Source organism: Gambusia affinis, linkage group LG17 (assembly GCF_019740435.1).
Source record: "Gambusia affinis linkage group LG17, SWU_Gaff_1.0, whole genome shotgun sequence".
In the NCBI taxonomy this organism is placed as follows: Eukaryota; Metazoa; Chordata; class Actinopteri; order Cyprinodontiformes; family Poeciliidae; genus Gambusia; species Gambusia affinis.
The window spans coordinates 246,048-298,123 of NC_057884.1; the positions used below are offsets into that span (position 1 = coordinate 246,048).

The 52,076-nt window shown below is 36.8% G+C and overlaps 1 protein-coding gene across 4 annotated transcripts; it reads right to left on the reverse strand.

The window, feature by feature from the left end:
• Positions 1 to 3,098: 3,098 nt before the first annotated feature.
• Positions 3,099 to 49,809, reverse strand: syk (spleen tyrosine kinase). Of its 4 annotated transcripts, none has more exons than XM_044144102.1 (14): positions 49,254 to 49,809; positions 36,126 to 36,559; positions 35,094 to 35,254; positions 32,614 to 32,752; positions 32,071 to 32,152; positions 31,897 to 31,940; positions 31,583 to 31,639; positions 29,957 to 30,014; positions 26,569 to 26,728; positions 13,366 to 13,575; positions 9,959 to 10,148; positions 4,890 to 5,030; positions 4,198 to 4,310; positions 3,099 to 4,038 (listed from the first exon to the last, which is right to left on the reverse strand). In XM_044144102.1, exons 2-14 carry the CDS (start codon positions 36,525 to 36,527, stop codon positions 3,966 to 3,968), a joined length of 1,830 nt encoding a protein of 609 aa, XP_044000037.1. In that variant the 5' UTR covers positions 36,528 to 36,559; positions 49,254 to 49,809; the 3' UTR covers positions 3,099 to 3,965. The 4 variants fall into 4 exon arrangements, with proteins under 4 accessions (XP_044000037.1, XP_044000038.1, XP_044000036.1 ...); XM_044144103.1 differs by having other exon boundaries at positions 31,583 to 31,636; positions 49,254 to 49,808; XM_044144101.1 differs by lacking the exon at positions 49,254 to 49,809 and adding an exon at positions 41,374 to 41,540.
• Between the last annotated feature and the right edge of the window lie 2,267 nt (positions 49,810 to 52,076).

Sequence of the window (52,076 nt, forward strand, 5' to 3'; positions counted from 1 at the left end):
TGGTGTGCTGCTAACCTCAACTCGGGATGTTGTGGGCCGGTGGGCAGAGTACTTCGAAGACCTCCTCAATCCCACCGACATGCCTTCTATTTTGGAAGCTGAGCCTGGGGACTCTGGGTTGGGCTCTCCAATCTCTGGGGTCGAGGTCGCCGAGGTGGTCAAAACACTCCTCGGTGGCAGGGCCCCGGGGGTGGATGAGATCTGCCCGGAGTTCTTCAAGGCTCTGGATGTTGTAGGGTTGTGTTGGCTAACACGACTCTGCAATATCACATGGACATCGGGGGCAGTTCCCCTGGATTGGCAGACCGGGGTGGTGGTCCCCCTGTTCAAAAAGGGGGACTGGAAGGTGTGCTCCCATTACAGGGGGGTCACACTCTTAAGCCTCCCTGGCAAGGTCTATTCGGGGGTTCTGGAGAGGAGGGTCCATTGGATTGTCGAACCTCAGATTCAGGAAGAGCAGTGTGGTTTTCGTCCTGGTCGTGGAACACTGGACCAGCTCTTCACCCTCAGCAGGGTCCTGGAGGGTGCATGGGAGTTCGCCCAACCAGTCTACATGTGTTTTGTGGACTTGGAGAAGGCGTTGGACCGTGTCCCTCCGGGAGCCCTGTGGGGGGTTCTCCGGGAGTATGGGGTACCGGGCTCCTTGATACGGGCTGTCAGGTCCCTGTATGACCGGCGTCAGAGTCTGGTCTGCATTGCCGGCAGTAAGTCGGGCTCGTTTCCGGTGAGAGTTGGACTCCGCCAGGGCTGCCCTTTGTCACCGATTCTGTTCATTACTTTTATGGACAGAATTTCTAGGCGCAGCCAAGGTGTTAAGGGGATCCCTTTTGGTGGCCTTAGGATTGCATCTCTGCTTCTTGCGGATGATGTGGTCCTTTTGGCTTTATCGGGACGTGATCTGCAGCTCTCGCTGGAGCGGTTCGCAGCCGAGTGTGTAGCGGCTGGGATGGCGATCAGTGCCTCCAAATCCAAGGCCATGGTCTTGAGCCGGAAAAGGGTAGAGTGCCTTCTCCGGGTCAGGGGGGGGGGGGGTGTCCTGCCCCAAGTGGAGGAGTTCAAGTATCTCGGGATCTTGTTCACGAATGAGGGAAGAAGAGAGCGGGAGATCGACAGGCGGATTGGCGCAGCGTCTGCCGACAAGTGGGCGTTGTACCAGTCCGTCAGGGTGAAGAGAGAGCTGAGCCAAAAAGCGGAGCTCTTGATTTACCGGTCGATCTACGTTCCCACCCTCATCTATGGTCATGAGCTTTGGGTCATGACCGAAAGAATGAGATCACGGATACAAACGGCCGAAATGGGTTTTCTCCGTAGGGTGGCTGGGCTCTCCCTTAGAGATAGGGTGAGAAGGTCAGTCATCCGGGAGGGACTCAGAGTAGAGCCGAGTCCTTCACGTCGAGAGGAGCCAGTTGAGGTGGCTCTGGCATCTGGTGAGGATGCCTCCTGGACGCCTCCCTGGTGAGGTGTTCGGGACAGGTCCCACCGGGAGGAGGCCCCGGGGAAGACCCAGGACACGCTGGAGGGACTATGTCTCTCGGCTGGCCTGGGAACGCTTTGGGATTCCTCCGGAGGAGCTGGCTGGGGAGAGGGAAGTCTGGGCCTCCCTTCTGAAGCTGCTACCCCCGCGACCCGACCCTGGATAAGCGGAACAAGATGGATGGATGGATGAATGGATGGATGGATGAGCTCTATCCAGTATATATATTTCATCATTTTTGGCGTTATAGTAAAAACGACAAAAATTTACTAAATAAAAAATTTAGTACATTTTTTATTTACTAAACTGAACTATTTTAAATGCTCTTTTGTAACAACCTCCATCAAAATTTAGAACCATAATTTTAAATAGATTGTACGTTGAGGCCTGGAAGATGTGTATCAGTTTTAGCGTTCTACATTTCAAGCCCTTTATTTGTATTATATGCATTTATTATTTTTGGGAAGATGCTTGTATGCAATATATACCTTTGAGTCCATGAAAATTTTCTGAAGGGGAGAATAAAGTATATTCTGTCCTTTTCTATTTTCTAATAACAAAGCATTTCCTCTACACATAGAAATATATGTGTAGAATATTAATGTCTCAAATATATTCTATCTGAATATATTTGAGAATATTTTGGTACTTCACTGATGAATTGAATATTTTTCATTAATTTGCTAATTTGTGTCTTGCAATAAAATCAAGGTTAAATTTTGCTATTGAATTTATGGACATGATAAATCATTACAGCTATTCAACATCTAGACCTGACCATCTGGAAATCTTTTGATAACATTTTAATGAATCATACATTTTTTAAAATATTTTGAAAATGAATTTCAGTGTTAGAAAATATGGTGATTAACATATTTTACAGAAAAACAATATGTCCAACAAGTTGTCATGAGGTCATACATTTCTGTTGGGTAGTTCACTGGTGGGACCAACTGAAGAAATAAAGAATTATGGGTGTTTCTGTCTCATTTTATGTATATATATATATATAGGAAAATTGGACACACTTCAAGTTGATCTTCTAGTTCCGGACATCTTAAAATATTGTCATAATTTTTTATTGAATATTTATTTTTCCTTTCTGCAGTTTAACTATCAGTAATTGTTGTGATTTGTGGTTTCTGTGTGCTTATTTTGAGTTCCTGTGTCTTCCGAGTCTCCATGTTGTTCTGTCTTCCCTTTAATTGTTCCCAGGTGTGTCTCGTTCCCTGATTACCTCCTGTGTATTTAATGTCTCGTGTCTCTGCGTCTCTGTTGGGTCCTTGTCAAATATTTGGTACCAGTTTGTGTTGTTGTTTCTTCCTGTAGCCAGTTGCTACCAGTGATGAGCCTTAGCCTTCCGCTCAGCTGTGCTGCCTGGTATTTGGGATTGCTGGATTTTGGACTTGTGTTACTTCACCATTAAATCATCTACATACATTTCAACCTGGGTTTGCTGCATCTGCCTCACCACTCACGCCACCACTTCATGACAGAAATTGAATTAGTATAAATATAGAAACCCTGACAAGCCCAACGTAAAATAAATTTTATTTTACGTTCGTCTTGTCTTAAAGAGAATCCCACACTGTCTTTAAGACATGTAATAAATATAAAACTAAAACTGTATTAGATTTTTATTTACATTTCAAGACTTTTCATAAGGAAGTACAGATCATTTAAAGTCTTAAGAAGTTGCTCGCAACAGTGATTTACAGAAGATTGCCAACGTCAGACAGAAAAATAAGTTATAAATTATATATCGAGAATGCATAATATCTTATGCTGTAAGAATTTCCAAATTTCTGACCTTTTGTCACAGAAAGAACTTTACCCTAAAAGCGACATTCACCTGTTCAGTATACATTTATGCAACACCTTGAAGCCTGCCCCTGTCTTAACCTATGTAGTTCTTTTCTCTGTCATCATCAAAAATGAATCAATCAGGGACAATTTTAGAATTTAGGATATTATCCTGGGTTATAATACTGACAGCTGATTGGGATGTACAACCACTCACATTTTTAGAACCACACATTTGCTAAAATATTAAATCAATTTCTGGCTTTAAATATACTAAGATGACAGTATCTCTACTTCATATTTACTCTACTTCACATGGCTTACAAATGACAAATCATCTTTTTCAAAACTTTTCATAGCCTAGTTAAGAAGTGGGCAAACCTGGTCCTCCAGGGTCAGTGTCCTGCAACTCTTAGATGTCTCCCTGGTCCAACACACTTCCATGAAATAGCTGAATCACCTCCTAAGTGGGGCCTCTTAGGTGACTGCGCTAGGGTCCTGCCAATGACCTCATTATTTGGCTCAGTTGTGTTGAAGTAGAGACACATCTACAGGTTGCAGGACACCAAACCTCGACGCCTGGAGTTGCCCAACCCTGGCCCAGTAACGTCATACAAATAACATAGAAGATATATCATTGACATGTTGGCACTGACTATGACAGATTCTGTCACAAAGATATGTCACATCACTGTGCAATGTCGTAGTAATATTCTCGTAGTCTTGGCTCAACGACAGCAAATCCAGGTCTTTCTTCCACCCTGTAAGAAAAGACAATAGCAGAAATTGAAGAAAACTGGTTGGTAATTAATATATACTTTCTCCAAGAATCACAGTTGTATGATTAATTCTAATTCAGTTATAAGACACATACTTATAGAGATCTTGCTGCCAGGAATGTATTGCGATATGAGACTTACTTATATGTCCAACAAGTTGTCATGAGGTCATACATTTCTGTTGGGCAGTTCACTGGTGGCTCCATGCGTTTTCCACTCTCAAGCATCTGCATAACATCATTTCCCTTCATTCCCTGTGGAAGATGATTCAAAATAAAGATGACCATATACAAGTTAAAATGTTTTTAAACTGGTAAAAATTAAAACATAAAACATATACCGGTACTCCTTCTGCAGTTTTGCTTATTAACTTTGCATTTTCTAAATAGCAACCTCAACAACAGATAAAAGAGAACAGACAAATTATTATATTGACTTTGACCAGTGGATTGCTCTAACAATGCCCTGCATGTGGTGGGATTGTGCAGCAGTTAACCCTGCCAAGTAATTGACTGTATCTATGAAAGACCAGCAGAGCATATATATGTTTAAACAGCATTTATTCATAAATATACGTTTATGTTTTGTTTGTACCAAGAACATGTTTTCTGCCTTCACTTAATTGTTTGGAAATTATGGATGTTGTGTTCTGAAGCTGATCTGACACTGATCAGTTGTTGCCCCCCTTCCTCCTAGAGTGTCCAAACATCTCAACCTGGTAACCCAAAGGAAAATGTTCTGAGGATTATAGCATTGCATCTCTAAATTACTGTGAACAAGCAGGATATGAGTAAGTGAATTGATGTTATAATGTCCCAACTCTAGTTAGTTACCTTGTATGGTTTTTGGCCAAAGGAAAATGCTTCCCACATGAGTACACCAAAGCTCCAGACATCACTTTTGGATGAAAATTTGAAGTAGTTTATGCATTCAGGAGCATACCACTTCACTGGCCACTTCCCATGACCCTTGGCCTGAAAGACAAAACACAGTGTGTTGAGTTGTGTTCCACCCATGGACAAAGTTGTTGGCATCCATCCATCCATCCATCCATTTTCTATACACCCTTCGTCCCTAATGGGGTCTGGAGGGTTGCTGGTTCCTCCCCAGCTAACGTTCCGGGCGAGAGGCAGGTTCACCCTGGACAGGTCGCCAGTCTGTCGCAGGGCAACACAGAAAACAGACAGGACAAACAACCATTCACACACACACTCACACCTAGGGAGAATTTAGAGAGACCAATTAACCTGACAGTCATGTTTTTGGACTGTGGGAGGAAAAAACCGGAGAGAACCCACCATGCACAAGGAGAACATGCAAACTCCATGCAGAAAGATCCCCGGCCGGGAATCGAACCCAGGACCTTCTTGCTGCAAGGCAACAGCTCTACCAACTGCGCCACTGTGCAGCCCAAGTTGTTGGCATGCCTCTGTTATATAATATAAGTACAAATTACTACTCTTTCTTGAGAATATTTTCTGAATTCTCTATCCAGTACAAGAAACTTCAATTCAGAAAGAACAAGAATATTTTAACCCAAAATGTATGGGCTACAGATATCTGGTTATACACCAGCTGTGCTCTAAGGTTGTTTTCTGTATGCTGAGCCTGCTGGGCCATTTGAAGATTAATGAGTATTTTTGTATAGAAATCGATATTTCTAGTTTAGCTTGTATGATTTCTCTACACTACTCTTTTTTTTATTTTGTTGTTTTTCCATTTCTGTTTCTCTTGTTCTTGTCCACTTTATGGTGCAGAAAAAATAAAGGATGATTTTATTATCTTATCTTATTTTTCAGACATCATTGTCTGATTTTGCACTTAAAGAGTTCAGAGATTGATAGTTTCTGCAATATGTACGCTAAAATTTATGCAAATCTCAGCACAACTACTCAGCATTTTATGGTGACTTATGCACAAGTGAATGTCCCTATTTACATCATTTTTGTTATTATTGTATTAGTAAACAACATGATTAACTCATTTTACATAAACATTCATCTATGTACTATTAAATAAAATGCCTGATTACTGCTCTCCCCTCCCCAAATCCTTTCCAAGATAAGCCAAAGCCCCTCCCAGCCAAATTCCTCTAGAGTTGGATCTGCTAGTCATGGTAAGGGAAAAGATGAACACAGGAATGTGCAGAGACATCCTGGATAAAAACCAAAGCACATGTAAATGTCCTGCAGTGGTCAAGGCTATTTCCAAACATAAATGTGATTGAAGATCTCTGGAGATATCTGAAAATGGCAGATGGATGTCTCCATCCGACGTAATGAACTGAAGAACACAAAATAAGAATGCAGTTCTTATTAAACCTAAAGATAAGAGTTAAAGCTACCTTTAGGTTTAACACACCTAAAGATGGGTGTGTTAAACCCATCTTTAACTGTTTAACACACCCATCTCCAAATCTCATATTCAAAGATTTGTAGCTGTAATAGCTGGATCAACAAAGTATTGAGCAAAGGCTATTAACACTCATGTACCTATATGTTATTTTTATACATTTGCAAAAGACTCAAAAGTTTAATGAGATATTTGTACATAGATTTTCGGGGTTTCCCCCAGTGATTTATAAGCCTGGCGGCCTGCCATGCTTTACTAGCCCCCTGCTAGGCTAGGTGTTGCTCGTTTTTATTTTTAGGAAAATAATAATTACATTTTTTTTTTTTTTTTTTTTTTTTTCGGATTTTAAGCATCTCTGTTGCTCTTAGCGTTTCACTGGCGGAGCAGCTGATGTCTTAAGTTTACCTCAGCGCGGATCGCGCACGCCTCCTTTCACTCGAACTGGACCCAAGCTGACCTGTATGGATATTTACATCAACCCCCTGTGTGGGGTTTAAGCTCTTACCACATCAAGGTAAGAGCTTAAAACCCATCGCATTAACTCTGGTAGCGCAGCTCTTTGTGAACCACAGAAATAACTTGTAGTTGCGCTTTCTGAGGTGCAGGTAAAGTGAGAGGTGAGAATGAATTATCTTTGTGGACAGAATGATGCACTTTTCCATCTCAACACGCTGCCCAGCTGTGGCCCTGTTTTCCCAGTAAAGTTTATGTCTATGGTCCCGGTTGGCCGGAGTGTTAGTGGTTAACGAACTAGTGCTAATCTCATTGTGCAGGTTCAGCCCGGTGAGGAGCTTTCCTCAAAGTCACACATCACACTGGTTTTTTATTATTTTATTATTATTTCTATTATTATTTTTCCAGTTACACGAAGCATCAAACCATAACAAATGCTTTGTTCGCTTAGACAGAGTTAATGCACAGTATCTCAGGACTCTGGGTTTTTGGGTTTGGTTTTGCTATTTCATCATTGACAGTATTTCTTTAGTTCACTTTTAGTTAGCCCTTCATGGTCATTTCAGTTATTATTTGAGATTATTCAGTGTTATTAGAATTGTCTTGTTATTGCCTTCCTTATTTTCAATTCTTTATAGTGTTTCTAGTTAAGTTTATTCTTTAATTACTCTTGGTTCTGTTATTATTGTATGTCTCATTCTTTGTCAGGCTTTGTTTAGTGATTATAGTTAGATCATTTTTATTTTATCCTTCTAGTTTTTCCTCATTTCAGCCTCCCTGCAGAGTTTCTAGTAATGCTTATTTCTTAGTTATTTCATCACACTAGGTTCAGTTATTCTTACATGTCTGAGTTTAGGTTTACTTTTCTTTAGTGGTTCCAGTTAAATATTTATTCCTTCTAGCTTTCCCTGGTAGTGTTTCTAGTTTTCTTATTTTGTCACTTTTGCTTTAGTTGATCTTTTTGTCTGAATCTATGTCCATCTTTCTTTTGCCATTCTAGTTAGGTTATTTCTTTGTTTAGATCGTCTATTAAAAGAAAAAAATAAATAAATCGTTGACTGGCTCTAATATTCCAAATCCAAATAAATAGGAGCTGTAAAACACAAAATGGTGATCTGATCAATCAGCTCCAGTCTGAGCCGCTCTAGCTCTATGTTCCTTAGTTCTTATTGTTGTTAGATCAGTCTTGTTTCTGTTCTGGTTTCCCTCATGTCTTTCTCTCCTAGTTCATCAGATTTTCTGTACTCTTTGTGTTTGTGTCAGAAGTATATTCTGCTCCCGCTTTTGTCCTTCTTCTTCTTTGTTTCTATTATGGCGGATCGCAAGCAACGTTAAGGTGCATACCGCCACCTACTGTACACGAGTGTGTAGCAACATTACTTAACATGTTTAAATTCTATTTTTAAAATTTTGTATTCTGAAGATAAATAAATAATGCTTTCCTTAACCAGTAAATATCCACTATGCTTCCTTCATTTTCCAATATTCCTTTAATTCCCTTTTGTTTTCCCCAGCAGATCTTCTTAGCTTCCCTGTACCACCTTCTCCCCAACCCTCAACTTGCTCCTGTGCCAACCACTCTCACCTGCAGTCAATGAAGCTCATCAGCCCTGGTTTTGTCTAGCTCTCTACCTACCAGTATTTTAGCCTCATTCACTTCTATCCATTCCTCGTCAGATCCTCATGTTCATTTAGCTAAATCCTCTGTGCTTCCTTGTTTTCTCCTAGTGCCTCCTGGATTGATGTTCTTTTGAAATTATTTTTGGTGCTACCTTGGATTTTTTATTTATTTTTTTGTAAGTGCCCATTGTCATTTCTACCATACTACATTAAATCAGCAAAAAACTCAACAGCTGCCTCCACCTGTCTGAATTTGGGTCCACCTCTCCACTACCAACAACATGACACGGTGGCGCTGAGATCTGAAGAACTCGTCCCTTAAAACTCAAACAAACCAAAACAGTTTATGTGGCTCTTATTTTAAAACTCAGCAAACATGAAATGGAAGAGCTACTAAAGCCACTTTAGAAGCATTGAATTCAGTCTCCCATTTGTTGCACCTCTCTGTGCAGTGCAGCGGATTGCAGGGCATGCAGGGCCTTGGACCGGCCCTGCATGATGAGGCCTTGAGCAGAATTTGACTTAGGGGCCCCTCTTACTGTTAAACTATGGAGTGAAGCATCAAAGCACTCCATGTGTGAGTATTTACACAGACACAGATACTTTTACACATGCACAGATATTTCGAGACTATATGAAACCGTCAGCATCTCTAACAGCTTCTGTGTTTTAGTGAAATCTAGGACAGGGGGAATAGTTTAATTGGCCAACCTAAAAAGCAATAAGTTATAATAGAAGTTTATTAATTTGTATTTGTGAACTAACAGATATCAAACTCAAAGATTAAACTCACAGCTTCAGATTGTTGCCATGGTAACCATCTAACTATGATGATTGTTCTTAGAACTTTTACAAAGTAAACTTGCCAGCTCCTAAAAATCTTACATATAAATGTTAAACAATTGTAAATATTTTAATTTATTTATGCTGAAACCATTGATTCAAATTTAATACCATTGATAATCTGAATAAACAAATGTTATAATTATGTATCTATGCTCTGTGTTAAAATATTAGCATTTATGGCCCCTGAAGCCCTGGGGGGCCTGATGGAGCATCTGATTCAATTTGGATTAAACAGAAGTGCAAATACTTAACTAATCAAATAATACAATTAAAATGAATGTTGTTTTTAAGACTAGTTGTGGGTTAAGATATTGTTTAGTTTAACAAAATTTAGAATAAAAAAAAATGCAGAAAAAGGGAAGCACTGTGAATACTGAATATTCCTGCAGAATATAACTGATATTCTGCAGTAGAGTTGGGAGTGAATAAAGTGGGTGATTATAAACTAGGCTCAGCTATGAGGGAAAGGAAGAAACTGAAGTAGAACTGAGGAAATGGGAGAAATGGCCTTCAAAATATATAGGGAATGATGGAAACCAGGCAGTTCTAAATAAACACACACAAATAACAACCACACACACACACACACAGAAAGAGAGATGCATCCAAAAACCCAATCTTGACATATTACCTTGTAGTAGTTTTGCTCTTCTGCAACAGCTTTTGAGAGTCCAAAATCACTGATTTTTGCATAGTGCTGTGTGACCAGCAGTACATTCCTGGCAGCAAGATCTCTATGAACAAAGTTATGCTCTTCTAGGTATTTCATCCCCATAGACACCTGATGAACCAGCTCTGTGATGTTCTTTACTGATGTATTTCTGTGGAAAATCATTATTTATCCAGATTTTAATAGGAAATAAATCACAAATCATGGGAGTGACATAAAAAAAAAGAAAAAATCTAAGCTATTCAAAATTTAAAAAGGCAGCATGAGGGTAAAAAAGAAAAAAAAAATACAGCACAGCTAGATTTAAAGATAAAAGGGAAATTTAAGGAGAAAAATGTTACTGAAAGTTAATTTAGGATTAAAAGAAAGCTTCAGGTAAAATCAAACTGGTTTGAATCAGCCAGACAATTTGACAATATAGACATATGACTCTTAGTGGATGAGATTCATCCAGTATCTGTACCAGACTTCAATATTTACACCTAGAAGATGTATAGTCATGTATTAATCAATGCTGAGTATTCAGAAGCTGAAAGTTTCATCAGTTGTTGCTACATTAAAAACAGATTTCTAATATTATTTAGGAATCTACCGTATTTTCCGCACTATAAGGCGCACCTCAAAACCTTCAATTTTCTCAAAAGCCAACAGTGCGCCTTATAATCCGGTGCGCCTTATATATGGGCCAATATTGAGCCACAACAGGTCTCACAACTACGGTAAGCAGCTGCCGACTTCAATTTACCCCATAGAAGAAGAAGAACTCCAGCCGCTAGATATTGGTGTCACAGGGCATTCAAAGCTAGACTGTGAACTGCGCGGGAACAGTGGATGACAGAAGGCAAACACACGTTCACCAAGACGGGGAGACAGAGCCGACGACATACGCCACAATCTGCCAGTGGATCGTAAATGCCTGAGCTGATAGATCATTCTCAACTGTGGTCCGAGCTTTCAGGAAGGCAGGAATTGTCACTGAACTGCTGGACAACAGCAGCAACACTGACTCCATTAATGACGACTTTGACGAGACGGAGCCGGGCATGTTGGATCCCGTATTCGCCCAACTGCTTAATTCAGACACTGAAGAAGACGAATTCGAGGGATTCGTGGATGAGGAATAAATTAATAAAATGAGCTTTACATGTTTATTTTGTGTGTTTACAGCTGAACAAGGTTGGTCATATTGTGAATATGGACATTAACATTTGAACAACGTTGACTTATTGATATATTGTTATTGCTTTGCAGGGGTCTCAAACTCCAGTCCTCGAGGGCCGCAGTCCTGCAGTTTTTAGATATACCACAGGTACAAAACACTGGAATGAAATGGCTTAATTACCTCCTCCTTGTGTAGATCAGTTCTCCAGAGCCTTAATTATTCTATTCAGGTGTGGTGCAGCAGAGGCACATCTAAAAGTTGCAGGACTGCAGCCCTCGAGGACTGGAGTTTGAGACCCCTGATTTAGAGTGTTACTACATTGTGATTGCACTAACGTTTGATTTACCCTAACAGTATCAGACTGTTCTTTACGTGTTTATAGAATCGAGGAAAAGTTCCCCTCTACTATGTGATATAAATGTTGCACTACATGTTACCACGTCACTGACTTTACCTCGGGGAAAATAATAAAACAGTTGTTTATTCATTTTGGGAGCGGAGTTGTCAGAACGCTGGTTTGTAATCTATTAATAAAGTTTGACTGACCTATCTGACTGTTTTGTTGACATTCCCTTTAGTGCAGCTCCATTTAATGGATTCATAATGTAACCCCAGCCTCTAATGTAGCGTCTATTCTATCATATATAAGGCGCACCGCCGTATATATGAAAAAGTTTTAAAATAGGCCATTCATTGAAGGTGCGCCTTATAATGCGGAAAATACGGTAATATGAAACACAATAAAACTGAACTCTTGCAGTTTTTAAAATGTCAAACTATTATTATGTTTATTTTCTGATATTTGTTTTAACAATAGAATGAACACGAGGAATTGAATGTTCACCTTCTGAACATTTGCTAGAAAAAGTAAAACAAGCAAAAAGATTTGTTTAGATTTAGGTGTATTTACCCAAATACAGTGAAAGTATTCAACCTCCTGGAACTTTTCAAACTTTTGCCGCTTTTCAAGTTTCAAACATAAAGATCTAAAATTTTTGTTATTTTGTGAAGAATGCAATCGTGAGGTGCAACAAAATTTATTGGATATTTTCACCTTTTTTGACAAATAAAAAACTGCAAAGTGGGCCGTACAATATTATTTGGTCTCCTTGCATTAATACTTTGTAAGTGCCACCTTTTGCTGCGATTACAGCTACAAGTCACTTGGTTTTGTCTCTATCAGTTTTGCACATCAAGAGACTGAAATTTTTGCCCAAACAGCTGGAGCTCAGTGAGGTTGGATGAAGAGTGCTGGTGAACAGCAGATTCTCAAATGGATTCAGGTCTGGACTTTGACTTGGCCATTCTAACAAGTTTATTCATTTATTTGTGAACCATTCCATTCCAATAATAAACTGCAAAGTGGGATGTGAAATATTATTTATCTGTCAAAAAAGTTGAAAATATCCAATAAATTTTGTTCCACCTCATGATTGTATCCCACTTGTTATTGATTCTTCACAAAATAATAAACATTTTAGATCTTTATGTTTGAAGCCTGAAAAGCAGCAAAAGGTTTAAAAGTTCAAGGAGGCTGAATACTTTTGCTAGGCACTGTATATATAGTATTGAGCTGTTTTTTCCAACCCTGGTCCTCGAGGTACACTGACCTGCGTGTTTTAGATGTTCCCCTGCTTTAACACACCCCATTCAGATGATGGTAATTCAGTAAAACCCTGTTAATCAATCATCAATTTTAATCATGTGTGCAGAAGCAGGGGAATGTCTACAACCTGCAGGGCAGTGTTCCTTGAGGACCAGAGTCGAAAAACACTCTACATTATTTATTTATTAGACTTCTTGATTTGGGAACTGAGTTTGAATTTTGTACAACAACCAAGTAATTGTGAAATGCTATGACAGTAAAAATCCTTGAATCTTTTGGCAATATTCAAGTGTTAGAAACAGCATAAAGCACAATGCACCATGAGCTATACATGTTAATGTAAAAATTCAAATTCAAAAATACTTTATTAAACTCAAAGGGAAACTAAATATTGTAACTCATTGATTCAGATTCTTTAAATAGTTATTGAAGATGCTCAGAACTGTTTTACATTTTAAAGGTAATTGGTCTGGATTATTATATTTTGGGAATAGATATAAATATCACAAAACCTCTAAAACAATTTTACTTACATAGAATAGAATAGAATAGAATAGAATAGAATATCCCTTATTGTCCCACTATCGGGAAATGACATACTTGTTTTTCTGGAGGAACTTGTTCAGTGGTCCCAGTTCAGCCAGTTCCATGACAAGCATGAGGTTTTCTGCCTCACAGATACCGATCATCCGAACAATGTAAGGATTGTCCAGCTGCTGCATGACATTTGCCTCTCTCAACATTTCCTCACGCACCGACGGGTTGTTATCATCATTCTTCAGTATTTTTACAGCAACTGGTTTCTCTGTTCTAAAACACAGAAAGATTAGCTTTAGAATGTTTTGTTTCACATCACCTAAAAGATAAGAGCAAAATAACGATTTCAGACAACAGGCAACAAAAAAATCCAATGTACAATATTTCAATGCAGTACATATTGCAGTTCTGACACACGAACAATGTGTAGCTCTCTTCAATGAATGACAAGGTTGCATTCATATATATACTGATCAATTTCATCAGCAGTACAGGAAATATTTCATTCAACAGAGACTTCCATGTTGAGTATCTTCCCAGACAGAGAGCTAGAGAAAAAAATTCATGAAAGCCTTTTTCCAGTGATTGTAATTAATATAGTTCAAATATTTTTAAGGTTTTTGTTCTGACATGCAGATCATTAATACAACTCAGGATTGTTGATTATTTATGGATTTTAAATATAACGAAGTGTTCAGCTTCAATATTCTAAGTTGCAGGGAACAATAAAAGCCTAGATCACATTGGTCAATATTTATGGACCTAATCAGGACAACCACTTATTTTTTAGGAATTTCTTTTTTCCCATGTTGGCCATGCCTGGAAAATATATAATTAGTGGTGACTATTTCCTTGATAACCTCCTCCTTGTGTAGATCAGTTCTCCAGAGCCTTGCTAATGACCTAATTATTCTATTCAGGTGTGGTGCAGCAGAGACACATCTAAAAGTTGCAGGACAGTGGCCCTCCAGGACTGAAGTTTGACACCTCTGCCCTCGAGCTTTCCACTAACTAAATTGCAGCAAGTTTTCTTTGGTTGAAGCAATCTTAATAAAAGGTGACAGAGCAGGCAAACTTCTTGCATGGAGAATTACTAAATGCAATCAGACAGAGCAATAAACCTAATTAGATTAGAAGATGGAAATATGGAAATTATCCCAATTACAATTAATTCCTCATTTAAATCATTCTATGAATCACCTTATCAATCAGAATAACCAAACAATAAGCAGTTACAGTGTGCCCATCTTCTCTATTTAAATTGAATAATTACTGAAGTGCAATATGGTATACAGACTTAACAATCTGCACTCTTTTGGTTGAATGCAATATTTATTTCCACTTTGGATTTATGTTTGGTTTTTATTCAAGTACATTTTTTTGTTAATGGAGATTGAGAATATATTTTGTTTTTGGTCATTTTGTTTATTGTGTTTATTGTCAAGATCTGTGTTTTTCTATGTGTTTATTTTGCGCTTCTGTGTTTCTGATTCTCCATGTTGTCCTCTCTCCCCTTGATTGTTTCCCAGGTGTGTCTCGTTCCCTGATTACCTCCTGTGTATTTAATGTCACCTGTGTCTCAGTGTCTGTCAGGGACGGCGAGAGGAGGTGGAGGAACACGGCAAGGATTGACAGCTGTCAGTTTGGTTTTGTTATTTTGGCGGTTGGCATAAACTGGAGTGGGACTAGATTGGGATTGGATTGGGATGACCACAAAGGTAGATAGGGGTGGTGGTGGTGGTGGTGGTGGTGGTGGTGGTGATGATGATGATGATGATATGGATTTTGACGAATAGACTACGGTAGGCAGAGGAAGGGGTAGAGGGAAGGAAAAAGTTTTGAAAGATGATAGAGAGATTGGTAACCTAAATAGTAAGAGAAGTTTAGAAGAATATAGTTCAGATGAAGAAAACAGAGTGGTTAGGAGGAAAATGATAAATGAGGAGTTTAAGGTAATACTTAAATTCAAGAAGGAAGATATGAACATAAACCTTAGTCCGATAGCAGTGTCTAGAGAAATAAAAAAGAAACTAGGGGAGGTTGAGTTTGTAAAAATCTTGCGAGATGGAAATATGTTGATAAAATGTAAGTCTGAAGAACAAAAGAATAAAAGCATGCAGATTGATAACATTTGTAAAAAGGTTGTGAGTGAAAAGAAAATTATTGGAGAAAACAGAGTATCACGTGGTGTAATCACTGGTATTCCACTTGAGGAGGATTTGGAAAAACCTAAAAGAAATATACATGGTGGTGAAGTGCGGAGATTGAAAAGATTGTTAAAATCTGTGGATGGGGAGAAAATAGAAAGTTTTTCGATACTTCTGAAGTTTCAAGGTGATGTGCTTCCTGATAAAGTGAAAATTGGTTTCTTGAGTTTTTCTGTTAGACCTTATATTCCTCCTCCCTTGTGCTGTTACAAATGTCAAAGGTATGGTCACATTGCATCAGTGTGTAAAGGGAAGCAAAGATGTGCTAGATGTGGTGGAGATCATCGATATGATGAATGTGGAGCAGATGTACAGTTGAAATGTTGTAACTGTGGTGGTCAGCATAATGTAGCATATAAAGGGTGTGAAGCAAGAAAAAAGGCAGCAGAAATTCAACAGCTGAACTGTTCAAGAAAAAAGAACAGTTCAGAAAAATCAGCAAGTGTCTTCTAATCCAAATCTTGGGCCAAGTCAAAGAACAATGTCAGGAATGGAAATTACAATGGATAAATTAATTTTATTCATGGCTTATGTTATTAATTGTACTGATCAGGTGAAACAGAAAACTGAAAAAATCAAGATTATAGTGAAAGGCGCAGAAAAATTTCTAGCTGTGGAGGATTTATCTTGGGAGTTGATAAATAAAAGGCTTGAAATAGATGGGAAGCAAGATGGAGGAAGAATTTAATGCTTATTTTACAATGGAATGCAAGAAGTTTGTTAGCAAATGGTCAAGAATTTAAAGGATATTTAAACTATTTGGAAAATAAACCAGATATTATTTGTATTCAAGAAACATGGCTTAAACCAGAGTTAGATTTTGTCATAAGAGGATATAATAGTATTAGAAGAGATAGGGAACAAGAAAGTGGAGGAGGATGTGTAATATTTATTAAACAAGGAATACAGTATAGATTTTTAGGAAAAGGAGCTTCACTAGAATGGTTATCTGTGGAAATTTGATTAATATAGAAAGTATTAAAATATTAAATTTTTATAATCCATGTAAAAACTTGGATTTAGATGAAATGGAGGAAATGTTTAAAAATATAGGAAGAAAGTTCATTTGTTGTGGAGATTTTAATGCTTATAGTACTTTGTGGGGTAATAGGAATGATGCAAATGGAGAAGTGGTGGAAGAAATAATGGATAGAAAACATCTGGTTTGTCTTAATAATGGAGAAGGGACAAGAATTAATATTAGAAATGGATCAGAATCAGCGTTAGATTTAACTTTAGCTTCAAAGAATTTGGCCGGGATTAGTAAGTGGAAAATATTAAGAGAATCAACTATAGGGAGTGATCACTATCCTATAGTTATTGAAATTGGTAAAGAAATAGGAAAAATTGTTAGAGACCTTAGAAAGATGGATATTTGGAAATGTTGATTGGGAAAAATATAAAATAATAAATGATGAAGAGATGCAAAAAGTTAATATAGATTTGGATGTTGATGGTAAATTCTTCTATTTGTGATGCTATTTTAGGAGCCGCTCGGGAAACAATCCAAAGGAAAATATAAGAAGAAAATTGTATTATGGTGGACGAAGGACTGTGATGGCGCAATTAAATCTCGAAATAAAGCTTTTAGATTGTTAAAGAGAAATCAGAATTTTCAGAATTTTATTGAATATAAAAGGTCACAAGCTCTGGTTAAAAGAACGGTGAAAAATGCTAAAAAGGTTTATTGGAGTAATTTTTGTGGTTCTGTAGGTAGGGAAACAGAGATTTCAAAAGTCTGGGGAATGATAAAGAGAATGAATGGAATATGGATATCCAGTTCTGAAAGATGGAAATGTTATTGCTGTGACTGAGGAGGAGAAAGCAAATATGTTAAAAATTTTTGTTAAAGTTCATAGATGTAATAATTTAAGCGCAGAAGAAAACCGCAGAAGAACTTGTACAATTAATGAAAATGTAAATTTATTAGAAGAAAATGTAAGAAATAATGATTTATTGAATAGTCCTTTTTCTTTATTTGAATTTAACAATGCCTTAGGAAATCAAAAAATTCATCTCCAGGAAAAGATAATATTTCTTATATTATGGTTAATAAGATTAGCAATTCATCTAAGAAGGTTTTATTGGAATTCTATAATAAGATATGGGAAGTGGGTATTTTACCTCTGGCATGGAAAGAAGCAATCCTAGTTCCAATCTTAAAGCCAGGTAAAGATCAATCAAATCCAGAAAGTTACAGACCCATTGCTTTAACTTCTCATATTTGTAAAATAATGGAGAGAATGGTAAATGAAAGATTGAACTACTTTGTTGAAAAGAGGGGATATTTATCAAAATGTCAAAGTGGATTTAGAAAAGGGAGAAGCACTATGGATCCTTTACTTTGTTTAGAACATGAAATCAGAAAAGGGCAAGTTAACAAGGAGAGTGTAGTGGCTGTTTTCTTTGATATAGAGAAAGCTTATGATATGATGTGGAAAGATGGACTTTTAATTAAATTGAAAAAAATGGGAATTAATGGATCAATGTTTTATTGGATAAAAGATTTTTTACAAGATAGATCAATACAAGTAAGAATAGGACAACAATTGAACAGAAAAGTTTTTTGTTGAGAATGGTACACCTCAGGGAAGTATAGTGAGTCCTTTGTTTTTTTCTATTATGATTAATGATATGTTTGACAATTTGGAGAGTGGAATGGGGTTTTCTTTATTTGCTGATGATGGAGCAATATGGAAGAGGGGGAAAAATTCAAAGTTCATTGTTAAAAACATACAAGAAGCAATTAATACTATAGAAGACTGGTCATTTAAATGGGGATTTAAAATTTCTATAGACAAAACAAAGACTTTATTTTTTACAAGGAAGAAAGTAACTGAAAATTTAAAACTGCAAATATATAATCATGAATTAGAAAGGGTAAGGGAATTTAAGTTTTTGGGTTTATGGTTGGATGAAAAACTTACTTGGAAAAATCATATTCAAAAAGTAATTAATAAGTGTAAGAGAGTTTTAAATGTAATGAGGTGTTTGGTGGGAAGTGAATGGGGGGCTGAGAGGAAGGCATTGAAATCAATATATACTGGGTTAATAAGGTCTGTATCTGATTATGGAAGTATTGTATTTGGATCAGCATCAGAAACACTATTAAAAAAAATTAGAATGTATTCAGTATCAAGCCTTGAGGTTATGTACAGGAACAGTTAGAACAACTCAACTTCAGCTTTGCTAATAGAAATGGGAGAAATGCCACTTAATCTCAGAAGATTACAGTTAAAGACCAATTATTGGTGTAATTTAAAGGGCCATGATGGAAATCATCCATATCAAGAAATTTTAAAATCTAGTTGGGAAAAAGAAAAGAAGAAATTAAATTCTTTTGGATGGGAGATAGAAACTATTATAAAAGATTTTGGTTTATCTGATATAAATATTAGTCAAACAGTTCCTCTTTCGCCAGTTTATCCGTCTCTATTTCATAATAATGTTGTTGATATGACTTTGTTGGAGAAAAGGAAAGGAGAAAACATTTCAGATCCATATTCGGTTCAATCATATTTAGATAATAAGTACTATGGATATGTCCAAGTTTTTACAGATGCATTTAAAAACTCAAGTAGCAGCAATGGGGTATCTTTCATTATTCCAGAATTCAGAGTTAAAAATGTAAAAGAATTACTGATGGAGTATCAGTTTATACCGGAGAGATGATGGGAATTATTTTAGCTTTAGGATGGATTGAGGAAGTCCGTCCATTAAGAAGCATAGTATGCTCTGATTCAAGTTCTTCATTATATTCATTGAAAAATAATCACACTATTAGTAGACCGGATCTTTTGTTAGAAATTCAGTTAATAACTTATAGAATTCAAGCAATGGGTTTATTGGTTATATTTACATGGATACTGTCACATATAGGAATAAGAGGGAATGAGTTGGCTGATAAATATGCAAAACAAGCTTCAAAATATAGTGATATTGATATATTAGTTCCATTAAGTAAAGAAGAAATCAAATCTATTATTAAACAAAAGGTTAAGGAAAGATGGCAGAGACAGTGGGAGGAAGATAGAACTGGTAGATGGCTGTACAGTATTCAAAGAAAAGTTGGTGAAATGAGGAGAACAGGACGAAATAGAAAAGAGGAAACAGTTATATCTAGGTTGCGTTTTGGACATACAAGGTTAAACAGTAATTTATTTAAAATAGGAAAACATCGAACTGGAAGTTGTGATTTTTGTTGTCAAGAAGAGACGGTAAAACATGTTTTGTTGTTCTGTACAAAATATTCTGTTGGGAGAAGGAAATTAGTTTGTCGGTTACAAGAAAATAAATTACAGTTAAATTTACAAGATATTTTGGGAAAAATTTCTACTTCTGAAGATATAAGTTATTTAATTAATTACCTTAAGAAAACAAAATTGATAAAGATATGTTTTTTGTTTGTTTGTTTGTTTGTTTGTTTGTTTTGTTTTGAGGGGGGTATATGTAGTTAGCGTCCCGATCCACACTCCATTCCAGTAGATGGCGGTAATGCACATCTAAAAGTTGCTTGCCAACCGCAATATAAAAGAAGAAGAAGAAGAAGAAGAAGAAGAAGAAGAAGAAGAATCGTCTGTCGGGTCCTAGTCGTTTGTAGTCGAAGCTGTCTTTCCAGTCTCTGTCCACTAGACTCCGCTTCGCTAGTGCTGAGCCCTAATCTTCCGCTCAACTGTGCTGCCAGGTTTTTGAACTTCTTGGATTCTGTTTGGCCAGTGTATTTTGGATTTTCATCATTAAACTTCATCATCTCATTTCAACCTGGATCTACAAGTGTCTGCTTCACACCACTTCATGACATTTATCAGTTCCAGTGTTAAGTGTACTTTTAAAAATAAAGTGTATCAATCTTTGGCAGGAAATCACATGGGTTACATTATTATGTCATTTCCATTAAATCAGTGGAAAAAGGTCTTCAAACAATATTATTGTTTATCGCAATAATTTTTGAGACAATTAATCGCTCAGCAAAATTAGTTATTGTGACAGACCTAGGTAACAAACATTTTTACAGTCAATATCACTGAATTTACAAATTGCCTGTTGAAATAAAAAAAAAAGTGTGGGGCGAGACAGTGCTGTGCCTCACCTTTGGTGTTGCTGTGTTATATAAAGTGAATGAAGCAGGCAGTTGGTGCATGCTTATTGCTGTTTTCTTAATATCATCAATAAACTTATTAAATTGCACATTCTGCATGTCTGTCTAATATATTTAATGAATGTGTGTGATACATCTGTGACAGACTGGCGACCTGTCCAGGGTGACCCCGCCTCTCGCCCGGAACTTAGCTGGAGAGGAACCAGCAACCCTCCCAACCCCATTAGGGACAAGGGTGAAAAGAAAATGGATGGATGGATGCGTGATACATTTAGTCTGATTAGCTATAAATGTGTATTGAAAATATGAGTGAGGCAGAAAGTTCACTGATAGGGACAGTGCTGAGCCCCATAAACAAAAAATACAACAGAAGTTCTGCATTAAAAAGATTGAAAACAATAAAAATAAAAAAAACGCATAAAAAACAGAGAAAATGCGGTTGGAATAGAAACATTCAAGGCTACTCTAATCTTTAGCTGCCAGATTTTTAAAAAATGAAAGGAAAATAAAATAGAAACACTTGAAGGGGTGTTTATCCATCTGGGGTGTGTTGAATTGTTAGGTGAGATTGTTTTTGGTTGAACTATGAGCTGCAACTCGAAAAAGTCTGCATATCAACCATAGTGTCAAAAATATTCCAACCAATAAAATCTGCATCGATGCATAAAATTGCACATATAAAACCCTCGTTTGCAAAGGGTTCATACTTTTTTTCTTGTTTTGTAAAAAAAAAAAATAAATAAATAAATTATATATATATATATATTTTACAACTAGAAAAAGTTGAATTTTATTGAAAAAATACAATCATACTCAAATTATAAAATGTACTTTTTAGAGGCTAATTTTTCAAATTAAAAGTACCTTATAATAACCTCTTAGCAAATACTTTATTTCACCCTACATTTCAGTTCTTTTGTCTCGTTCTGTACATTCTGATTTTAAATATTATGATTTAGTTTGAGGTAGACAGAAAATCATCACAATTAACAAAAAATATATGGTTAAAACCAAATAGTATGTGTGTATTTAATCTGTACAACATGTTCATTGGTGAATTGGGATAAAATAAAATATCTTTTCTGTAATATTTTACTATATATACACTATTTTGCCAAAAGTGTTTTCTCACCCATCCAAATTATCGCAATTTCAATCACTTCCATGTTCCACAGGTGTATAAAATGAAGCATCTAGTCATGCAGACTGTTTTTACAAACGTTTGTTAAAGACTGGGTCGTTTTCAGGAGCTCAGTGAATTCCGGCGTGGAACTGTGATAGGATCCCAATCATGCAATAAATCTAGTCTTGAAATTTCTTCACTCCTAAATATTCCACAGTCAACTGTTGGCTGTATTATAAGAAACTGTTTGGGAACAACAGCAATTCAGCCATGAATTGGTAGGCCACATAAACTGACAGAGCGTGGTCAGTGGATGTTGTGTGAAGAGGTCAACAACTTTCTGCAGAATCAATCACTATAGACCTCCAAACTTTCAAGTGGCCTTCAGATAAGCTCAAGAACAGTGCACAGAGAGCTTCATGGAATGGGTTTCCATGGTAACCAGCTGCATCCAAGCCATACATCACCAAGTGCAATGCACAGCGTCAGATGCTGTGGTGTTAAACTGCCCCCACTGGACTCTAGAGAAATGGAGGCACGTTTTCTCGAGTGACAAATTGCGCTTCTCCGTCTGGCAATCTGATGGACGAGTTTAGCAGTTGCCAGGACAACAGTACTTATCTGACTGAATTGTGCCAATTGTAAAGATTTTTGGAGGTTGGATTATAATGTGGGGTTGTTTTTTAGGAGCTGGGCTTATCCTCTTAGTTCCAGTGAAAGGAACTCTGAATGCTTCAGTATACCAAGACATCTTGGACAATTCCATGGTTCACACTTTGTGGGGACAGTTTGCAGCTGGCCCTCTTCTCTTCCAACATGACTGTGCACCAGTGCACAAAGCAAGGTCCTTAAAGACATGGGTTGCAGAGTCTGGTGTGGATGAACTTGACTGGCCTGCACAGAGTCCTGACTTCAACCCAATAGAACACTTTTAGGATGAATTAGAGCAGAGACTGAGAGCCAGGCCTTCTTGTCCAACATCAGTATGTGACCTGACAAATGCACTCCTGGAAGAACGGTCAAAAATCCCCATAGACACTCCTAAACCCTAAACCTTGTGAACAGCCATCTCACAAGATTTAAAGTTTGTTCACAAATGTCTGTTAAAAAACCTCTGAGGCCTTTACATCCTATAATGACCTCAGCCTGTGTTAATTACTCACAGGCCATTTTATTAATCAAGGGGGTTGAATACAAATGCATCCCATACTTTAAATTTTCATTCATAAAAATATTAGAAAGCCTTAAATTCAACTTCATATTTATTCTGTATATTTTGTCTTGGTCTTTCACATAAAATCCCATTAAGAAAGATTGAGAAAAGTTCTGGTTATGTAACAAAAAGTGAAATGTTGTTAAATTGTCCTGTATATAAACATTAACAGTCCATTGTTTGTGTGATGAGGTGACAATATGAGCTTCAAGTTGTTTAATGATTTTGCAGAATTACATCAGAATTGGGGGCTGCACAGTGGCGCAGTTGGTAGAGCTGTTGCCTTGCAGCAAGAAGGTCCTGCCTGGGTTCGATTCCCAGCCGGGGATCTTTCTGCATGGAGTTTGCATGTTCTCTCTCATGGTCTCTCTAAATTCTCCCTAGCTGTGAGTGTGTGTGTGAATGGTTGTTTGTCCTGTCTGTTTTCTGTGTTGCCCTGCGACAGACTGGCGACCTGCCCAGGGTGACCCTGCCTCTCGCCCGGAACGTTAGGTGGGGAGGAACCAGCAACCCTCCAGACCTCATTAGGGACGAAGGGTGATTAGAAAATGGATGGATGGATGGATGGACATCAGAATTGATACGCTACTCTACTGTGTTCACACAAAGCTCTGCTTCATATCATTAAAACTGATATATACATCATATATGTATATAGGCATACATATATGATGTATATATTCAAATGGCAACTTCATATTTATTATGAAATCTATAAAGAAATACTGTGTAGCTATCACTCAACACTAATGCAAGGGAAACCTTCTTTGCAGATATATACAAAAACATTTACAATGCTTGAGTTGTATTTTCATCAATTGACAGGCTCACAGACCCACTAGTGACTTCATTAATCTGCACATCTCTACTAAATCTCAGGGTTTCCCCAGTATATCATTAGCCTGGCGGCCGCCATGCTTTGCTAGTGCTATGCCCCTCTCCAGGATAAGCATCGCTAGATTTTATCTTTTTGAAAAATTAATAATTAGGGCCTGGGGGGGGAACGCTTTTTTCTTTTTCTTAATCTTAAAGCTGGATTGCAAGCGTCTAAATTGTTCTGAGAGTTTCACTTGCAGAGCAGATTTATTTCTAAAAGATTTATGGGTTTATACTTTATGCTGTTAAAGCTTGTAACGCTCTGACCAACCACGCAGCTCGCGCCTCTGCGTCCTGCTGCTGCTTTATGTCTGAAGTTATCTCAGTGTGGAACGGGCTCGCCTCCTTTCACTCAGACTGGACACAAGTTGACCTTTCTGGATATTTACATCAACCCCCTGTAAGGAATTATGATTCTTTGGAGATCTCTATATCAAGGTAAGAGCTTAAAATGAACCGCCTTAGCTCTGGTTGCTCAGCGACATGAACAACAGGTGTTCTGTTTATCTGTGCTACCCTTAAATCTGTCCTACCTTGTGGTAGATCTATGCTATGTCACATTCTGCTTACTCAGCATATTTCTGATCCATACATCCTACCTGTGGAAGTTTCATTTCATGTATTTTATTTAATCGCAGATTACAGTAAGCTTTATTTATTTCATTTTATACCTGACTTTCATTAAGCTGCTGCAATACTTCATGGTTTACCCTAACACACTTGTAAAAATATTTATTAATGGATTTAGTTTTGCCACCTGCAATGTCGTTACTGTACACAACTTATTATTTGGTGGTTAATCAGGAGCTTCAGAAGGGAGCCCCAGACTTCCCTCTCCCCAGCCACTTTTTCCAGCTCCTCCGCAGATATAAACGCCTTGGGAAGAATCCCAAGGCGTTCCCAGGCCAGCCGAGAGACATAGTCCCTCCAGCGTGTCCTGTGTCTTCCCCGGGGCCTCCTCCTGATGGGACGTGCCCGGAACACCTCACCAGGGAGGCATCCTGACCAGATCCCTGAACCACCTCAACTGACTCCTCTCGACGTGAAGGAGCAGCGGCTCTATTCTGAGTCCCTCCCGGATGACTGAGGAGCTTCTCATCCTATCTCTAAGGGAGAGCCCAGCCACCCTACGGAGAAAACCCATTTCGGCCGCTTGTATCCGTGATCTTGTTCTTTCGGTTATGACCCAAAGCTCATGACCATAGATGAGGGTGGGATTGTAGATTGACCAGTAAATCGAGAGCTTCACTTTTAGGCTCAGCTCTCTCTTCACCATGACGGAACAGTACAACCCCCGCTTGTCGGCAGACGCTGCGCCAATCCGCCTGTCGATCTCCCGCTCTCTTCTTCCCTCATTCGTGAACAAGATCCCAAGATACTTGAACTCCTCCACTTGGGGCAGGACACCTCCCTGACCCGGAGAAGGCACTCTACCCTTTTCTGGCTCAAGACCATGGCCTTGGATTTGGAGGCACTGATCGCCATCTCAGCCGCTTCACACTCGGCTGCGAACCGCTCCAGCGAGAGCTGCAGATCACGAACGGATGAAGCCAAAAGGACCACATCATCTGCAAAAAGCAGAGATGCAATCCTAAGGCCACCAAAAGGGATCCCCTCAACACCCTGGCTGCGCCTAGAAATTCTGTCCATAAAAGTAATGAACAGAATTGGTGACAAAGGACAGCCCTGGCGGAGTCCAACTCTCACCGGAAATGAGCCCGACTTACTGCCGGCAATGCGGACCAGAATCTGACACCGGTCATACAGGGACCTGACAGCCCGTATCAAGGAGCCCGGTACCCCTTACTCTTGGAGAACCCCCCACAGGGCTCCCCAAGGGACACGGTCGAACGCCTTCTCCAAGTCCACAAAACACATGTAGACTGGTTGGGCGAACTCCCATGCACCCTCCAGGACCCTGCTGAGGGTGAAGAGCTGGTCCAGTTTTCCACGACCAGGACGAAAACCACACTGCTCTTCCTGAATCTGAGGTTCGACAATCCAATGGACCCTCCTCTCCAGAACCCCCGAATAGACCTTGCCAGGGAGGCTTAAGAGTGTGACCCCTCTGTAATTGGAGCACACCCTCCGGTGATGATACATATATATATATATCTATATATATATATATATATATATATATATATATATATATATATATATATATATATATAGATATGGATATATAGATATAGATATGTATATATCTATATCTATATAGATCCATATCTATATATACATATAGATCTAGATAGATCTATATAGATATAGATCTGAAAAATCCTTGCCCCCCTCTTGCCACCTCGTAAATATTTTTCTAGATCCACCACTGAGTGTAATATTTCAAGTATTGATTCTGTGTTGCATGACTTTGTATTTTTGTCTTGTAAAGCACTTTGAAATGCATTGTTCCTGAAATGTGCTATAAATAAAATTTAATTGATTGAGTGATTGATTGATTGATTGATTGATTGATTGATTGATTGATTGATTGATTGATTGATTGATTGATTGATTGATTGATTGATTCAACTTTCATAAATTTGCCTACTTTTTTTTACAAAACTGAGAAGGTTACATTGATTTGGATCAAGGATGGGTTTTGTAAGATTTCCATGACTTTTCATTTCAGTAAATGATTCATGCTGATAAAGTGCTACTGAACATTTTGTGGATATATGAAGGACATAATTAATCATGGTTTTCTGAATAAATAGAGTGCTGCTTGTACCAAATTGCTGTGTCATACTTTCTCATCTTGTAGATTCCTTTCATGACAGTGCCAAAGTTTCCTGAGCCCAATTCTCCATCCTCCAAGAAAAGCTGGTTGCGATCCACGGTGGAGCTCCTCAGTTCATCAGGATCTGCATAAGGACTTTCATATACCTCTGTGTCCATTGGCATTGCCTCTGAAAATTCAAATGAAAACAGAGCTCTGAAAAGACAGCTCTCTAACATGTATTAAAACAAGCCACATTTTTATATCTTTGATAAGTGTCATCTCATCCATTAGTGTAACTTCACATATTTTAAAGAAAGTCAAACAATTTAAAGTTCATTAAGAAAAGTTTGAATTATTAATATCACAAATGTAAAATTAAGTGTAGATTAAAGGGGAATTATTCTCATGTAGAGAAGAACTGAACTATTATTATTATTAACTATTATTATTAACTAACCCATATTCACTCCATTTTTTTTAACATTTATTCTAAGATAACCATAACCCTACAATAAATATCAAATTATTTGTCAAAGTCGGAAGCATAATATACAGTACAGATCAAAAGTTTGGACACAACTGTGCTGTTTCTAATTGAATTCAATTAGAAGGTGTCCAAACCTTTAGTCTGTACTGTATAAATATATATATTAATATATATTAAGGATTTATGGAGATGTGTAATTCTTTGCTGTACTACTAATGCTCACTATGAAGACTTCTAATAAAATAGTAATAACTTAACGAGACTTTAAAAAGCACAAGATGTGAAAATCAAACTAATATGTGATGTGTTATTTTGTTTTGTAGTTCTGAAAACATTGAACATTTTAAAAAATGTATGGTTTGTAAACAGGGCGACAATTTACACATAAACCACAACTGGACCTAAGAACCCATGATGCCAAAGTAGAAGTAAAACATCTAACATGCTGCTTCAGCCTCAGGTGGCTCTCTACCAACCCCTCTTCTTACATGGAAGAAACCTCCAGTGTTTAGTGTTCTGGGGTCTCATTTATGAAGGATTGTAGATCCATGCTAAAATGAACATATGCCCAAAAATGGTTTATGCCAAAACCAAATCCAGATTTATAAAACCACGCACATGCACACCAGCAAGAGATATGCCTTTATAAATCACAGCTGTGCCTCAAAGTTGGCATACAAGGCCCCATCTCCGGCTCTTCCCTCTACGTGCCCACATTTAACCGTAAATACAAAACACCTAAATTAATGTCAGTGTGTTTATTTAAATGACCAGATCATCTTATTTAATGATTAACGATGGTAACCATGGGAAACAAGGGAAAAAAATACAATTTCACCAAGGCAAAAAGCGATATGAATGAGGGGAAGATTGAAAAACTATAACTTTTGGTTGTCACAGTAACATGAACTAAAGCCACCAGGATTTTAGGAGGCCACCTGTCAGGACTCTGGATTTTTGGGTTGGTTTTGCTTCTCATTTTATTTAGCTCCATATTTTTGTTCACTTTAGTTTAGCCCTTCCTGGTCTTTTGATATTATTATTTAGTGAAGTAAGAATTCTCTTATTGCTTTCCTTATGTTAAGTCCTTTATAGTGTTTCTAGATTTATTCTTAGTTTCCTCAAGTTCTGTCCTGTCTGAGTTCATGTCAAGCCTTCTTTAATGAATATAGTTAAATTCCATTTTATCCTTCTAGTTATTTCTTATTTCTGGCTCTTTGCAGTGTTTCTAGTAATGTTTATTTCTTGATTTCATCACCCTAGGTTCAGTTATTCTTCCATGTCTATGTAAATATCTTCCTTTAGTAATTCTAGTTAGGTTATTTCTTTATTTAGATCTTCTAGTTTCTATAGCTCTTTGTTCCTTAGTTCTTACTGTTGTTAGATCAGCGTTGTTTCCATTTAGGTTCAGTTATGGTTTTCCTCATATCTTTCTCTCCTGGTTCATCAGGTTTTCCTTACTCTTAGTGTTGTTTGTATTAGAAGTATTTTTCAGTTCCTTGTTTCCTCCATTTTTTTTTCCCAGTAGATTTTCTTAGTTTTTCTGTGCCACCTTTTCCCCACCCCTCAGCCAGCTCCTGTGCCAGTCACTCACACCTGCAATCACTCCTCTCATCTCACTAGGCCATTGTTCCATTTACTACCTCCCAGTATTTAAGCTCCTCTGTCCCAGTCACAACTTGCCAATCTGTCTAGTCACCATGATTTATGCTACTCATGCTTTCCTCCCTGGATTACCTGTGTTCCCTTGTGTTTCCAGTTTGTTTTGTTTTTGATACTCTGATTTTCCTGTACCTTTGGATTTAGGATTTTTGGTTAGTTTATTTCCTTCATTAAATCATCAAGTTATTTCTATGTCTTCTGGCTGCTGCGTTTGGGTCCTCCACAACACCACATTATGACACCAACAGTATGATCCACAGTTGAATGTGCATGATCTGTTTTATTATTGAAGTGTCTTGACCAAGGATCCAACAATGGAGGCAGACAGAACAGATATTGAACTGACAACCCACCAATTGCAGGCCAAACTCCTATCACCATTGCCACAATTGTCCCATATTGTATAGATCATGTGTTTTGAAGCTTGAGTAGTATTTATACTTTGGCTTTAAACCTCAAACCAAACAGAGGGCTTTCCACTTTAGACTAAGACATCTACAAACCCAACTTGACCTCCAGTAATAATGCAACAAACTTTGACAATGTTTTGTTGCCAGAATTGGAAATGTTCTATTCCCAAAACTACCTCATTAATTTCTTAATTTGATGAAAAGGAATTGTAACTGTAAAAATTCTCATAAATGTTCTGCTTGAGATCTTACCTTTGGACCTAAACATTCTGTTTGAAGTTTCTTCGTGTTCAGGGGAAGATTTCCTTTCCACTGTCGCCATGTGCATGTTCAGTAGGAGAGATTGCTTCAAAGCCAAATACACAATGCCACTTTCTTTAAAAGGTCATCCTGGTTTAGCGATTGCTGCAAGTCAATGGCTTAATGCAATCTTCTGGGTTTCTTAAGTCTGCCGCAGTCTTAGCACAATGCTCAGGAGGAGCGCAGCACGCATCATGGCCGGACAGTGGGGAAGGGAGGGATGATGGTGGTGAAACGCCAGTTCCAAGAACCACACAAAAAATACTGCTTGTACTTGTGCAGCACTTTATGAAATACAGAGAAGTCCAAGTGCTTCACACTACATTCAGTGATCCGCCCCTTCACACACATTCACATGCTGACAAAGGTGTGCATGTTTATTATTCTAATTTTTAACAAATTTGAACAATAAACTGAACATGACTGCAGTGTTGAATGTCTCTTTATGATTAAATAAAATTATTTTCTTTTCAGAAAATTTTTTTAAACATGTTTTGTGAATTGGCATTGCATAGATACACTGAATTTAATTCTACTGAGCATTTCCAGAGCTTACCTTTCCTAGTTTCATAGGGATTAAGGTCCGTGGTGACGGTTCGTGTACCACTCGGTTTCTGAAGATAGGAAGAGAATAGAATGTGGAAATTAGCGACTTCTCAAAGTGCCTAGTTGAAAAAAAAATTTGTAAAAAAAGGTAGGCCTGTTTTGGAAGAAGTTTTGAATAAAAATATTGTGAGCTTTATCACAGGCGGAACAAATCAGAGTTAGGCTACAGGCAGTGCTAATAACCGGGCTCCTAATACCCAAATAATAAAGCTCATGATAACATCATTTTACAACATATGCATACATGGCAGCAACAGCAGGGCTTATGAGCCTCCATTTCATTTTGAAATGTATCAAATGAATATGAAGAATAACAAATCAGAAGAACAACAAAAACATCAGACTACATGGTCACTAATGATGAAACAACACCAATTCAAAGTAGCTCAGCACCACGAATAATGATCAGATAATTTTAACATCCACTTTGGAGCCTGGAGCAGCAAGCAACTGCTGAAGCTAGGTTTATGGATGATGCATTGGATAGGATGAATGGCAATGCGCGGCGTCCCCATGCCCACGTTGGCCTCGTTGGTTGTCGCAGCGCCTGGCGCAGCTCTGGATTTTTGTATCTCTATGCACAAACCGCATGCCACCATTCACACACAATCTGGACAATTTGAAAGGTGCTCTTGCAGGAAGCTCCAACGTACGCCTTAGCTAGATGCCATACCGCTCTCTTGGCTTGCGTGTGTTCAACGCGGATTTTCAAAAGCGTGTCAGTCCCTGACATTACTGCTGTATCACCAAGAGAAAAAAAGAGGGACACAAGCTGGCGGCAGGGCCACTACAATTTTCAATCATCAAAACTCTATATCTAACTCACACATTTTGAATAATTAGAATTGCTATCTGTAACTAGCTGGCCTCTCTGGCTGTGCTGGCAGCCTGAATTGCTGCCAACAAAGAAGTCCAGCTCATCTGCAGAGATGAACAAAATGTGCATTCAGCTTTTGTAACTTGGTTTTTCTTTTTTCGTTCCTTGTGCTTTGCCGTTCCACTTTTATGCTTATATTGAAGTACCACTCACGTTAACTTAATCCATATTTAAAAAATGCTCCATCTAGTCTCCAGTTGGTTGCCAAGTGGCTGACGGTTGGTGACAAGAAATACACCTGTAACCACTTGTGAATTTCTGTGGCTTAATTTTCACTCTTAATTTTATGACAGTCATGCAGCACCACATTTTATTCAGTATTTTATACTCCCTACATCAACAAAATCAGTCAGTCTTGCAAATATTTAGGAACCATGACTTAAAGCTGACTGGGAAACCTAAATAACCTCTGCAGTGATTCCCTCAGGGGGGTGTGCTACCCTTCCAGACCCCCCTTAAGCTCCACCCATGAGTGTTATAGGTACCTGTTTTACTATCCATATCTTTACTATATCCTAATGCTAAAACCCAACCTCATGGGTGAACATGCAAAGACCAGTTGACATGCAGGAACATTTTTTTTTGTCAAACATTTTCAGTTACATCTATCAATCAGACCAAGGCAGACATCTTGAAATTGTAGCAGTAAGAGCACTGATGCTTGCTGAAGTAACAATTAAGCTTGTGTAATGTATTTACCAGTATTCCAGGTATGCGTTTTTCAAGCTTGGAGAGAAGACCACCTGCTGCATTCTGCTAGGAAAGAAAGATGTCAAAAAATATTTGTAAAAGATACTGTGGTCTTTTCATGGTCATTCAAGTCAAAGAACTTGTGATCACTCCAGAGTGTTGATGATTACTGATGACCCAAACTCTTAAAATAGTTTATTTACTAAACCTGCTTTAAGGTGATAAAAACTTAAAACAAGTAATGAGACCTGGAAGAGAATGGATTTTCTTTTATCCTTCCTGGAAATTTAGGCCATTAAGACATTTGTATCAAATGTGCTTACCCATCCAGGATGGTTCCGTGGAGGTACTGGTCCTCCTATTAGCACTGTGAACAAGAAATTTGAAATATGAGGATCAATCTGTGTTAGACTGGGATCTGGTAATAAAATCAGCTTTTCAACTTAAGTGTAAGAGACTAATCTTGACAGATTTTGACCAGTTGTGTCTGTCTTTACCAGTTTCACCGTCAGGTCTTGGACATGGCTCTGTGAGTACTCGTAACAAGCCATCTGGTTTGTAGGAGTAATGCTCCACCAACTGTCATATGAAGAGAAATAGTTTAAAATGTTTTAGAACTGAAAGTAATCACTAAGACAGTGTAGTCTCAATAGAAAGAATGAATATAAATAATAGCCACATAGCAGCATCAAAAAAATAAAGTTTATACCATTTTTACCATATCTTGAAAAAATTTAAGTTTGAGCTTAAACTTAAGTTTAAGCTCAAACTTAAACTTTAGTTATTGTCCAAGAGAATAACTAAAACAATAAAAACAAAATAATTTTACATTAATTTCAGCATTAATTAAAGTTAACTATTTACCTTTAATTAAAACAACAAATGCCAGCGAAACAATTTAAGAAGAAGAATGTCACAAAAGCTACAATCATCTACTAAGCTAATAGTGCTGGTCATCATAATGATATTAGTAATTTAATAGAAATAGAAACGAATGGTCTTCCAAGTAACATAGAATGTAAAAAAAAAAAACTGGTAACCTGCCACAAGGTGTCAAATTTCTTTCCATCAGGGATGGAGAGCTTGCCGGTTCTGTCTCTGTCAATGCGATAATGCATCACTTGGCCTTCATGCAGTAAACATAAAGCATATGATCCATTTTGATCTCTCTGTCGAATTCTACACATGTAAGCAGAAGAAACAAAGGAGATAAAGTAGCATTAAACATTTGTATGCTATTGTTTCATGTTATTTTGTCAGGTTGAATCTATTTTTGTACAGGAAGAAAAGAGAAAGTATCAATTTATTAACCATAGGGACTTTATTTGTTAAAATTAGGAGCTTAATGTCCTGCTGAATACAAGGTAAATGCAATCCAGTTTAATATCAAACACACAGAAATAAATAATAATCCATGAAAATGTAATATTTTGCAGCCAATACTTATATTCAGTTTTATGATTCTATACCAGGGATTTAGTCCAGTCCTGCAGAGCTACTATCCTGTAACTTCTAGATGATTCCTTACTCCAACAGACCAGGATCGAATGGTTGAATTCCCTCACTGAACTGTTCATTTCATTCAGGTGTATTAGAGAAGGAAAGCATCTGAAAGTTGCAAGATAGTAGCTCATTAGAACTGGTCTTGAGGTAAACTGATGTCTCAGAATAATGTTCCTTTAAGAACTGGACAATAATCAGAATATCTTGCTATTTACTTTACTTTTGAACTAATTTATTAGTAATTACATTCAATTATTCATGTAATAAATTGTCTGAACTATCATCATGATCAATCAATCAATCAAACTTTATTTGTATAGCACATTTCAGCATCAAGGCATTTCAAAGTGCTTTACATCAAATCAAACACAAAAACACAATGCAGCATAGAATCAACAATCAAAACACGACATCAAGTCAGGTTCCGTCAATAAACTTGCAATTGATTACGTTTTAAATACAACTCTAAACAAGTGGGTTTTTAGTTGAGATTTAAAGGAAGTCAGTGTTTCAGCTGTTTTACAGTTTTCTGGAAGTTTGTTCCAGATTTGTGGTGCATAGATGCTAAATGCTGCTTCTCCTCATTTGGTTCTGGTTCTAGGGATGCAGAGCAGAACCAGAACCAGAAGACCTGAGAGTTCTGGAAGGTTGATACAACAGCAGATCTTTAATGTATTGTGGTGCTAAACCATTCAGTGATTTATAAACTAACAACAGTATTTTAAAGTCTATTCTTAATCATCTATTTATGATTAACTGAATCATGAATAGTCAATAATTCCATTTATTTATTTATTTGGATTACTATTCAAGTTTGTTAAAAAGTTCAGTACCAATCCTTCATTTTGTACATTTTTTTTACTTTAGTTTTAACAGTATTTAGCCCCACCTGTTACCACACAGCATGTGAACTGTGAAAAGTGACAGCTGTGACTTGATAAAGTTATTTTCATAGCTCAGGAAGTCAAAAGGAACCAGCTAAAACATTACAACGTAAATAGAAACCAGGAACTAAACAGTAACTCAAATGTTACATCCAGTGTTATGCTCAGACAAGTAGCGTTCCCAAAATTACATTTAAAGTGCACAGGAAAGACAGGCCATAGTGTAATTTTGTTGTGTAACATGCATAACTGTAATTTATGTTGCTAAATTTATGTAACAAGCTACTTCTTGAAGTATATTTAAAGTTATATTTTCAAAATAACTCTAAATATAATTGCCATAGAGACAGAAGGACTGCAATGGTTTTCTAAAATAAAACTTGTCATGGAGTTGAGGCCATGTTTAGAGGAAAAAAGATCATTTCCTGTAAGATGTTTCATGAAAAAGGGGCAGTCACACTTTATGCTGTTCTCAGACTTCTTTATACATGGCTACTTCAGGAAGTCCTTTGCAAACTGTCAAAGCGGAAACCACAGAGAGAGTGTGTGTGTGCGTGCGTGTGTGTGTGTGTGTGTGTGTGTGTGTGTGTGTGTGTGTGTGTGTGCATGCATGTGCCTGTGTCGGATCATGCGACTCCTCTGCCTAGACCACTTCTGCCTCTTAACGTTTGAGCTAAAACACATGCACTGGCACCCTCGTCTTAAATTTAGAAGCTTAAACATAAATAAAAGTCAATAATATCACACATAAATGAGATCAATTTAAAACTACTAATGGATATGACGACAGAGTGGTAAATGACACTTTTAGGCTACTTTTGTTTTTTTGCCAACTTCTCCAATGTCAAAATTCTAAATCAAACCTTCATATACATGAGGCAGTGATACTAAGTAATTAGAATAATTGGAACTTGTTCATTCATTCACTTTTTTTAATGAATGAAAGTAAGTATCGTTTTGATTAGACTGATTGTGATCTGAATCAAAAAGAACAAATTTTAAGCAAAAAAGCTGTCAAGTAAAAATGATTTAAATATGCTTTCAAAAATATTGAAGTGTTTATTTTATTATTAATAACTATATTTCTGCAGATTCTCTATAAACATGGTCTTGAGTCATTTTCAAATACTTACAAGAACTTTCCATTTGTACGGGAACCATTCTGAAGCCTGGGCTCCGAGTTCTCTCGTGTTATTGTTCCGTGGAACCAGGGCATTTTTTCATGAGCAGTGGTGGCAATGAGTTTCTCCAGCTGAGGCCTCTGGCTGATGATAGCCTGCTCAAGAGCTGGACCCTATGTGGATACAAAACTTGTTTTAAGCTCAAAGTTAAAATACGGAGAAGATACAAACCAGGAATGAGTTGTCAAGCCTCATGCCTCACACTGAGGATGTTTCACACCTGATAGTTTGCTCAACTCGGTTCTAGTGAGGACCAAATTTACAACATTTGTTAGATTTTCAGCTGGTGTGGTTCTCTTTCACACTGTACTGTGTCAGATGATCCAAACTAGTTGAAAAAACTGTTCCTCTTGGTTCTGGGCAGTGAATAAAAAATTACTGATGGAAATGACAGGAAAAAATAAATAAAAAATCCAAAGAAGACATACGCTACAGAGCCCCCTAGATGACACGGAGTATTTTTCTTTCTTTTGGACACTTAATCAACAACTCTAAATGTTACATTGTAAGGCTGAACACCTTAAAAACATATAATACAAAAAAAGAAAAGAACATGTTTAACAATAAGAATAAAACCACACTAAATGGTTCTGTGACCTCCAGGGAAAGCAATGCAAAGACTGGGTTCTTCTCTGCTCATTTCAGTTTTCTTCTCAACAAAAACTGTAAGTTTTAGAGCTGTCAAGAAACCCAAATGTTAATTATTAATCCTAAATTTATACTGAAAATATGGAACAACTTTTTATTTTATTTTTGTTCAAAGTTTCTGAGATGTTGTAAGGTTGCCATGAGCAACCAGTAAAGCAGCAAAACCACAATAATCAAAATATTTTGGCTTACTTTCCTACTTTAACTATTTTGCTGCTGACATTTTGGTTAATATGTCACAACTAAGTAATTATTGCGTTACAAACATGGTTGTTCTACACAAACATAAAAACATAAAAAAATAAAGAACATTTTAAAGATCCAGCTCAAACTGACCTGCAGCTTCCAAGTCTGCTTCACATATTCCCGGATCAGTTTTTCCTTTAGGTCCTCGAAAGGACCAACCTTTGGCTGCATATTTTTGGGTCTGTTGCAGGGCTTCTTTAACAGACATACAAGACCATCCATCTCTTGAGAATGATAGTCTATCACATCTGTTGGGCCCCTGTGACTCTTACCACCAGCAATAGCATACATTTCATTGGGCTGTCTTTCAATTGTGTAGTGGTAGAATCGACCTGAATTAGAAACAGACAATGCAAAGCCTCCAAGATAGTTTCGACTTTGCCGTAGTAAGTACAAGCCGTTGTTCATTCCTGCCTGTTTCAGATATACTTCTGCCTCCTCTCTGGTTATGTTGCCATAGAAGAATGGCAATGCAGACACGTTGTCAGCCATCTTGACCTCTTGGCAGCTTCCTTTTGAAAGTTCTGTCACAAAGATAAAAATAATAATAGATAACAAGAAAATAATAATATTATTGATATTATTGATCCCACCATGGCACACAAAAATTCAAAGAAAAAGAGATTAATAGTAATAATAATAATAATAATAATAATAATAATATAACAAGAAATAACAATGAGCAGTAATAGTCTTAAACACTCAGTAAATTGCTGAATATATTTTCATCATATAAAATGCACCACTCTAGAACATGTCTCAAAAAAGACCATGAAATTCACAAGACACAATTGCTCAAACTCACTATTCAATTTTCAGTTTCACTGTGATCATTTGAAGCAGATGGAGGTTTTGGCATGAATTGTATCCCTAAAAGAGTCAAAAGACCATGATTTGACTTCCATAAAAAATATAGTTTTGAAATGTTAGTTTGCTTCAAATTAAAAAAAAAAAAGATCAGTAAACTCCAGCTTCCACATGAGTATCACATATTTTATGTATCACATCATCTGATACGTAAAATATCATATGATACAGCATATCATTTATATGATATGCTGTATCACATATATTCCATGTGATACAGGTGGAAATATGTGATTCCCATGTTGTCACATGGGAATCACATGGGTTTTTAAAATGAAACATTACAAAGTTGCATACATGTGCTTTTACATGTGATTCACATTATTCACATGTCATTCATATGTGAACATTTGTGTGGACATTTCATGTGGTACATGGGTTTCACATGTGACTTTCACAAGTGAATTTCATTGGATTTTTGCAAGGGATGTTTTGAATGCTCAGTATTAAGCAACTTGTGAGGATTTGGGTTTTTGGTGTTAATTGAGTGTCTGTGTTGTCATGTCCTGTCTTTGATTGTTCCCAGCTGTGCCTCATGTTCCCTGATTACTCAGTGTGTATTTAACCTCAGCGGTGTCTCTTGCTCCTGGTCAGATCCTTGTCATGATTTTATCAGTAGTTGTAAGTCTTTTCATTTATTGTCACTTTGTCGTGTTCCAGTCTAGTGTGTTTCCAGTTGCTATCAGTGTCTGAGCTCCCAGCCTCACTGCTCACCTGTGCTACCTGGATTTTGTGTTGATCTTCATTAAAAGCATCATTTCACTACAACCTGGGTTCTCCAGGTTGTAGTGAATGATAGTGAAGAACTAGTACCGTATCTGTTACTGGTTCATGACTTTCTAGAGGAATCTAGCAGTTTGACTGCTGACACAGCTGATCTCCTATTTTTTTTTTCTTTTAACCACAGTCATAATAGCTGTCTGATTTTCATCATCCTCTTTCCCCCTTTTTAAGGGTTTGACTCCATGAGACCTGAAACCTTCACTTCTTTTAGGCATGGACTGATATCTCAGTCTAATATTTCTCATATGATTCAGTTGTGCCAGAAAAATTACAATCTGATATCTTCCATCATACCTGCTCTATGACATGTCAAGATTTCTGGTCAGGTTTTTGAAATTGCAGTGTATGACAGAACTGCATGCACTGTGAAAAGAAATTAGTTGAATGAACTTAATTGAATTGCTTCAATTGGTAACAAGTAATTACCAACTGAATAAATTAAGTTTATTTGACATAATATATTATGCTTACCCATCTTCAGTTATCTCTATCTAACTCTATATATTATGATCAGCTAACTCAATTTGTTAAGCTCATCCAACTCAATTAAAGTTTTTTTCTTTACTGAATTCATTAAGTGTGTTTAAAATGACAAATATAAGTAAGTTTTACTCAAACCATTTCGTCTATTTCAAATAAAGAAGGAAAATAACAAATGATCACTTTTTAACTTAAGGTGGCTTTTATTTCAGAGTAGTTAGACAGGAAAATGGATAATGACAGAGAGGGAAGACAAGCAGCGAAGGTCATATGGTAGGAAACAAACTTATAACGGCTGCATCAAGAACTAAGGTGTCCCTATGTGAGTTGTGTTAACCTCTGTGCCACCACAGCACCTGGTTGGTACAAGCTCTGTTCCTGATGAAGCTTGCGTCATGACATCATATATTGGATACGAACCCAATATTGAACTTAATTAAAAGTCCATTTGAAACAACTGTGTTAAATGCCATGTTCGTATCTTACATCTGATGTCATGACACAACTTCATCAGGAACAGAACCTATACTTGCGGTGGTGGTGCAGTGGTTAAGCATAATTCCTATAAGGAGATCTTTGTGCTCGACATGGCCATTACAGGTTTGATTCCAGCCTGATGGAATCAAATCTCTGCTGCATGCAGATGTGCATGTGCTGCATGTCTTCCCCTTCTTATTTATTAAGTTAAACCAACTTAATAAATTAAGTTGGATAAGCTATTTTATTTTTTAGTGTACAGGATCTTTGAAAAACCAAGATAACATGTTACATGTTATTTTAAAATACATTTAAAATTACTCAAATTCTAGATGTATTTTAAGTACAATGTAAGTGAGAATGTAATTGTGGACATTTTAGTTTTTTAGTTTGGAACAATTTGAAAGTTTGAGTTGACTTTCTGTAGAATTTAAGAAAAGAAATCTTTTATTACACAGAAATAAATTATTTGAGTATGAGTAACTTAGGTTTGTCATGATAAACCTAATGAATTAAGTTATAAAAACTTAGCAAATTGAGTTAGATAAACTTAATGAATTGGGTTGGATGATAATACATTGAGTTGAATGAATATAATAAATTGAGTTGGTCAGATGTAGAATACAAAACTGGCATTGAACTCAATTGTGTCAAATAAAGTAAAACAAGAAGTTCCTTCAAGTTAATTAAGTTAGCTGTAATTTTTAAGTTAATTGAACACAAAAATTTAAATTGTCATCTCTAAACCAACTGAATTAAGTGAGATTAATGTAAATAAGTCCATAAAATGAACTACAGCCAAAAACCCTGTAGAGTGTGCAAACAATTACAAGCTTTAATGAACTCATGTCAAAATATATAAGCAATGTCCTGCCAGTAATTCAGGGGCTGGCAGCTGCAAATCAAGGATTTGTCCAATCGAAATAGTACAAAATGTTTTTATGCTGATGTTGAGTTCTTTTGGAAAATTGAAACCCATCTCCTATAGAGACAATAACCTCATAAATACATAATATCCGTCTCTCTTCAACCATTCTTTTATAGACTGGCAACATCAGGTACATGGCATCAATAATTCCAGCAAGCTGAAAGAGCAGACACAATTAAATTATACTTGTTTTTAAATGACTGAACAGCAAGAAGTTAAAGGTCCTTCTAGAATAAAAGCATAGTTCCCTTCAATGCACCAGTTAAAAAATATAGCTTGAATTTTCAAAACACTTTCCATAAACCATGACAAATGCAAATGTACAAACGGAGGTACTTGTTGGCTACAACTAAAATCATTGTAACAACTGAAACTTTTAAACTGTTAGCAATGCTAAAACAGTAGAATGCTGAGAGCCACATTGTCACAGTTAGCAGAGTACAAGAACCAGAAAATCTGAGTTTCACAATCAGCAAATTTCAGTGCCAGGAGTAAAATAGTTCAAAATTATTTTTATATTTAATGCTTTTTTAAAATCATGCATACGGTTCTTACAAGCAATTAAAACACTATATGAATTAAAAGGAGAATTTCGATCATTACCATTGTAGCAAAATAACCGTAAAAACTTAATTGAATAGACAGGGAGCGAATTTTTAAATTACCCGAGCAAAACAAAGTTCCCCCTTTCTTTGAGACAGACGAAACCTATGTAAAAACCTAGCTACGCTATGAGCTATGTTAAGGTATGAAATACATCTTGTGGACAAGTTTGACTTCCTGAATGTAATCATTTCTGTTTCCAGCAACCAATAAACCTAACAACACATTCCAAAAATCTATAAGAAGCTTTGACTATGTGACGTTATTTAACAGCAAAAAGCTTAGTGAAGTTTCCCAAAAAAAAAAAAAAAATTTCACATTTATGTTCAGTCTAAACTTTTAACATAGCATCAAGGGTTTCTGTTTCAGCATGTAAATCAAAACTTTTACAAGTGTTGGATTTATCAATGCAAACATCCAAATTAACATGAGAATTTTCCTCTGAACATGAACATTTTGAATTTGATCATTTTGAAACTCACTCATGCTTAGCTCAAAAATCTATTTTATATTGAAACTAATTTAATCTCAATAAACATACACTTGTGTTTTTTATCTGCTCAATATCATTCCCCCAGCAGAGCTAAGAAGACTTTAACCACCACATCACATTTCCTAAGCGCCAGAATAAATAGAAATAAGATACAAAAATACCTGAGATCTCAGTGTCTCAGCATTCAGCAGACACTGCATCAATGATTCAAGCATTTTTTATTGTCATGCCACCTGGCTAGTTTGTAGTGCAAAATTTGGACTCAGGTCCCAGATGAAGGAATTTACTACAGGAAATAAAGAAATAAATAATAACGTAATTTAAGTGTTATGTGTCTGTGTGTAAATAATTGATGGGATGATGCTGTATTTGCAGCTTGAGTTCAGGAGTCTGACGGCTGAAGGGAAGAAATTATATAATATACATTATATATATATACATATATAAACCTATACATATATTTATATATATATGTATATACATATGTATGTATATATGTACTTGTCAGAAATCTTAACGTATTTTCAGAAATATTTTCAACTGTATCTTTTATTTAGATAACAAAAACAACAACACTTAGAGCAAATAAATTGGTTTTTGTGCTGTTTTTCTTTGCTTCATAAAGAAATAAGTTTTGAGAACATTTTGAATCAGTATCAGTAAAGTCATACACATTTTGGCAAATAAAATTGCTTCAACGCACTTACTGAAAACCAGAACGTGTTCCAGAAACAGGTCTTCCCCCAGTTCAGTTCTATCGATCCTTCAGTGGCTTACAGAGAAATAAACCCTCCAAAAATGTGAGCAAGTTCCAGATGATCCTGGCAGTGTTGTCCAACAGGAGTAAACTACCTTCTGTCTAAGTGCTACGTATAACTTCTTAGGCTTCCTCATTTCAACAACTTCCTTAACAACTTTATTTTCTACTTCCTTTTTCAAAAATCTGCCCACTGACCAACATGTCAGCTATACAACAGGAAATAAAGAACATCTCTCTCACAGAGCTAACTGTTTTTTTAAATGCTTTGCTGTCTCAGTACCAGAAAATACATTAACATCTAAAATACAGACATTGTTGAATTGATAGTCAAAGTACATAAATACAATTCTTACTAAAGTGAATTTATTTCTTTTGAATGACTGCGGTTGCACTAAACTGTCCTAATCTTGTTGTCATATGCAACATGCAAGAACAAGATACAGAACATAAACAGAAAACAATAAAATTATTAAAAAACAAAAGATTCAAAATCAAGATAAAGTAAAATAAGTGACATTCTAGAAGAAAGCATGAATACAAAATAAGTATTAGTTCTTTACTTATTGTCTATATTTTACTTTAAAGAGCTTAAAGCTTTTCCAATATAGATTTTTTATGTCCACTGTTGAGTATGTATATCCTGTTCTATTCTAGTCCAGATCTAGTCATATTCTATCCAAGAGTTTTAAAATTTAAATTAATTAGACTATCCCAGGTTCTAAAATTATTTAAATTCGTTAGTACAAAAATACAATACTGCAATCTGTCATTATTTACTAACCAACAAGGTGCACTCTAAAATCTGTAGATATGAATAAACTATGAGATTCAAGTAAATGCTACATATTTTAAAATCTTTTTTTTTCTTTGAGGTTTTCTTTTCATGAATTTTGTTATGCACAATAAAAGCTTTTTATTCATTTGGAATGAAGGATTTTCACTCCAGGAAGCAACCATGTTTTTGGGGTTTTTTTTTAGAAACTAATTTAGCAACAAGAACATGTTCAATATAGTTAATGCACTTAAAAACTTACAGAAACTTTGCAAATTTAAAAACTGATTCAAAGTTGTAATGTATCTGTTGTTTGAAGGTGTAAGGTGAGGAACAGAGCTATATTCAACACACCATGAGAGAGGTTGTGCAATGGTTTGACATTTCAAGCTAAAGAGATTACAGTAGGTAAACTTTATGTTCCTCTTCTGGAGGGAGTAGTTTGGGTTCACTTGGAGTCAGTGAACTGAGAAACGGAAAATTTGTGCTACGTGAAGTGAAGCATGCCTGTTGTGGTCTTTGTCGTGTTGCCTTAGAGCAGTGCTTCTCAATTCCAGTCGTCAGGCCCCCCTGCTCTACATGTTTTAGATCAGCCTCTATTCCAGAGCAACTGATTCAAATGATTGCATGACCATCAAGTGCTGCAGAAGCCTGTTAATCACCCACATATTTAATCCAGGTGTGTGGCAGAAGGGAAACACCTAAAACATGCAGGACAGGGGGGCGTGAGGACCGGAATTGAGAAACACTGCCTTAGAGCAACTTTATCTAAGTTGCTGTCTTGAACTTCCCCATGGGGGAAGTGAACACATTTCACTTCCTCAGTGGTTCAAAGTAAGTCTAAATATGTCCAAATTATAAACAACACTGGCATGTGCACTATCATATTTGCCTGTGTAAAATCTCCAGCTGTACAGCTAATAATAGAAATGGGTAATTAAATGAACGATCATCCTGATAAATAACTCCTGATCAGTTTTATAAGGCTGAGAATGTAGTAACGTTATTTTTCTTGTCACATATTAATACAATTCTAAAACTACCATTTTAAAAAGCTACACACTTTAAATTCTGAAGACAAATTACATTTACTCAGACAATTTAATTAAATTTAGCTCCACCTTGTGGACAAAAACAGCATGTCCAACATTGAGAAACATACAACTACAGGTATTTCCATACATTTTACAAAATTCAAGGAGTTAAAAGAAGACTATTTTCAGTCAAGGGGTATATACTAAGCTTTCAAAAAATAATTGCACTGCTTTAACGTTTTACAACAATGACTTGATTCTATTCTTTGTGACTAGAAGAGATTAGATCCTGTAAGAAACTGATTTAAATATAATATCGGTTTCTGTGCTTAGATCCACTTTTGATGCATTCGATTCTGTATTAACTTTATAATTTCCTTTATTGGTTTCACTGATCAGACTTCTACTGGTCAATACCAATGTCCTGATTTGTTGCTGATTATTGTATTTTAATTCAGCAATTGTATGAAAAAAAAATTAAAGAAAAAAAGAAGCATTTTTTAAAAACTAGAAACTACTTAAATAAAAAGAAAATACTTGTTTGAAACAGTTCCTGGCTCCTGCTTGTTATTTGTTTCTCTGCTCAAACTTCAACATAAAATATGGAAAGCAGTGATAGTTTGTTCACAGTTTTTTGTGAAACAAACAGTCATTTGCATGGAACTCACTCATGATGCAGTTTTATATATTAAAACGTAAATGCCAAAAACTAGTCAGTACATGCTTTAATTAGCTGAAAGTAGCCTCTTCCTTGATGAGCTGATTGCATAAATGAAGCATTGGAGTCTAGGTTTTTAATCAATCAATCAATCAAATTTTATTTGTATAGCACATTTCAGCATCAAGGCATTTCAAGGTGCTTTACATCAAATCAAACACAAAAACACAATGCAACATAGAATCAACAATCAAAACAAAACATTAAGTCAAGTACCATCAATAAATTTGAAATTGATTACGTTTTACATACAACTCTAAACAAATGCGTTTTTAGTCGAGATTTTAAGGAAGTCAGTGTTTCAGCTATTTTGCAGTTTTCAGGAAGTTTGTTCCAGATTTGTGGTGCATAGATGCTCAATGCTGCTTCTCTTCGTTTGGTTCTGATTCTGGGGATGCAGAGCAGAACCAGAACCACAAGACCTGAGAGTTCTGGAAGGTTGATACAACAGCAGCAAATCTTTAATGTATTGTGGTGCTAAACCATTCAGTGATTTATAAACTAACAACAGTATTTTAAAGTCTATTCTTTGAGCGACAGTTAGCCAGTGGAGGGACTTTAAAACTGGTGTTATGTGCTCTATCTTCCTGGTTTTAGTGAGAACTCCAGCAGCAGCATTCTGGATCAGCTGCAGCTGTTTGATTGATTTGTTGGACAGACCTGTGAAGACGCTGTTGCAATAATCAATGTGACTGAAGATAAAGGCATGGATGAGTTTCTCTAGATCTGGCTGAGACATTAGTCCTTTAATCCTGGAAATGTTCTTCAGGTGATGGAAGGCTGACTTTGTAACCGTCTTTATGTGGCTCTGAATGTTAAGGTCAGAGTCCATCACTACTCCCAGGTTTCGGGCCTGATCGCTGGTTTTTACCTTCACAATATTAAAATTAATATATTGTGGTTTAATAAATGTGGTTTAATTGCTGTTGCTGGTGGCACAATGCATCATGGGATACGTTGCTAGCCAATCCCTATCCTATCACATACAATCCAATATCCTAAAAAAATATAAATGAATGCAACATATAAAAACAAATGAAATTATGTCGTACAATGGAAGTATTGCAGACCTTAAACTACAAAATTCCTGAAGAAATTTAAAATGGGCAAGCTAAAGTAAAAAAGTTAAAATGAAAAGCTATATATGTATGCACTAATCCTTTTACTAGAATATCCTACCTGTTAAAAAATATTTTAAATACAGAGGCGTTTGTAAGAATAAAACAATATCAAACAGGGGAATCAGGTTTTTATTGGAATTAAATTAAAGACAAATACAGATCACCGCAACTTTTTTGCTCATTAATCTGTTGTATGACAGACTTGATGAAATGCAGTGCAGCCACAATGTGTCACTGAATTGCGCAGGTCACTCCTGAAATGATAGGATATGATTAATATACACTAATATTACACTGCTTTTACAGCTTCAGTCTCACATAGATTCGCTACCAACATCTATTTAGCAAAGTTTAGTAGTAAAGAGTGTTATTAAATTAAATATTTTAAAGAATGTGGAGAAAAAAATCCACAAAACAACGTATTTTGTCCTGATTAACCGGCAAATAATAACTTGTTTGCAGTAACGACATTGCAGATGGCAAAACTAAAGCCATTTCTAAATATTTTTACAAGCTGCCTGTCATGTAAACCATGAAGTATTACAGCAGCTTAATGAAAGCCAGGTATAAAATAAATTAAATAAAGCTTACCGTAATCTGCGATGAAATAAAATACATGAAATGAAACTTCCGCAAGTAGGATGTATGGATAAGAAATCTGAGTAAGCAGTATGTGACGTAGCATCGATGTGCGCATGCTCATGACTACAAGGTAGGACGGATTTAAGGGCAGCACAGATAAGCAGAACACCTGCCTTCGCCCCTCCCGTTTTCGGTCCAATTTCTGCCCTTACGATGAGTAATGGGTTTTTTTTCTTCTTCTTTTTTTTCGTCTTCATCGAAAATTCAAAGAAAATAGCATGAGAAAGCACACTGTGAGGATTTGAGTTTTTCTGTGTGTTTGAGGTTTCTGTGTCTGTTGAGTCTCCGTGTTATCCTATCTACCCCTTGATTGTTCCCCAGGTGTGTCTCGTTCCCTGATTACCCTCTGTGTATTTACCGTAATGTCACCCGTGTTCCGTGTTCTTTGTCGGGTCCTCATCTCGTCTGGCATATTGTCTGCTGTAGAGTCTGTCGTTTTGGTTCAGTCGTTTCCAGTTGCTACCAGCTCTGAGCTTAGTTAATAGTGATGGCCAAATTAAGCCTCGAAGCAATGAAGCTTCCCGGCCCATTGCTTTGCCCAAAGGTTCATAACTCTGTGGTTCATTCATTTCTCACTAGTGACCTCTGCTGTTGAAACTGTGGCAGCTTTGTCTCTCAGATAGACATACTTAAAAAAATTTGTAAAGGCAATATTGTCATAAAGTGTTTGTCAAACTCATGTTTAGTAACAGGAGAGTTAAATCATATTTAACTAATCTTTTTTAGTTATTAAAATTACCCCGTCTCTCGCCTGGAACGTTCGCTGGAGATAGCCACCAGCACCCCCAGACGTCACTATGGACAAGGGTGTGCAGAAAATGGATGAATGGAAGAAAATTATTTGTAGCCAATCCTGATATATGTAGACAGTCAGTGGCTGTTTTCTTTTGTCATCGACTGATTTGACAATAGACATTTGTTTTAGTGTATTCAGAGTGCAGTGCTTGTTGGGGAAGACAGTATCCTTTGAGTTTTGATTTGCCTCCTGAAAAGCTATAATTCTTCAAAAGAATTTTCTATTTTCATTGGCTATTTTTACTCATCAGGCCAGAATTTTACTCTTCCAACGGCTTTAGTCTGTTTCTGCTGTGTAAGACTATAAATAGTGGAAATTTCAAGAAGGTGAGAATTTTGGAGGTAAAGGGGTTAATTATTTTTATTTTAACAATCTTGTGAACAATCATCTATTGTCCTGTAGCCCATCCCAGCCTTGTGCAGGTCTACAATTTTATCCCTGATGTCCTTACACAGCTCTCTGGTCTTGGGCATTGTGGAGATGCTGGAGTCTGATTGATTGAGTGTGTGGACAGGTGTCTTTTATACAGGTAACGAGTTCAAACAGGTGCAGTTAATACAGGTAATGAGTGGAGAACAGGAGGGCTTCTTAAAGAAGAACTAACATGTCTGTGAGAGCCAAAATTCTTACTGGTTGATAGATGATCAAATACTTATTTCACACAATAAAATGGAAATTAATTATTTAAAAATCATACATTGTATTTTTCTGGATTTTTGTTTTAGATTCCATCACTCACAGTTGAAGAGTACCTATGATAAAAATTACAGTCTTCTTCAAGCTTTGCAAGTGGGAAAACCTGAAAAATTTTGGACTGTGGGGGGAAACCAGAGGACCCACCATGCACAGGGAGAACATGCAAACTCCATGCAGAAAGACCCCGGGCCGGGAATCAAACCCAGGACCTTCTTGCTGCAAGGCAACAGCTCTACCAACTGCGCCACTGTGCAGCCCTTGACATCAACCAACAGGACGATTTATGCAAAACACTAGGACAGCAGTGAACCTGTTTGTCTCCATTCTCCTCCTTCATGAACCAGTGGAACTTTTAAAATGGTAAAATTACACACAATCAGTTCTCTTACTCCATCTTTCTCCCTGTTTGTCATTTTCTCTGCCCGTCTCTCTGTATCTGTTCTGTCCATTTCTAATAGGCAGATAGGAGGATAGCTACAACGAAGGAAGGTCAGAGAGTGTCTGTCCACTAAATCTTTCCTGTTCATGCAGTCTGTCTTTAACTGACGTAAATGCAGTTTAATATCTCATGTATTAAAACATGTTTTTCTTTCTTTATTTTCTAGCAACCCTTTGATGATTTCTGGAGAAGTTCAGGACTGAGACTAATTCAGAACTCATTCATGTTGGTTTTATTTGGCTTTTCACCAAGTATTAAACTTGGCCAAATATTTAAGATGTACTGTCGGGGTTCCAAAAAAGTTTTGAAAATATGTAACTTCAATATTTGAGATTGCTGGATTCCTTCCTTCCTTCAAAGGAAGAGCACAACAGACATTTAGAATTTTGACTGCAAGTTTTACATGAAAAGCTGGTAAAACATTGTTTTTATGACTTTGACATGCAGTTTGCTTGGAAACTTTGACATTTGGGTACTTTTATTTTACTAAAGATTATTTAATTCATTACATTCAATGTCATATCATGATTGTAAATGTATCAGTTATGTTTTTAGATCAGAGTGTTTTTCACTTTGGTTGCAATACTTTAACTTCTATGTAACAAGCAAATATTGCTGTTGCAAAATACTATATTTTGTTTTGCTTTAGTTTGTCAGATTTAAATTGACAATAAAATAAAGTGATTTTAAAATATATATGTATATTTTGTTTTAATTAGAAAAATATATTTTTTTGAGAGTTTGGTAAATTAAGTTGTAAGTTCAGGTGGAAACTATTAAAAGCAAAGTATGCAGTTTCATGAACTACAGTAAAATGACAACATTTTGTAATTCTACTACAGGACAACTATAATTTTATTATGATAAAAATGTAACAAAGTCACAGTAACCATGTTATATAATTACTGTGTTATTTTAAAGAAATTACTGTTAAACTAATCAAATTACAGTAAGATTGTAATAACAATTCAAGTAAAACTGCAATAAAATTACAGTAAAATTGTAAAAAGAAATTACAGTGAAACTATCACAGAATTACAGTAAGGCTACTATAGAGCTACTGACGTTTCTTTACCATAAGAATTACAGTAACTGGCTGGCAACCCTGCTGCCGGTAAGTTACTGTAAATTCTACAGTAACTTTATTTACAGTATATGCTAAGATTTAATTGACTTTGAATATTTATTTTTCACAAAGGAAGAATACCAGTGTTTTATGTAGAAATGTATTAAATAGACGTCCCTGCTGCTCTACAGAGGGGCGTCCTGCTGCTCAAGCATCACCTCCTTTAATACCCAGCCATTTCCTCACACGCCACCCACATGGAACTGTGGGATGCATTCAGAACTGCTAATAAAAACAGACACGGCATTTGATCATAGTCAAAAGGCCAGGAATCATCTGCCTGACTGCGTAAGTCATACCCGATTTTCAGAACAATGTCTAAATAAACTGCAGTGAATGAGAACTACAGCGCCTATAGGTCTGCGGTCCACAGCTGTTATTTTTCTGTAAAAAAAAAAAAAAAAAAAAAAAAAAGAATGATCCTGGTTTGTGCTGTAGACAATTCTACATCATTTTAAAATGTCATTTAAACGGCGCACGAACCTGCAAAGACGATTATCCTGGTCGAGGCACGCAGTGTTCGGTTGCAACATAAGCTGCAAAAATCCTGCAGTCCGAGTCGGAGTACTGCCTGGACACCGCATCATTTGGTTCAGCTCAACTTAAGCATTGGTCTAGTACAAAGTGTGCTTTCAACATATATTTGGTAGGTGCTGAATTCCGAATGGAAGTGGACCAGTAGGTGGAGAACTAACAAGAGGAGATTAGAGTAGTATATTCCTCATAGACACCCAGAACCGCTTTATGGAGCAGGAAGGTAACTGCAATGCTGGGAGCATTTTTTTTTTTTGCCACGATAGAGTGAAACTGGGGAAATGATAGCGTTTTCGGTGTTATGCCGAGAATTGTAAACCCTGTCGCGGGAACGCGGATCGCTCTAAACTCTAATAGTAATGCTAATACGGACTGAAACGTGACCGAAGAGGCATACGTCTCTCGGCATAACACCAGCGCACCCCTGCGATTTGATGAATGAACCCCTCCCCTCCCCTCCTGCCGCGCACTAACAGTGAAATGTTGCACCGGAAAAAACAGAGAAACTTGTGTAACTGGACAGTTACTTTCTGTTTTGCACACTGAAGTTAACATTTCTACCGAGGTGGCGGCTTCCTTGTTCCCTGTGCATTTACAGTGGTATGTTGCTGTTTATTTTATTTTTAGCATTTTTTATTAAGGTTTCATTTATTTTATTAAGTTGCAGTTGTTTTCACAGGATTATAAACCTCTACCTGAAGAACCACTTGGATGCTGTATTGGACCAACATGCCTCCCAGCTCCAGAGCTTATTTAGGAAGAAAGCTGCTTGCACTAGAAAAGTGAATGATGTTCTGTCTCGGCTCTTCAGAACCCATGAACTCTAGGTAAGTGTTTTTTCTTATTCTTGCTTTGAGATTTATTAAGATTTACCTATTTTTTGATTTTACAAAATAAACCAATGAATGGAAGAAAATGTTCTTATGATTCAGGAACACTGATATTCATGAATGACATGTTGTTCTTCACACCATTTCTCCCTATTTGGACAAAGACTCCTCCACCTTTATCAAAACGTGGGATGTAAGTTTTCAGCAAATTTAACAATATCCCTTATTAACCTTGTTCATGTTTCCAAAACATAACACTTTTAACGTGTGAAAGAAAGTACTGCAGACTTTCAAAGACTCTGTCTACAAAATTGTCCACGTAACGTCATCAAAACATCATTATTTATGACAATCTTAAAGACTAGCATAAATAGTTAATAATTTAAGAGTAGCACTGCTAATAGTCATTTATTGTCATATGTTATTATTATTTTTACTTTATTATTTTAATTTTTATTGGGTACTATTCTGGGACAAACAAAAATGTTCCCCCATAGGGCATCCTTATCTCATCTCATCTCATCTCATCTCATCTCATCTCATCTCATCTCATCTCATCTCATCTCATCTCATCTCATCTTATCTTATAATTTTGTATAATTTTCTAGCCCAACCAAAGATCACTGTACAGTTTACCCTGCTTAAAATTTGATTTCCAATTAGTTTCTTTAGTTATGACAATGTGACTTTGCTGAAAATGTGTTGTATTTTGGCTTGTTGTAGTTGAAACAATTCATTTCTGAGCTAGGAGTAATCCAGAAATGTAATTTGTATTGATGAGACTAAGAGGAACAAGACTGTTCTAGCAAGGAGAATTTATACAGACCAATTAACCAAACTGGCAGGAAGCCAGAGTACCTGGTGAGAACCCACCATGCACAGGGAGAATGTGCATGGTGGGTTCTCCCTGTGCATTCCTGTGCAAACTCCATGCATGTTTGGCTTGGAGTTTGCAAGCCAAACATGCAAACTCCAAACATGCAAACTCCATGCAGAAAGACCCCAGGCTGGGAATTGAACCCAGGACCTTTTTGCTGCAAGCCAACAGTGCTACCCACTGTTCCACTGTGCAGCCCACCTTGTTTCTAAATCACCCAAAATGTTTGTCCAGTACATTAAACTTTATTCAGAAAGTCTCGATGGGGTGGAGGATGGGAAGTTGAAGCCCAAAGTACAGAGTCTTAAGAGTGATACCTTTTAAAAAAATTAAAATAGAGAAAATGTTATTTGAAGAATTTACATTGTATTCATTACCTAAATGACAAAAGGTACTGAGAAGTTTTATAAAACAGGTTTTCTATGTAAAATGTTACTACTCTGTTGGTGACAACATGGCTGCACTCTACATATTGGGTTTAACTGGCTTGGATTGAAATGTGTTCATTTACCATCCATTATAAGTCAGAGATATATTTACTCTTTTTGGTCGTATCTGCATATTTTATGCAATGCATACTTTAATATTATGGTTTACATTTGCAATGCTTTGCCAGATGATTGGGCTAAATATATGTTAAGTGACTACTGAGCTCTAAGCGCTATTAATGGACAGCAAGGAGAAGCATTGTTGTGATGACGAGCAGAAGGTGGAGTGTTGGAAAGGCTGGGAGGAAAAAGAGACGTACATAATCACTTGCATGATGTACAAAAGTATTTGCGATTTGCTTGCAGGAATGACAAGCTGTTTTTTTTTTAAAAAAGACACCATGATTTGACAATTAAACACAGCGTTTTGAGAATTTAAATTCTGTTTTGAGAAATGCAACCCCGAAACTGAGAAAAACTGTAAACCATTGACGTTTCCTTATGTTAAAACTCTTTAACTGTCAGAAGGACACTGGTGTCCTCTTGGACCCAGTGACTTACATATAAATATTTTGGGGTGATAGTTAAAAAGTTAAAGGAAAATGTTAAATATTAACACTGATACCAAGATTTTAAA

Excerpts from the sequence above, each read along its gene's own strand:
- syk (XM_044144102.1), bottom strand. The coding sequence starts at position 36,527 with ATGGCTGACAACGTGTCTGCATTGCCATTCTTCTATGGCAACATAACC. Across the intron at positions 10,149-13,365 it reads AAGTTCCTCCAGAAAAACAA|AAATACATCAGTAAAGAACA; the intron begins GTATGTCATTTC and ends GATTTTCCACAG. Across the intron at positions 5,031-9,958 it reads AAGAGCAAAACTACTACAAG|GCCAAGGGTCATGGGAAGTG; the intron begins GTAATATGTCAA and ends TTTGTCTTTCAG.